The sequence below is a fragment of the Bos indicus genome, chromosome 5 (genome assembly GCF_029378745.1).
Source record: "Bos indicus isolate NIAB-ARS_2022 breed Sahiwal x Tharparkar chromosome 5, NIAB-ARS_B.indTharparkar_mat_pri_1.0, whole genome shotgun sequence".
Classification (NCBI taxonomy): Eukaryota; Metazoa; Chordata; class Mammalia; order Artiodactyla; family Bovidae; genus Bos; species Bos indicus.
This window is the reverse complement of record NC_091764.1, coordinates 99249654-99311498: the sequence shown is the minus strand read 5'-3', so window position 1 is coordinate 99311498 and position 61845 is coordinate 99249654. Positions and strand designations below refer to the sequence as shown.

The window sequence follows — 61845 nt, the reverse complement described above, 5'->3', positions numbered from 1 at the left end:
GGTCTCCTCCCAGCCCAAGGGACTCTCAAGAGTCTTCTCCATCACCACAGTTCAAAAGCATCAATTCTTCAGTGCTCAGCTTTCTATATGGTCCAACTCTCACATCCTTACATAACTACTGAAAAACCAAGCTTTGACTAGACAGACCTTAAAGTAATGTCTCTGATTTTAATACGCTATCTAGTTTGGTCATAGCTTTCCTTCCAAGGAACAAGTGTCTTTCAATTTCATGGCTGCAGTCAAATCTGCAATGATTTTAGGGTCCAAAAAAATAAAGTCTCTCACTGTTTCCATTGTTTCCCCATTTTTTTTGCCATAAACTGATGGAACTGGATACCATGATCTTTGCTTTTTGAATGTTAAGTTTTAAGACAGCTTTTTCACTCTCCTATTTCATTTTCATCAAGAGGCTCTTTAGTTCTTCCCTTTCTGCCATAAGGGTGGTGTCATCTACATGTCTGAGGTTATTGCTATTTCTCCCAGCAATCTTGATTCCAGCTGTGCTTCATCCAGCCTGGCATTTCACATGATGTGCTCTGCATGGAAGTTAAATAAACAGGGTGACAATATACAGCCTTGACATATTCCTTTCCCAATTTGGAACCAGTCCACTCTTCCATGTCCAGTTCTAGCTGTTGCTTCTTGATCTACATACAGACTTCTCAAGAGGCAGGTCAGGCGGTCTGGTAATCCTATCTCTTGAATAATTTTCCAAAGTTCGCTGTGATCTATACAGTCAAAGGCTTTGGCATAGTCAACAAAGCAGAAGGTGTTTTTCTGGAAGTCTCTTGCTTTTCCAATGATCCAACAGATGTTGGCAATTTTATCAACAACAAACAATCAAATTGCCAACATCTATTGGATTGTCACGGAGAAGGCACTGGAGAACCACTCCAGTGGTCTTGCCTGGAAAAATCCTATGGACGGAGGAGACTGGGCTGCAGTTCATGGGGTCGCTAAGAGTTGGACATGACTGAGCGACTTCACTTTCACTTCTCATTTTCATGCACTGGATAAGGAAATGGCAACCCACTCCAGTGTTCTTGCCTGGAGAATCCCAGGGATGGAAAAGCCTGGCAGCCTGCCATTTATGGGGTCACACAGAGTCGGACACATCTGATGTGACTTCGCAGCAGCAGGAGCATTGGATTGTCATATTTATATACATATAAAAGATTCATGTTTTCTCTATTCTCCACGTGTCATTTATTAATTTTATTGTCTTTCAAATGAAAATAGCTTTGACCCTTCTATTCCCCTCTACTGTAATTTTTTCTTTGTTATGATTTTTCTTTTTCTTTTTTTAAATTTTTTTAATTAATTTTTTTTTATTTTTAAACTTTACATAATTGCATTAGTTTTGCCAAATATCAAAATGAATCCACCACAGGTATACATGTGTTCCCCATCCTGAACCCTCCTCCCTCCTCCCTCCCCATACCATCCCTCTGGGTCGTCCCAGTGCACTAGCCCCAAGCATCCAGTATCGTGCATTGAACCTGGACTGGCATCTCGTTTCATACATGATATTTATTCTCCCAAATCTTCCCACCCTCTCCCTCTCCCACAGAGTCCATAAGACTGTTCTATACGTCAGTGTCTCTTTTGCTGTCTCGTATACAGGGTTATCGTTACCATCTTTCTAAATTCCATATATATGCGTTAGTATACTGTATTGGTGTTTATTTTACATGTTTCAATGCCATTCTCCCAAATCTTCCCACCCTCTCCCTCTCCCACAGAGTCTATAAGACTGTTCTATACGTCAGTGTCTCTTTTGCTGTCTTGTATACAGGGTTATCGTTACCATCTTTCTAAATTCCATATATATGCGTTAGTATACTGTATTGGTGTTTATTTTACATGTTTCAATGCCATTCTCCCAAATCTTCCCACCCTCTCCCTCTCCCACAGAGTCTATAAGACTGTTCTATACGTCAGTGTCTCTTTTGCTGTCTCGTATACAGGGTTATCGTTACCATCTTTCTAAATTCCATATATATGCGTTAGTATACTGTATTTATGTTTTTCCTTCTGGCTTACTTCACTCTGTATAATAGGCCCCAGTTTCATCCACCTCATTAGAACTGATTCAAATGTATTCTTTTTAATGGCTGAGTAATACTCTGTTGTGTATATGTACCACTGCTTTCTTATCCATTCATCTGCTGATGGACATCTAGGTTGCTTCCATGTCCTGGCTATTATAAACAGTGCTGCGATGAACATTGGGGTACACGTGTCTCTTTCCCTTCTGGTTTCCTCAGTGTGTATGCCCAGCAGTGGGATTGCTGGATCATAAGGCAGTTCTATTTCCAGTTTTTTAAGGAATCTCCACACTGTTCTCCATAGTGGCTGTACTAGTTTGCATTCCCACCAACAGTGTAAGAGGGTTCCTTTTTCTCCACACCCTCTCCAGCATTTATTATTTGTAGACTTTTGGATCGCAGCCATTCTGACTGGTGTGAAATGGTACCTCATAGTGGTTTTGATTTGCATTTCTCTGATTTTTCATATTTGCTAGTTTCTTCCTTCGTCTTTATGTCAACTACTTTAATTTCACCGAAATTGCTTTTTCATTTCAAGTTTCTTGTCAAGCATGCTCAGATTTCTTCTTTCTTTTTTTTTGTTTACAATGTATACATTTAATGCAATTCATATGTCACAAGACAGAATCTTGTTGTTCTATTTTTCTTTAATTCATATAAAATTATGAAATTTGACTTTGATTTTTCCTTGGTTCATATGTTATTTAGAAATACAGTACTGAATATAAAACCCGATAAAGATTTTCAAAATTTTAGTTATTGCCTTCATTTTAGGTAAACTAGTTAGAGAAATTTTCATGAATCTGGAAATATTCTGTATGTCTATTACATATGGCTGATATGACTATGAAATCAATATGAAATGTTTATTTCTTCTAATTAATTAAAAATTAAATTTGAATATTCACATTTCAAGTGCCCACTTGCCAAACTTGGCTGTGGGCTAGTGTTGTGACACCAAATTTCTATAGTTTTTTTAGTGGTGTAACTGGACTTAAGCATATATAGCAAATTTGGGGGAAATGTTCATTTGAACTTAAAAAAATAAGAATATTCTATGTTACTGTATGTGTGTGTGTTCATATATGTACTGGTTACTTGTCTAGCTTAGATATTTCTATTGCCTACTGCTATATCTGCTTGATAAGTAGTGGAGATAAATTGTTTAAATCTCCATTTATGATTATTTATGCATGGTTTTCAAATCTGTGTTGACCTTGTGCTATTCAGTTCAGTTCAGTTCAGTTCAGTCACTCAGTCGAGTCCGACTCTTTGCAACCCCATGAATCGCAGCACACCAGGCTTCCCTGTCCATCACCAACTCCCAGAGTTCAGACTCACATCCATCGAGTCAGTGATGCCATCCAGCCATCTCATCCTCTGGTGTCCCCTTCTCCTCCTGCCCACAATCCCTCCCAGCATCAGAGTCTTTTCCAATGAGTCAACTCTTCCATGAGGTGGCCAAAGTAATGGAGTTTCAGCTTTAGCATCATTCCTTCCAAAGAAAGCCCAGGGCTGATCTTCAGAATGGACTGGTTGGATCTCCTTGCAGTCCAAGGGACACTCAAGAGTCTTCTCCAATACCACAGTTCAAAAGCATCAATTATTCGGTGCTCAGCCTTCTTCACAGTCCAACTCTCACATCCATACATGACCACAGGGAAAACCATAGCCTTGACTAGATGGACCTTTGTTGGCAAAGTAATGTCTCTGCTTTTGAATATGCAATCTAGGTTGGTCATAACTTTCCTTCCAAGGAGTAAGTGTCTTTTAATTTCATGGCTGCAATCACCATCTGCAGTGATTTTGGAGCCCAGAAAAATAAAGTCTGACACTGTTTCCACTGTTTCCCCATCTATTTCCCATGAAGTGATGGGACCAGATGCCATGATCTTTGTTTTCTGAATGTTGAGCTTTAAGCCAACTTTTTCACTCTCCACTTTCACTTTCATCAAGAGGCTTTTTAGTTCCTCTTCACTTTCTGCTGTAAGGGTGGTGTCTCTGCATATCTGAGGTTACTGCTATTTCTCCCGGCAATCTTGATTCCAGCTTGTGTTTCTTCCAGTCCAGCGTTTCTCATGATGTACTCTGCATATAAGTTAAATAAGCAGGGTGACAATATACAGCCTTGACATACTCTTTTTCCTATTTGGAACCAGTCTGTTGTTCCATGTCCAGTTCTAACTGTTGCTTCCTGACCTGCATACAGGTTTCTCAAGAGGCAGATCAGGTGGTCTGGTTATCCCATCTCTTTCATAATTTTCCACAGTTTATTGTGATCCACACAGTCAAAGGCTTTGGCATAGTCAATAAAGCAGATATAGATGTTTTTTTGGAACTCTCTTGCTTTTTACATACATTTTTTAATTGCTAATAGGTTACATATTCAGTATATAATTATTAAACAGGCTCAATCTTTTGTAACATGGTTCTTGGTTGATACTATGAGAGTACATTAACTAAAGCAGTTTGTGTTCTTTACTTTCCTGTTCATGGCTTTTGATAAAATAATATGGCTCATTAAGTTAGCAGTTATTAAAATAACTGTTTTACATACATAGTGTGTTAAACAAAATATTTTAAAATATAAACATTCTTAAAATTTAAATGGAAAGCTATTATATATATACTTAATATAAATTTAGGATTATCATATTCTCTATTTACATATATTATTTATATGTAATAACATATAGTTAATATTTAAGTATAATATATTGTTACTTTGAATTCTACATTATGTTGTTTTCTTAGCTTTCACAATAAATATTTTTAACTTTCTTTTATAAGAATTTATAAATTTAATATGTCTTATTAGTTCCCTACGTGGACAAGGCAATTGCGACCCACTCCAGTACTCTTGCCTGGAAAAATCCCATGGACAGAGGAGCCTGGTAGGCTGCAGTCCATGGGATCGCTGAGTTGGACACGACTGAGCGACTTCACTTTCACTTTTCACTTTCATGCATTGGAGAAGGAAATGGCAACCCACTCCAGTGGTCTTGCCTGGAGAATTCCAGGGACAGGGGAGCCTGGTAGGCTGAAGTCTATGGGGTCGTGCAGAGTCGGACATGCCTGAAGTGACTCAGGAGCAGTTCTATAAGTGCCCGACATTTTACAGCATGCATTCTTTACTCAATAGTCTAGTAAGTTCATATTTTTGTACTTTTATGAAACGACGAAAAGACATAATTTCTCTCTACTGTTTTCACTGCTCATGCCATTTTTGCTGCCTTGAATTCTAACACAAACATATATGCACAATTTGATACTTTATCATTACTATTCTACCTGTCAATATCTATTTGGATATATCCACATAAGTTCTTTTCTTAAGTTCTTCTTTCCTTTCTGCATATCCAAATTTTCAACTACAATAAGAGTTTCTTCATTATAAGACCTTAAAATGTTTCCTTTACACGGAGTTATTTCATAATTTTGGCTATCTCCCTCCATTTAAAAAACTTCCTAGAAATGAATCCATCTATCCATCTTGTTAGAAGGATATTTGCACTTATTATGGACATCTAATTCATCTATATCTCTTAGGTCACTAGGTACTGCCATTTTAGATTTAGTCACAACCACATTTTATATAATAAACAGTAAATTCAAAACGCTCTTAGTATTTTGAGTATTTATCTTGGCTCTAGGTGGACTAACCATGCTGCTGCTACTGCTGCTAAGTCTCTTCAGTCATGTCCGACTCTGTGCGACCCCATAGAGGGCAGCCCACCAGGATCCCCTGTCCCTGGGATTCTCCAGGCAAGAACACGAGAGTGGGTTGCCATTTCCTTCTCCAATGGATGAAGGTGAAAAGTTAAAGTGAAGTCACTCAGTCAGGTCTGCCTCTTAGCAACCCCATGGACTGTAGCCTACCAGGCTCCTCCGTCCATGGGATTTTCCAGGCAAGAGTACTGGAGTGGGGTGCCATTGCCTTCTCCCTAGATTTTATTATAGTTAGATGCCGGAAGAGTCAACATATTTGGGCATGTAACAAAGGACATGATGTGTACCAAATTATTTAACTGGAACCAGAAAAATGTATGATAACATGAATAATACATTTAACACTTACCTTGTAGCTCAGCTGGTAAAGAATCCACCAGTAATACAAGAGACTTCAGTTCAATCCATGACTTAGGCAGATCCCCTGAAGAAAGGAATGGCTACCCACTCCAGAATTCTTACCTGGAGCTGGTAGGGTACAGTTCATGCATTTGCAAAGAGTTGGACACAACTGAGTGACTTTCACTTTTCACTTCAAATTTTAAAAGTGAATATTACTGAATTTCACATTATTTGGCATCACTAATGAATGTTTCACATGCGATAATTCAATTAAGTGGGTAATAGAATATTATTTTTTAGTTTATTAATATAAAATATAATAAAGATATTCACCATATAGGTAGCCATTAGCAATTGCTATAGAAAGTTCAAATATTAGTCTATATTATTAAGACATAATAGAGTTTGCAAATAGCTTACAAACAGCTTACAAATACCTGAGAAAAGAAGAGAAGTGAAAGGCAGAGGATCAGGAAAAGATACCCAACTGAATGCAGAGTTCCATAAATTAGCAATGAGAGAGAAAGTCTTCCTAAGTGAACAATACAATGAAATAAAGAAAAACAATAGAATGGGAAAGCCTAGACATATCTTCAAGAAAACTGGAGATACCAAGGGAATATTTCATGCAAAGATAGGCACAAGAGAGGACAAAAATGGCAAGAACCTAACAGAAGCAGAAGAGATTAAGGAGAGATGGAAAAATACCCAGAATACCTGTACAGAAAAGCTCTTAATGACCCAGATAACCACAATGGTGTGGTCACTCACCTAGAGCCAGGTATCTTGAAGTGTGTAGTCAAGTGGGCCTTAGGAAGCCTTACTAAAAACAAGGTAGTGGATGTGGTGTAATGCCAGCTGAGCTATCCCAAATCCTAAAGAATGATGCTGTTAAGTGCTGCACTCAATATGCCAGCAAACTGGAAAACTCAGCAGTGGCCACAGGACAAGAAAAGGGCAGTTTTCATTCCAATCCCAAAGAAAGGCAATGCCAAATAACGTTCAAATTATCCTAAAATGGCACTCATTTCACATGATACAAAGATTATGCTCAAAATCCTTGAAGATAATCTTCAGCAGTACATGAACAGAGAACTTCCAGATATTCAGGCTGGATTCAGAGAAGACAGATGATCAAATTGCCAACATCCATTGAATCATAGAGAAAGCCAGGGAATTCCAGAAAAAAATCTACTTTTGCCCCATCGACTCTGCTAAAGCCTTTGACTGTGTGGATCACAACCACCTGTGGAATATTCTTAAAGCGATGGGAATACCAGACCAATTTAGCTGCCTCATGAGAAATCTGCATGCAGGTCAAGAAGCAACAGTAGAACAGGACATGGAACAATGGAATGGCAGGTTGGTTCAAAATTGGGAAAGGATATATTCAACACTGAATATTGTCACCTTGCTTATTTAAATTATATGCAGAGTACATCATATGAAGTGCTGGCTGGATGACTCACAAGATGGAATTAAGATTGCAGTGAGAGATATCAACAACCTCAGATAGCAGATGATACCACTTTAATGACAGAAAGTGAAGAGGAACTAAAGAGCCTCTTGATTCAGTTGAAACAGGAGAATGAAAAAGATGGCTTAAAGTTCAACAATCAAAAAACAGAGATCATGGTATCCAATCCCATCACTTCATAGCAAATAGACGGAGAAAAAGTGGAAACAGTGTCAAATTTCATTTTCTTGGGCTCCAAAATCACTGTCTACAATGACTGCAGCCATGAAATTGAAAAGCGCTTGCTCCTTGGAAGTAAAGCTATGACAAAATTAGATAGCATATTAAAAAGCAGATACATCATTTTGCTGACAAACGTCCATATAATCAAAGCTTTGGTTTTTCCAGTAGTCATGTACGGATTTGAGAGTTGAACTATAAAGGGTGAATGCCAAAGAATTGATGTTTTCCAGCTATGGTCCTGGAGAGAGTCCCTTGGACAGCAAGGAGATCAAGCCAGTCAACCCTAAAGGAAGTAAACCCTGAGTATTCATGTGAAGGACTGAGGCTGAAACCGAAGCTCCATACTTTGGCCACCTGATGTAAAGAGCTGACTCATTGGAAAAGATCCTGATGCTGGAAAAGATTCCATGCAAGAGGAGAAGAGGGCCACAGAGGAATATGTGACTGGATGACCTCACTGACTCAATGGACATGTAGTCGTGGGTGTGCTCAGTCTCTTCAGTCATGTCTGATTCCGTGACCCTATGGACAGTAGCCCTGCTAGGCTCCTCTCTCCATGGAATTTTCCAGGCAAGAATCCTGGAGTGGGTTGCCATTTCTTTCTCCAGGGGATCTTCCTCAGCCAGGGATTGAACCCAGGTCTGTTGCATCACAAGCAGACTCTTTACCATCTGAGCCACCAGGGAAGCCCATCACTGGACGTGAATTTAAACAAACTCAGGGAGATAGTAAAAGGGAAATTTTGCCTGCTGCAGTCCACAGAGTCACAAAGAGTCAGACATGGCTTCACGACTGAACAACAACAATAAATTGGTATATAACTACAGATTTATATTCCATTTGTCTAGATTTTAGAAAGCTAAAAATTAGATGACAGTTAAAAAAGTTTAAAACGTAGTAACTCTTCTGAATTAGGGATAAGTATCCTTAAATACGTACTGTTAATGGAATTATGATTTCCTCTATTATAATAGAAATGACACAATGAGATTATAAGGAAAAGAAATAAGTAATGCCTAGATTTAGCAAACTTATCTAAAAGTAAAACTTAAACATTGAAGTTACTCTTGACAAGGAGTAGATGTTCAGCATTGATGAATGAAGTGAAAGCAAGTTAACAGCAGGGTGATCATGTCCTTTGTCCCCCTATATCTTTTAGAAAGGGAAATCAATTCTCAGAGGAACTCACCAAAGAACAAACTAACTGATACACTACATATCCTAAGTCTCCTATACTCTGGAGTTGTGTGATGAGATAAACTGTCTTCAAAATACCCAAGCGTAAGAATTTCCTGTTTCAGTGACTCGGTGATAAGAATGTACTTTTTCCACTATTGTTTCACTCTGGGCCTTCACAGGGCAGTCTGTGAAGACCACAGACATTGTTTGATTTTCACAGTAACCTGGCCACTCACGAGAAGAGGCAGGACTCTGGCCTGTAGAAGGTATGTGTTTCCCTCTCCTTCCTAATTCCTCATCTCATTTAGCAGGAGATTACAAATGCCAATGTGGTTCGATTTAGGGACAATTGGTAAGCAAACAAATTAAAGAGAGATTGGTATCTGTATTTGATATTTGGGTATTTTAGTTTTGGGAGAAAATAAGAATAAAATATGAAGTATTGAGGAAGATTTCTTAAAATGTTCAAATTCTTGCCTGCAGACATTATTCAAGGGAAAACTTTCATGTATAACTGAGTTTGTTAATCAATCCAATTTAAGACGGAATATCAGTAGCATCAGGACAAGGGACAGTTAACATTGTATTTTGTCATCAATAGACATAGAATTAGATATAGTATTAAATATTTAACTCAGCCCTTAAAAATATGTTATTAAAATGGATTCATAGAATTGTGAGTGGCCAATAAAATTCTTCACTGGTCTAATTAAAGTAAAAATCAGAATATGGTACCTCCAGTAAAATGCTGGATTAACTCAATTATATACAATCAAATGCTTTATAAAAACTTGGTCATAAATTTGAAAAAAGATAAATCACACTAACACAGAGATTTCTTTCTAATAAATTATATGCCTGATATGAATACTATCATGGCAATTGCATTAAAATAAGAAATAAAATAAAAGGCAAATTTAATATTAGGTGTTTTACATGCTTTATATCATACATATTTTTATTCTCATTTTAGATTAGTAAACTCATTTGCTAAATACTAAATAATTTTTAATGGTCATACATTGTAAATTTCAAAGCCAGAATTAATTGTAGATTGCACTACTACAGAATCCATTGACTGAATTTTTAAGGCACATTGTTGACTTCTTATAATTGCTGATACAACTAAAGCTTCCCTCATTGACTTAACAGCCTCAGGATCTTCCTCGAAGTTTGTACCAACATTGTTCTTCCATAAATGATGTATGCTTTTCCTTATCATTTTGTGATTTCATATCTTAGCCATTGTCAACTGTCAATTACTCATGTAAAATAAGTATTTAATGACATTTTAACATTGTTTTGTCTTTATATGATGAACTCTTTGGAGAATTTAATATGTCATGTACCATTTTTAACATATAAAATATTTCTTTAATTTTTAATGATTTCTTAGAGCTCCACAATCACTCAAATTAGAAGAATTATTTGATAGCATCTCATTCCCTTTTCATTAATGAATGTCCCAATTAAAGTAGATTAATGCAGAGTGTACCATATATGCCAATACTGTTATTCCCTCATCATAGAAAGCTGTCTTTAACTTTTAACGGATTTTAAACTTAACTATATAATTGGTGCATGTTTTTCAAATATAGACTTTAATTTGAACAAAGATATTATAACAATTTTCAAGTGTTTCTGTGAATTTTGACTTTCATTTCATCAGGATATTACTATTCATGAACTTTTTCAGTAATCTACTAATTTTCATTGTTCCAATAAACAAGTAACATTATGTCAAACAGAGAATTAGTTGTTTTTAACTGATTGATGATGGTTTATAATATTGGTTTGATTTCTGTCATACATCAGCATAAATTAATCATAGGTGTACATATGTCCCCTCCTTTGAGTTTCCTTCTCACTTCCCGCCATTTCCCACCATTCTTGGTTATTACACATCAAATACTATTTTTAAAACTACTTACTCTATGATGAAACAGTTGTCTAAAGGTCTACTGAAATGAGAACCAAACTTGGATTTGCTCAGCTGCTAAATGAGTGCTGTTAACTGATCTCACACATCACCCAGTTTAACCTTTCAAGGCTTCTTGTGCTTTTATACACCATTTATTAACTACTTATGTGAAGTTTCCATAGAGCCACATCCTTGACATTAAACAGCCACAGAGATGAAGAACCAAGAGGAAAACTACTCGGAACCGAGTCTGGTTAAGGACACCAGGAGACAGCAAATGAGAGGTAAGATCCTGAGAAGATCAATTTTAGCAGCTGAGCAGGAGAAAACCTACGTGGGATTAAACTTTCAAATTGCCTTTCTTTATGTCAATGGAATGACAGGAACTACCGCTGCAAGTGTAAAGCATTTACCCGCTTACATGTTTTTATTAATGAGACTTAGAGCTGGAATTTGAAATACAATATTCTAATATGACATATGTGCTGTGCTGTGCTTAGTCGCTCAGTTGTGTCCAACTCTTTGCCACCCCATGGACTGTAGCCCGCCAGGCTCCTCTGTCTATGGGGATTCTCCAGGCATGAATGCTGGAGAAGGTTGCCATGCCCTCCTCTAGGACTACCTACCCAGGCATTGCTGTAATTTGTAGTCTTTGATCTACAACTCGTGAAGCCTTATATTCGCTGAAAAAGGAATGGTATATTCTGAGAGGAGGATTGCAATGGTAAATGTTTTGGGGTCCAAGTTGATGTCTTTGAATTCTCACAGATGTGGGATCTTTTGTTCTTCTAAAATAACTGTCTTCATCACTCCTTTCTCAGTGTTTCCTTTTCTCTCCCTGCAGATTCACCGTCAGCTCAAGAGAAGCTCATTGTTGTGATCCTGGGAATCCTGGGAATGTTTTGTCTTGATGTATACTATAGTGAGAGTGATAACTTCTATTCCACCTAAGTCAAGTTTTGAAAGATTATGATTGAACCTTTCATTTTAATGATCGTTGGTGCCTCTAAAATGTCATATTATTATGGAATAGAACTCTTATTTTAATGTGTGCATTTAGCCTAAGTATTGAATTCTTATTCTGACTTGACCAAAGTATAAATTACAGAATGATTGTAGGGAAAATTAAATATATACATAGATATTTTCTGATTTCATAACTCAAAGATATACTTTAACAAATTGAAACACCTTATTGAGAAAAACAAATTAATTCTTGAGATTGCTTGAACCAAGTATTGTAAGAGGTGGTGGAGTCTTTTCTCTAAGATTTTTGAAATATACACCCCCCAGTCTTCATTACCTCATTAATTATTCTTAAAGCATTTTTTTCCAGATCATCCTAAATCCTACAAACACCATGTTTAAACTAAAAACATTATGATTTATTTAAATCAATGTTAATATTTTCGAAGATTACTTCCATTTTTTTCTAGGTACCCAAATATCAGGACAAAATAAGTCCTCTCTGGTAACAAAGCTCCAGAAAGGTACATAATGATTTCAAACTTCTAATATAAATATAGTTTGTGTTTTGTCTCTCTCTTAGGCTAGTGAAGATAGAAACAGATTTTGGGGTAGAACATAAATTATAAAATCAGGCAACAAATATTCCTAAATAATCATTATAAGAGAGGCTTTCTCCCTATGCAGCAATATGATCACCATATCCATTATAGGCAATTGACTCTAATTTTATCCTGCTATAAGAGATAAAAAATATTGTTATTCTAAAACAGAGCGTTTTAGTATCATATCTAAAAAACCATTGCCTAATCCAGGATCACACTTTCACCTATGCTATCTAAAGCATTGTTTTTACTTCTTCATGTTTGTGCTTTCATCCATTTTCTGTTAATTTTCACATGTGACATAAGGGAAATATGATATATCTTTACATCCATTTATTTAAATCTTTGACTTTTAACAATTTTGTTTTTAAAAGTATATGTTTTGCACATATTAGTTAAATATATTTCTGGATATTTTATTATTTTTGATCTATTTTAAATAAAACATTTTTCTTTTTTTTATTTTTTCCAACTTTATTGAGCTATAACTGACATTTAACATTGTGTAAGTTGAAGGTATACAATGCATTGATTTTATACACATATATTGTAAAGTGATTACCACCAGCCACATAATTACCACTTCTTTCTTGTGGTGAGAATATTTAAGATCGTCTCAGCAACATTCAGGTATTGAATACAATATTTTAAATTACAGTCACAATCCTGTACATTAGATACTCATGTATTTATTTTATAACTGAAATTATGTACCCTTTGAATATTTCTCCCCCTTCTCTGCTCCCCAGAACCTAGAACCTACTATTCTGCTCTCTGCTTCTATGAGTTCAGTTTTTCAGATTCCACAAATAAGTGACAGCATACAATACTTGTCTTTGTCTGACTTATTTCACTTAGTATAATGTCCTTAAAGTTCATCTATGTTGTTGCAAATGACAGAATTTCCTTCTTTCTTGTGGCTGAGTATTGTATTGTATGTATGTGCATACATGTGTGTGTGTGTGTATCCCACAACTTTTTTATCCATTCATCTGTCAATGGACACCTAGGATGTTTCCATATCTTGGCTGTTGTGAATAATTCTGCAAAATGCTATTTTCAGATTACTCATTGCTGGCATTGATATCACAAGCTCTACCGTAAAAATCCAACTACCTTAGCATCCCTGAAGGCTTTTTCATGATGTAATTTGCATCTTCCTTTATAGTCTTATCTCCCTAAAAAGCACAGGAATAAAACTCCTGAATATTAACTGACATCTTAAAATTTAATGTATGCCTTTTAGTCTGCCCCATGTTATGTTTTCCTGGAGCTAATGATGTACTGATGTCCCTGAGAGCTCAGTTGGTAAAAAATCTGCCCACAATGCGGGAGACCCTGTTTTGATTCCTGGGTTGGGAAGGTCCCCTGGACAAGGGATAGGCTACCCACACCAGTATTATTGGGCTTCCCTTGTGGCTCAGCTGGTAAAGAATCCGCCTGCAATGCAGGAGATCTGGGTTCGACCCCTGGGTTGGGAAGATCCCCTGGAGAAGGGAAAGCCTACCACTCCAATATTCTGGCCTGGAGAATTCCACGGACTGTATAGGCCATGGGATCGCACATGGTCGGACACAACTGAGCTACTTTCACTTCACTTCAATAATGTACAGTGAATGTTTTCCAGGGTGGACTACCAGAGCCTCCATTGGACAATGGAACACAAGAAAATTCCACATCTAAAATCATGACTTTCAAAGAGAACCCACTTTAGAGGTATGTAGATAAAAGACTGAGACCAACAAGTGTCTTCTCTGCTTCTCTCAGTCAATTGATAACCTGCTCAATTTGGATGTTATTTTAGACTCAGCCAACTATAAAGTCCAACTTTCATTTTATTTAATTTCAGAAAAAAATACTCGTCTTTCCCAGTAGTTAGATTCTTCAGTATACATGATATATTCTTTTAAATCACCATGTCTCAAAATAATACTTTTTCTACCAAAAAATTCTACATCTCCTTTAGCACAGTCTCTAATCATTATTATATGCTCTCATATGGGTATGTAGATTAGGCACTAGGTTAGTGTATCAATGCTAAGTTAAGATCAGCTCTGTACCTATAGATTTTACTTAGTCTAGAGACTGCTTCCCTTGTGGCTCAGCTGGTAAAGAATCCGCCTGCAATGCGGGAGACCTGGGTTCTATCCCTGGGTTGAGGAAATCCCCTGGAGAAGGGAAAGGCTACCCACTCCAATATGCTGGCCTGGAGAATTCCATGGACTGTATAGTTCACAGGTTGCAAAGAGTCAGACGTGACTGAGCGACTTTCACTTTCTTTCTTTCAGAGAATACAAAGAAGTTGTTTTCCCCTGTGAACTCCTATCTGTAGAGATTGTGAGAAAAAACATCAATTTTCTAAGATATATTTCCTAGAGAATTTTAATAGTCTCATGCATAGATTTGGAGGGATGTAAGTCATCTCCCTAAGGCCAGGAACGTAGAAACGAAGTCCATCCATCTCACGAAATCAATGGTTTTACAAGGAGTAGAAAGGATTCCTCAGTAGCTAAGTTCCAGAGCATTCCTTTCAGGATACACACTGAATGGTCTCTGGGGAATATCTTTTGTTTTGAAGGAAAGGAATGTAAAAGTAAATGGTCGTGTTGTGGACAGAAATGTTACCATTTTTCAGATGAATCGAAGAACTTTGAAGAAAGTAAAAAACGCTGCAAGGAAATGGACTCCACACTTCTTAAGATAGAAGATAAGGAAGAACTGGTGACGTATTTCTGTTTTCCGTCTCACCCTGTATTCATCTTATTCTTTTGGCCATCTGGCCATTAGTTGTTGTCTAAATCATTTTTTTTTTTTAAGCTGTGCTGGGTCTTCCTCGCTACCCGTGGGCTTTCTCTAACTGCGGTGACAGGGCTTCTTGTGGAGGTGACTTCCCTTGTTGTGGAGTATGGGCTCAAAGCTCAGGCTCAGTAGTTGTAGTGCGCAGGTTTAGCTGTCTGTTGCACGTGGAATCTTACTGGACTGGGGATCCAAGCTGTGTCCCCTGCGTTGCCTGACAGATTCTTAACAACTTGACCACTGGGAAAGTCCTGTTAGCTAAATCTGAATGCTTGATAATATTTGAGTGTCCATAGTTTACAGTTGTAAGTTGATTCAGATCTAGACAGTTCTCATCTTAAGGTCAGAAATACAAGTAGAAATGAAATTAGAATTTCCTTTAATTCATCTAACTCACCCCCAGTTAGAACCTTTCCAGTAGAGCAAATGTAAAGGGAAACATGAAACAACTAGGAAAAAATTATGCTTAAAATATTTCATTTTATCAGAGATAATTATATTTTCATACTGATAATTTCATGGAAATGTAGCTTCTCTCTAAAAAAAAAAAATGTCATTTTACCTCCAACAAAATCAAGAAGTACAATACCACTGAGTTTAGGGTAAACGGAAGACTTGGTATGAATTTAAAATTCATATGATTATAAGATCAATTAATTCAAACTCATATTAAATTTTAACTCATACTAACTTCCAAGAAAATTGAACTAAATATTTCATAATCCTTATCAATATCCTTGATTTGAATAGAGAATTAACTTACTATTATTCTTTCAAGAAATATATTTCTACATTCCAAGTTAAGGAGAATCTTTTAATATTCTTTCACAGACACTAAGACTAACTCAATTATCTGTAATAGTACAATCACCCATATTTTTGGCTTTTAAACTCATAAATAGTTATAAAAATATGAACTTGAAAACCATCAAGAGAACAGAGCAAATCTGAACCCGAAAAGAAGACATTTGCAGATCTGAATTAACTTCCTTTTTATTCCAAGGGGCTTCCCTGGTGGCTCAGACAATAAAGAATCTGCCTGCAATGCAGAAGATCTGGGTCTGATCCCTGGGTCAGCAAGATCCCCTGGAGAAGGGAATGGCAACCCATTCCAGTATTCTTGCCTGGAGGATTCCATAGACAGGGAAGCCTGGTGGGCTCAAAAATTAGCTTTAGAGTCTAGAAGCCCTAATCTTTTATGTAAGATATCTCCATCAAGAAATAAGACCATCTATGAAAACCATAAAATTGAATGTCAAATCTTATGAGTAGATGGTATGTACGTAACTTTTTTCTGGGTAGAGAGACTAAGTTTTTGCCATATTCTCTATGGTGAAAGAAACAAAGGAAAATAAAAACAAACTAAGGGTAAAAACTAAAGCAGAATAGAGAAATACAGAATTTATAGTCAGAAACTCTCTCTTTAATTCCCTCTCACACATTACTTTGCTTGTAATAAAACTGGTTATATTTTCTTTCCAACATATTTTAGGAAGATCACATGAGATAATATACGTACATTGCTGTTGTTTGTTGTTTAGTTGCTAAGTCATGTCGACTCTTTTGTGACCCCATGGACTGTAGCCTGCCAGTCTCCTCTGTCCATGGGATTTCCCAGGCAAGAGTACTTGGGTGGGTGACCATTTCCTTCTCCAGGGAATCTTCCAGAACCAGAGATCAAACCCTCATCACCTTCATTAGCAGGCAGGTTCTTTACCACTAGCCATCAGGGAAAGTCCAATATATGTGCATAAACGTGGTAAAAATTAAGTTACAAGATGAACATCATTTACATTTGTACTTATCAAGTAATTTCCAGATACCTATGTAAACATCTCATCTGGTATAATAAGGACACTTCTTCAAGATGCTCACTTCACAAAAAATAAGCACAGTACTTTTGAAAAAAAAAATTTTAATGACATTGGTAAAAACCTCACATCTGTCACACCTGGACCTCAAAATACCAACCAATTTTGCTCAGAATTTTTTCTTGAGCTACAATTATCAGTGTTGAAAGTAAATTAAGATATTTTAGTCTGAAGATTAAATAAGATAGGTACAGACTTCCCTAGTGGTCCAATGGTTAAGACTTTACCTTTCAGCACACAAGGTACAGTTGTGATCCCACCTCATGCAGCTAAGAGCCCACATGCCTCTCGGCTAAAAATCCAAAGCATAAAACAGAAGCATATTACAACACATTCAATAAAAGCTTTAAAATCTTTGTGACCCCATGGACTGTAGCCTACCAGGCTCCTCTGTCGATGGGATTTTCCAGGCAATAGTACTGGAGTGGATTGCCATTTCCTTCTCCAGGGGATCTTCCTGACCCAGGGATTGAACCCAGGTCTCCCATATTGTAGACAGACGCTTAACCATCTGAGCCACCAAGGAAGTCTCAAAAAATGATCTACATCCAAAAAATCTTAAAAAAAAAAAAAGATAGGTAAGCTAAGACAGTGTTATTTTGTGTCTCATTTATGTCACTATATTTAATAAATATAACTAAGATTCTTTTATTTTATCATTTCAACAGAATCAGGATGAAATTGATCTTGAAACTATTTGTTACTCAAAATAATAAAATATTAAAAAGATTATTATTTCATTTCAGAATTATGGAAAGACATTTTTCTCATAGAATATATCACTTTTTATTGCAGAACTTCATTCAAAGCAGACTATCCTATTACTATGGGATTGGATTATCTCGTAAAGGAACCAGAAATCAATGGACATGGGAAGAAAAGTCAATGCCTTCTTTAAAATCGTAAGTCTCTAGAATAGATAGTAAATAATAAGTTCCATATTCTGGTTTACATTTTGAAAAGTATATAGGGAAATGCACACTTTCAATATATAGACAAATATGCATACATATATGGGCATATACAGGTGGTTCAGTGGTAAAGAGTCCTTTGGTAATGCAGGAGACACAGGTTTGATCCCTGGATCAGGAAGATCCCCTGGAGAATGGCAACACACTGCAATATTCTTGCCTGAGAAATCCCATGAACAGAGGAGGCTGGCAGGCTACTGTCCATGGGGTTGTAAAGAATAGGACAGAACTTAGCGACTGAGCACACACATGAGCATTGCGTGTACATACAGACACACACATACAAAGAATTTAAGTTCAGAAAATGAGTATATATAGAGAGGGAGGCTATAAAATATATAGAGAGGGAGGCTTTTCAACTTGTTGCTATAATCCTTATAGAGTGTGCTTTAGGAAAGGCTAGGGCACCAAGGGATAGTTTCTTGTAAGGAAAGAAAAAATATATATACCTTAACTTTGAACCAATATTTCTTATGTTTACATTAGTGAATGTCTATTTTACATTATTTATATGCTTTTATTTTATTTTAAGTGATTGGACAGAGTCAAATGAAGGAAACTGCATATATTAAAGCAACAAAGATGTCTGCTTCTGACTGTTCCAGATTCATGCACTTCATTTGTGAGAAGTTGATAGCTTGTCTTGCTACCTAATGAAACAACAACCAAAGACACATGCAACAACGTTTCCTTATAAAAACTCAGACCCTTGGAAGTCCAGTCTATATGGCTAATTTCAGAATGCTTTGTTACCGGCTGCACCTATATTTTAGCTTGATGGAGATACATTGTGGACGCTCCACTTCTGCCTCTTTCAAACATAAATCCCAGATCATACCAATTATGAGCACAGGTTGGCAGAGTGAGAAAGTATCAGTGCTTCTCATGAACCTTAGGACTGTGTAGTCAATTTCTGCAACTCACACAGATCTAGTAAGTAATCTTTCAAACTGTTGTCACAGCCATGTACATTTTACCTGGGATTTAATGCCAAGAGTACATGAAGTCATTATTCTGTATCAATTGTATATGCATTTGTTTGATTTCTTACCTTTTATCAGAAAGACAGTATAGTAACAGAAAGAAAACAAATAGATCTGTGTTTGTGATCTTTACCACAACTAATAGCTTGAATGCTCTCTGGCAAGTCCAGACTTCTGGGTATGATTCCATATGGCAAAGTGGCTGTACCATTTTGCATTCTATTAGCAGTGCATGAGAATTCCATTTGCTGGTGTCCTACTAACTTTAATATTGAAAAAATTAAAAACTGATTTTAATAAAGGTGTAGTATAATGAAGGTATATTTGTATATCTCTAATGAATATTGCGGGAGAAATATCGATAACCTCAGATATGCAGATGATACCACCCTTATGGCAGAAAGTGAAGAGGAACTAAAAAGCCTCTTGATGAAAGTGAAAGAGGAGAGTGAAAAAGTTGGCTTAAAGCTCAACATTCAGAAAACTAAGATCATGGCATCTGGTCCCATCACTTCATGGGGAACAGATCGGGAAACAGTGGAAACAGTGTCAGACTTTATTTTTCTGGGCTCGAAAACCACTGCAGATGGTGATTGCAGCCATGAAATTAAAAGATGCTTACTCCTTGGAAGGAAAATTATGACCAACCTAGACAGCATATTCAAAAGCAGAGACCTTACTTTGCCTACCAAGGTCCGTCTAGTCAAGGCTATGGTTTTTCCAGTAGTCAGGTATGAATGTGAGAATTGGACTGTGAAGAAAGCTGAGCACCGAAGAATTGATGCTTTTGAACTGTGGTGTTGGAGAAGACTCTTGAGAGTCCCTTGGACTGCAAGGAGATCCAACCAGTCCATTCTGAAGGAGATCAGCCCTGAGATTTCTTTGGAAGGAATGATGCTAAAGCTGAAACTCCAGTACTTTGGCCACCTCATGCAAAGAGTTGACTCATTGGAAAAGACTCTGATGCTGGGAGGGATTGGGGGCAGGAGGAGAAGGAGACGACAGAGGATGAGATGGCTGGATGGCATCACCGACTTGATGGACATGAGTTTGAGTAAACTGCAGGAGTTGGTGATGGACAGGAAGGCCTGGCATGCTTCAATTTATGGGGTCACAAAGAGTCGGACACCACTGAATGACTGAACTGAACTGAACCAATAAATGATGTGCACCATCCTTTCATATGATCTCCTATGGTAAAGACTGATTAAATATCTTGCTTATTTTTAGTGGGTTGTTCATTTTCTTATTATCGAGCTTTGAGAGTTCTCTCTTTATGTATTTTGGATGTTTGCATTGATATCTATATTTCGTTGCATTAATTTTGTATATAGAGCAAAGTATGGATTAAATTCTTTTTAAAAATGTTTTGCAAAAATATGTCTAGTTATTTCAGCACCATTTTTTGAAAATTGTACTTTTCTATTGAATTATAATGGCAATTTGTCAAAAATCAATTCACCACTTGTATCTATTTCTAAACTCTATCCTATTTCATTGATCTGAATATCTGCCTTCTTTCACCAATTACTTGATTATTGTGAATTTATAGGACGTTGTGAAGTGATGTGAGTTCTCCTGTATTGTCTTTTTCAAAATCGTTTTAACTTTTTTTGCAAAAAAGAAAAAACTTACTTAGCGGCCATTTTTTATTATAATTCCATTACTAGTAAATAAAATCTTAGCTACTTGAAAAAAATGGCTGATTCTAAAATAGGGGTAGGAAATACATAAGAAGAGCCTGGAGATTTTTGTAGTTCTAGAAAATGGAGAAGTGCTTAAAACTGTAGAGGTATATCAACTAGGTAAAGGAATTACCAATGGCCAAAGCTGGAACAATTTAAGCAGCAAAAATCACAGAAAAGAAATAGTGTTAATTATAACCCCAATATAAAATACCCATGAGTCCACAGTAGTATAAAATGATTGAATACTTTAGCAAATGAGGGAGATGAAACAATCTCCTGTGCAGAAAAATTCTAAATAAATAATGTAGATGCTCTTGCCTAAAGGGATGGGACTCCTTACTCCTTAAGTACTTACTGCACATAATGATTTCCTTCCAAAGAAATTATTACAGAGTCATGTGGAAGAGGGAAAATAAGAGTAACCTTCGAGTGGAAAACCTGACAAACACCACCTCAGTGAGCAAAGGTAACATCAGCAGTGAGGTCATGTTCACAGTTTGTTCCCTTGATTTGATGTAATAAAATTTGCACTATGTCGTCCTCCCCAAATTTACAACTCCAATCTCCTCATGAGAAAAATGTCAGACATATCTCAATGAAGGGTACTCTAAAATATACCTACCTTGCACTTTTCAAAACTATCAAGATCATCAAACACAAGGAAAGACTGTAATAGCCCAGGGGAGCCTAAAGAGACGTGACATCTAAATGATATGTGGTAACCTGGATGGGATTCTGGAATAGAAAAAGGACATAGGTAAAAACAATTACAGAAGCATGAATAAACTATGGATTTTCATTACTAAAAATACACTGATGTTGGTTTATTAATTACAACAAAAGTGCAAGACTAATATAAAATGAATTAAAGAGGAACTGATTTCAGAATGGAATTCTATACTATCTTCAAACTTTTTCTATAAATGTTCTAAAAAACAAAATTCATTTTAAAAAATTAAAATTAATATGCAACTTTCTACAAAATAAAAGCTTAATATGTTTCTTATTTTTTAACTTTTTTTTTAGTTGAAGGAAAATTGCTTTACAATGTTGTGCTGATCTCCTTTAGGATGGACTGGTTGGATCTCCTTGCAGTCCAAGGGACTCTCAAGAGTCTTCTCCAACACCACAGTTCAAAAGCATCAATTCTTCAGTGCTCAGCCTTCTTCACAGTCCAATTCTCACAACCATAAATGACCACTGGAAAAACCATAGCCTTGACTAGACGGACCTTTGTTAGCAAAGTAATGTCTCTGCTTTGAATATGCTATCTAGGTTGGTCATAACTTTCCCTCCAAAGAGTAAGGGTCTTTTAATTTCATGGCTGCAATCACTATCTTCAGTGATTTTGGAGTCCAAAAAATAAAGTCTGACACTGTTTCCACTGTTTCCCCATCTATTTCCAATGAAGTAATGGGACTGGATGCCATGATCTGCGTCTTCTGAATGTTGAGATTTAAGCCAACTTTTTCACTCTCCTCTTAAAGGAATGCAAAAAAGCAAAATGGCTACCTGGGGAGGCCTTACAAATAGCTGTGAAAAGAAGAGACGCGAAAAGCAAAGGAGAAAAGCAAAGATATAAACATCTGAATGCAGAGTTCCAAGGAATAGCAAGGAGAGATAAGAAAGCCTTCCTCAGTGATCAATGCAAAGAAATAGAGGAAAACAACAGAATTGGAAAGACTAGAGACCTCTTCAAAAAATTAGAGATACCAAGTGAACATTTCATGCAAAGATGGGCTCGATAAAGCACAGAAATGTATGGACCTAACAGAAGCAGAAGATATTAAGAAGCAGTGGCAAGAATACACAGAAGAACTGTACAAAAAAGATCTTCATGACCAAGATAATCAGGATGGTGTGATCACTCACCTAGAGCCAGACATCCTGGAATGTGAAGTCAAGTGGGCCTTAGAAAGCATCACTATGAACAAAGCTAGTGGAGGTGATGGAATTCCAGTGCAGCTATTTCAAATTCTGGAAGATGATGCTGTGAAAGTGCTGCAGTCAATATGCCAGCAACTTTGGAAAACTCAGCAGTGGCCACAGGACTGGAAAAGGTCAGTTTTCATTCCAATGCCAAAGAAAGGCAATGCCAAAGAATGTTCAAACTACCACACAATTGCACTCATCGCACATGCTAGTAAAGTAATGCTCAAAATTCTCCAAGCCAGGCTTCAGCAGTACATGAACCATGAAATTCCAGATGTTCAAGCTGGTTTTAGAAAAGGCAGAGGAACCAGAGATCTAATTGCCAACATCCAATGGATCATCAAAAAGGCAAGAGAGTTCCAGAAAAATATCTATTTCTGTTTTGTTAACTACGCCAAAGCCTTTGACTATGTGGATCACAATAAACTGTGGAAAATTCTGAAAGAGATGGAACACCACACCACCTGATCTGCCTCTTGAGAAACCTGTATGCAGGTCAGGAAGCAACAGTTAGAACTGGACATGGAACAACAAACTGGTTCCAAATAGGAAAAGGAGTATGTCAAGGCTGTATATTGTCATCCTGCTTATTTAATTTATATGCAGAGTACATCATGAGAAACGCTGGGCTGAAAGAAGCACAAGCTGGAATCAAGATTGCCAGGAGAAATATCAATAACCTCAGATATGCAGATTACACCACCCTTATGGCAGAAAGTGAGTAGGTTAGGATTGATTCTTGGGTTTTTAAAATGTCTTAATATTTTGCCATTTAGTTACTTTGCAATTTGAGAAATCTAGATTTGAACAATCATTAAAGAATGATAAAATGGATAAATACACTACCATTTAGTTTTCAAGAAATATTCTCCCTCATACAATGCCAAATTATAGAGTAAATCTTATAATAGGCAAACTATATTTCATTTGGCTTTATTCACCATCAAATACTTGTACTATATTCACTAAAAAGCAAATTTATAAATACAAAAATGGATTTCTTTTGATAGAAAAATAATCATAGTGCCAAGCCATTTAAACTTTCAGATTGCATCGAATTTGAAGATGAGGGAATTTGAACACTGGAAAATTTATTGCTAATGAGGTAGGTAACACCAATAGCTGTGGAGAAAACCCCACAAAATTTAACATCAAAAAAATGAATTAAATATTTCCCAAAACTGGAGACAAAAAGATTATGTTCTGCACAATAAATATTTTTGACCCACTTTCATTTTGATTCATTCTTGTCTTCACCTGTAGAATAACATGAACATTGCTACTGCTGCTGCTAAGTCGCTTCAGTCGTGTCCGACTCTGTGCGACCCCATAGATGGCAGCCCACCAGGCTCCCCATCCCTGGGAGTCTCCACGCAAGAACACTGGAGTGGGTACTGTGAACATTAGATAGTAATTAACATGTACCCCAAGGTAAATTATTTCCTGCAACAGTCAGAACCTCCCAAATTCTACATCGCTCATCCATAGCAAGTTCTCCTGTATCTATCTTTGTTCAACAGTGTGACAGCAGAAGCATGGATTACATGCCCACACTGACTGATCACACCTATGTCTGTGCCTTGAGATTTCACCAGTTGGAGGACAAGCTTGGTCAGAAACAGCCTGGACGAGCTCTCTCAACTGGCCTTTCACCTCTGCTTTTAGAGTAGGGGGTCCATGTTGATATGTTTGACTGGTTTCAGAGATATAATATCAGAAAAAGATAGCCAATGATCCAATAGCATTCAATATTCCCACACAGAAAGTTTCCACTGGTTTCAGAATTTCATTTACTTCACACCCTTCAGACAAGAATCATAGAGAACTAAAATGCCAAATTTTATGAAGATTTCATAGATCAAACCATTTGTGAACTTTAGCAGCCAACATAAACTTGAAAGATAAAGCCCAACTTTCAGACTCTCATGCAGGTGGGAAATCACTAAATTCAAAAACTCTAAAAATAAATTACCTGACATCATTTCTAGATAAAAATTCAAAATATCAAACTGTGAGTAAATATCAGCCTATATTTTTAAGAAACATCCTAAGGATATCCAACCTGATTGATACAGTACAGTAAATATATCCAATATTGGGTTGACTGATTTGAATAACAGCAGATTTCCATTTCTTTCTTGTGTTCTCTTTAAATTATCTGAAGAAGCAGATATTGGCATTCAAAAAACTATGACAGCTGTAATTGAAAATCTTAAAATGTTTGAAAGTTGCCCTTTAAATGCATCAAAATCAAAAGGATCTATTCTGTTAGCCATAGCAACAATTATAAAAGCATTGTTTAAGAATCATTACATGTTTAAATATAATGAGAATGTCTGAGCCCTATTTTACCCCAGAAGTAAGTGCTAGTTAAGCAGAAACAACAACAAAAAAGGATTGCATTTTGGCTCTTGTTGTTTGTTTGTTTTTCCTCTTAAGAACTACATAGATCTGTGCACCTAAAGGGCCAACAGTGCTCCAGTGTTTTATAATTTTTCTTCAAAATGTATAGCAATAACAATTGAACAGAGAGGCCTGGCATGCTGCGATTCATGGGGTCGCAAAGAGTCGGACACAACTGAGCGACTGAACTGAACTGAACTGAAGGATTGAAGTTACTTCTATGTCAGTTACACCATTTAGAGTCTTTTCAAAAGCACTTTTAAATGGCTTGGGATTCCTTCTTCTTTGAATCCCAATGCAAAAGTGTTTTTCTCCTTTTAAATAAAGGTAGGCAATGGCACCCCACTCCAGTATGTTTGCCTGGAAAATCCCATGGACGGAGGAGCCTGGTAGGCTGCAGTCCATGGGGTTGCTAGAGTCGGACACGACTGAGTGACTTCACTTTCACTTTTCACTTTCATGCATTGGAGGAGGAAATGGCAACCCACTCCAGTATTCTTGCCTGGAGAATCCCAGGGACGAGGGAGCTGGTGGGCTGCCGTCTACACGTTCGCACAGAGTCAGTCACGACTGAAGCGACTTAGAAGAAGCAGCAGCAGCAGCAGTGCATTTTTTGGGGGCTTTCCTGATAGCTCAGCTGGTAAGCAGGTAAAGAATCCACCAGCAATGCAGAAGATCCCAGCTGGGTTCCTGGGTCAGGAAGATAACCTGAAGAAGGGATAGTCTACCTACTGCAGTATTCTTAGGCTGGTGGTTCAGATGGTAAAGAATCTGTCTGCACTACAGCAGACTTGGGTTTGATGTTTGATCCCCTGGAGGAGGTCATGGGAATCCACTCCAGTATTATTGCATGGGAAATTCTCATGGACAGAGGAGGCTGGCAGGTTATAGTCTTTATGCTTTAACCTCTTAACCACCAGGGAAGCCTTGGGGTTGCAAAGAGTTGGAACACAACTGAGGAACTAAGCATAGCACAATTTTTAGATCTTCTAGTGTGTCAGTTCAGTTGCTCACTTGTGTCTGACTCTTTGTGATCTCATGGACTGCATCACACCAGGCCTCCCTGTTCATCACAAACTCCCAGATTTACTCAAACTCATGTCCATTGAGTCAGTGATGACATCCAACCATCTCATCCACTGTCATCCCCTTCTCCTCCTGCCTTCAATCTTTCCCAGCATCAGGGTCTTTTCAAAGGAGTCAGTTCTTCACATCAGGTGGCCAAAATATTGGCGCTTCAGCATCAGACTTACCAATGGATATTCAGGACTAGTTTCCTTTAGGATGGACTGATTGGATCTCCTTGGTGTCCAGGGGACTCTCAAGAGTCTTCTCCAATAGCACAGTTCAAAAGCATCAATTCTTTGGCTCTCAGCTTTCTTTATAGTCCAAATCTCACATCCATACAGGACTCCTAGAAAAACCATACCTTTGACTAGATGGACCGTTGTTGGCAAAGTAATGTCTCTGCTTTTTAATATGCTGTCTAGGTTGGTCATAACTTTCCTTCCAAGGAGCAAGCAACTTTTAATTTCATGGCTGCAGTGACCATCTGCAGTGATTTGGGGGCCCCCCAAAAAAAGCCTGTCACTGTTTCCATTGTTTCCCCATCTGTTTGCCATGAAGTGATGGGACCAGATGCCATGACCTTAGTTTTCTGAATGTTGAGCTTTAAGCCAACTTTTTCACTCTCCTCTTTCACTTTCATCAAGAGGCTTTTTAGTTCCTGTTCACTTTCTGCCAAAGGGTGGTGTCATCTGCATATCTGAGGTTATTGATATTTCTCCCAGCAATCTTGATTCCAGCTTGTGCTTCATCCAGCCCAGTGTTTCTCATGATGTACTCTGCATATAAGTTAAATAAGTAGGGTGACAATATACAGCTTGACATACACCTTTCATGATTTGAAACCAGTCTGTTTTTCCATGTCCAGTTCTAAATGCAGCTTCTTGACCTGCATATAGATTTCTCAGGAGGCAGGTTGGGTGGTCTGGTGTTCCCATCTCTTTCTGAATTTTCCACAGTTTGTTGTGATCCACATAGCCAAAAGCTTTGGCATAGTCAATAAAGCAGAAATAAATGTTTTTCCGCAGGTCTCTTGCTTTTTTTTTTAATATAAATTTATGTAATTGGAGGTTAATTACTTTATAATATTGTATTGGTTTTGCAATACATCAACATGAATCTGCCATAGGTGTACAGGTGTTCCCCATCCTGACCCCCCCTCCTTCCTCCCTCCCCGTATCATCCCTCTGGGTCGTCTCTGCACCAGCCTCAAGCATCCAGTATCATGCATCAAACCTGGACTGGTGACTCGTTTCATATATGATATTATACATGTTTCAATGGCATTTATAATACCCAGGACACGGAAGCAACTTAGATGTCCATCAGCAGATGAATGGATAAGAAAGCTGTGGTACATATACACAGTGGAGTACTACTAAGCCATCAAAAAGAATACATTTGAATCAGTTCTAATGAAGTGGATGAAACTGGAACCTATTATACAGAGTGAAGTAAGCCAGAAAGAAAAACACCAATACAGTATACTAACGCATATATGTGGAATTTAGAAAGATGGTAACGATAACCCTGTATGCGAGACAGCAAAAGAGACACAGATGTATAGAACAGTCTTTTGGTCTCTTGCTTTTTTGATGATCCAATGGATGTTGGAAACTTGATCTCTGCTTCCTCTGCCTTTCCTAAAGCCAGCTTGAACATCTGGAAGTTCTCAGTTCACATACCGTTGAAGCCTGGCTTGGAGAATTTTGAGCATTACTTTGCTAGCAAATGAGATGAGTGCAATTGTGCAGTAGTTTGAACAGTCCTTGGCATTGCCTTTCTTTGGTATTGGAATGAAACCTGACCTTTTCTAGTCCTGTGGCCACTTCTGAGTTTTCCAAAATTGCTGGCATATTGCGTGTAGCACTTTCACAGCATCATCTTTCAGGATTTGCAATAGCTCAACTGGAATTCCATCACCTCCACTAGCTTTGTTCATAGTGATGCTTTCTAAGGCCCACTTGACTTCACATTCCAAGATGTCTGGCTCTAGGCAAGTGATCTGGGTGCTTATCTGGGTCATGAAGATCTTTTTTATATAGTTCTTCTGTGTATTCTTGCCACCTCTTCTTAATATCTTCTGCTTTAGGCCCATAGCATTTCTGTCCTTTATTGTACCCATCTTTGCATGAAATGTTCCCTTGGTACCTCTAATCTTCTTGAAGAGGTCTCTACTCTTTCCCATTCTATTGTTTTCCTCTATCCTTTGCACTGGTCACTGAGGAAGGCTTTCTTATCTCTCCTTGCTATTCTTCGGAACTCTGCATTTAGATGAATATATCTTTCCTTTTCTCCTTTGCCTTTAGCTTCTCTTCTTTTCTCAGCTATTTGTAAGGCCTCCTCAGAAAACCATCTTGCCTCTTTGCATTTCTTTTTCTTGGGGATGGTCTTGACCACTGCCTCCTATACAGTGTCACAGAGCTCCATCCATAGTTCTTCAGGCACTCTGTTTATCAGATCTAATGGATCTTACAGTATATGATAACAATTTCTCAGAGGCATTTAAAAATGGAAAATGTAAATAACACAACTAGAGGTCCAGTTGTCCTTTTAATTGGAGCCCAAAGTCTCCTATTTTCTGGAGGTGTGTGATAAGCTAAACTCTCTTCAACTCGCCTAAGTGTGAGGATTTCCTGTTCAAACCTGAAGTGACACATTGACGACAAATCAATATTTTCCATTCTAGCTTCACTCTGAGCCTCACAGGGCAGCCTGTGAAGGTCACAGACATTGCTTATTCTTGACTGGGTTTTAAGTTTTTAAATTTCTCCTTTGGTTACCAGCTATAGCAGGTCTCTTTTTAGAGAGTAACCTGATCTGCACACTAAAGAATGCACAACATCCTGGCCAACAGAAGGTATGTGTCCCTCCTCTCCTGTCTCTCTGCTAGACCGTCTCACGTAGTGGGAACTAACAAATGTTAGAGGGGATGCAACTGAGCTATAGTAAATATACAACAAAATCAAAGTAGAACATTGTTGTTTAATAATTTGGTATAAACAATAACCATAAAATACCAAATATTGGGTGATTTCTCCAAGTATTCAAATTATTGTCTGTAGAATACTAGTCAAGTGAATACACGCATGCATATTTGGGTGTGTATATAATATTAAGTGAAATTTATTGACCTCATGATAGGGAACAATTAGTTTTGGATTTTATAATCAGTAGATGGTAAGCTTTTTTGTATAATAATATGTTTATACATATTTTGCTCAACATCTGTAAACAGATTCTTGGAAAGGAATTCATTATATAGCAAAAGGCCAAACATAATTCCTCCTATATGATTTAGATTCAATAAAAAAACCCTAATTTTTTAATGAAATTAAAGATGAAGTAACTTCTTTTTTTAATATACTTTATTTTATTTTTTAACTGTACAATATTGTATTGATTTTGCCATATATCTAAAGGCTACTTTAAACTTAAATGTCATAAATAAAGTATTTTTTAAAAATCAAACATTGCATAAATGATATGTTATACTAATTAAAGGCTGATGTAAATCAGAAATAGTACCATAGAAATGATGACTAAGATAATAATTAAAACTGATAATTACTGAGAACTTATAAATTCCAGGTTGAGTGCTCAGTGTTACACACGTTATATATTGCATAAACTTATTTCCATTTTATATTAATAATATAGGTTACCAGATAGTAAATAACTTTTTGAAGGTCACATATTATAAATTTCAGTCATAATTAATTTCCAGATATTTCTGACTACTGCATCAATTGTCTGAATTATTAAATTACGTTATCTGGATTTTTTATAAGTAATTACCATCACTTATACAGCTAAAATGACCTTTACTAACTTGGACATCTATCAGATCTTTCTGGAAGTTTGAACCAACAGTGTTCTTCCATAAGTGACCTATACATGTTTATCATGTTGTGGGTTCAGATATTAGTCATTAAATCAATTATCAACTACTTTTGTAAAATAAATATTTTTAGTCTTTCCTATTGTTTTATTTTTCATATTACTTTGTTATATATGTTTAATGTGTCATGTAACACTTTCCAATATATGAAGCATTTCCTCAGTTTTTAATGCTTTCTCAGAACTCCTCAACCATTTGAAATAAAGACCATTTGTTATCCTTTTTCATCAATAAATGTAAGTCAACAAATAATGTAATTTAGTGTAGGAAATTATTGTATATGTCAACATTACTCTCTCCTCATCTTTAAAGAACTGTTTGTAACCATTATTAAATTTCAAAAGTATCATAAATATGGGTGAATCTCTCTTGTTAACAGAACATTTTAATTTTAACACAAGCACTATGAAGGTTTTAAAATATTTCCATGGAATCTGACTTAATAAAGATATTATTGTTCATGAACTTCTTTATTCCTCCCTAATTTATTGCTTTTCACTGTTTGAATCAATAATATATGCGTCAAATATAGAATATCTTTTTCAAAAAAGCATTCTATCGTGAAAAACTTGTTTACAGTTGTAAGGAATTTACCAGGCTTTAAGTTTGTTCAGCTGCAAAGTGAGCACTAAGCGCTTAGCCCCACCTGTGTCATTGTACTAGGGTGCTTATCTCACATACACCACTCAACCTCAGTTCACTTCAAGCACAGTCCTTGATCTCACTCAGCTGCAGAGATGAATAACCAAGGAGCAATCTATGCAGAACTGAAGGGAGTCAAGAACTCAAAGAGGCAGATAAGAAAACCTAAGGTTTCTAAAAGTTCCATTTCAATGACTGAGCAGGAATTAACATATGTAGAATTAAATCTTCAAAATGCTCCTCAGAATCTTCATGGGAACGACAGGAATCACCGCTCCAAAGGTAAACACTTACTAGACACACATGCAACTGTTCCAGGATGTGCAGTGGGGTGCAGAGGTGTGGAGGAAGAGTAGGGGATAAGCTCACATATTTTTCACTTTGAGGAACAGAACTTAAAGCTGGATATGGGATTCTGATGTGAAATCGGAGGACTACTTTTATTCTGGCATTACTATAATTTGAAGTCTTTGATCAGCAACTCATATAGTCTTATATTTGCTGAAAACGCAATGGTATATTCTGAGAGAAAGACTACTGTGGTCAAAATGGGTTGGGGTCCAAGTTTATATCCATAACTCTGTGTTCGTGTGGGTTCTTGTGTATGTAAACTCTGAAGAGCTGTCCCCATCACTCCTTTCTCAGTTTCCTTTTCTGTCCCTGCAGGTTCACCATCACCTCCAGAGAAGTTCATTGCTGGGATCCTGGGAATCATCTGCCTCGTCTTGATGTCCACTGTGGTGACAGTGATCATTGTTACTCCTTGTAAGTACGTTTTTGAAAAACTGTAAGGGAACTTATCACTTTACTGATGGTCAATGCCACTAAACATTTCATAATATTATAGAATGTGCCTATCATTAAAATACATGCATTTAGAATAAATGCAATATGTTATATCTAATTTGTCAGAAATATACAACACAGGAGAATTACAGACAGCATGTATATGTATATTCTGACTTTATAACTCAAAAGCATGCTTTAGGAGGTTTAAAGATCTTTTTGAGAAATACAAATTAATTCTTGAGATTAAAGCAAATACTGTAAGACGTGGTGAAGTTTGTTCCGTTAGGTTTTTGAAATATTTTTTTTCCATCAAGTCTTCATTACCTAGTTAATTTTTCTTGCTAAATCAGTTTTATTTCAGATTACTCTATTTCTAAACAATAAACTGAATTCTCAAGCTCATAAACTAAAATCATTATGATTCATTTAAAGTAATATTAACTTTTTAATGATTAATTTTGTAGCTCCTGTAATACAGGAACAGAATTACTCCTCTCTCATAACAAGGCTCCAGAAAGGTACATAATGATTTTCAAAGTTCTGATATGAATACAATTCATTTTTGTCTCTATCTTAGGCTAGTGAAAATAAGAATAGATTTGGGGATAGAACATAATTCCTAAAATCAGGCAATAAACATTCATATAAATGATTATAGGAGAGTGCTTCTCCCTATGCAATTATATGATCACCATATCCATTGTTGGCAATTGGCTGTAATTTCGTCCTGCTATAATATGAATAGAGACAAATAATTTTGCTATTCTAAAATAGAAGTTTCATTTCTTGATTTTTAGGACATGTAAAGAGTAGACATTTCTATGTGTTTCCTTTATATGGGGCCATATATTAAAGACAGACCCTCTCTATGAATGCATGAATGAGATTTGTTTTATATGTACCAGCCTTGAGGATGCATAGATATGTTATTATATATATGTGTGTGTGTGTGTGTGTGTATACATATGTTTATATCTATGCATATATGTAAGTTAATTTTTATTTTCCAAATTCAAATTGTTTTTGAATAGTAATTCATAATCTTTCTTCAGAATGTCATCGTGGTCATTGTCCAAAAGACTGGCTTACATATTCCAACAACTGCTATTATGCTAGTTTGGAAGCAAAATCGTGGAATGAGAGTTTGATATCCTGTGCTACTAAGAATTCTACTCTGCTTTATATAGATAATGAAGAGGAAATGGTAAGCTATTAAATGTTTCCAACACTTTGCTAAAGGCTTCATTTAGTCAACATTATATTTGTTAGGATTCACTTGTGCTTTTGTACATATTTGTAGCTTGTTTATTTTAAGGTCTGCTAGTATTCCATTAAACAATGGAATATAACTTTATGATACTTTATTTACATTTTTATACCATTCATGCATGTGTAGTAATTTCTGGTTCTTGCTTTTCATAGAAAACCATGCTTCTACAAATGCTATTAAATTCTAAAATACACTGTGCTGTCTAATTTTACCATACATCGAGGAAAATAAACATATGATTTTGCCTATAGAATTGTGTAATTGCACATCAGATCATGGAAAAGAAGTTTCAACTTCCCAGCAGCCCCACTGCTCTGTAATATCTTACCATGTCTCCACCTCCTTATTTACTCACTGTCTTGACTTTTGATATTATAGAATCTTTTTGATTGTTTTTGAATCCCGTGTTCGTGCTTAGTCGTTCAGACATGTCCGACTCTATGCAACCTCAATAACTTCAGCCTGTCAGGCTCCTGTGTCCATGGAATTTTCCAGGCAAGAATACTGAAGTGGGTTGCCATTTTCTAGTCCAGGACATGGAATCATACAGGTTGTCCCTGTCTCATCACTGCCATATGATATTTTGCAGTTCCTCCAACTTTTTGCATTTGTGTGAAGTTTGTAAATTTCCACAGCTCATTGTGTGAATTCAACAGTAAGATCCATTCCTTCCAATGCCGCTGGGTGGAGATGGAGTCTTACACCCTCAGGGATAAAGAGGCTTCTTAGCTTCAGTAGTTTTAGTCAAGACATCCCCTTTGCTGGTCCCACTCCCACCCCTATCACCCAACCCTAGTGTCTCTCAGTGGAGGAAACAGAGGCAGTTTCTCTAACTGCTGCTTGTTAGTAAGTGTCCTGATGGATTACCTTGTAAGGCTTACCTGGTGTTGTCTACACGATTCTCTCAATACACAGGAGGAACGGATTACCTGTGCCAGCCCCAACAGCTAGGTTAGGTATGGGGTGTTTGGGAAGTAAGAGGCCTAGGTCACTTTCACCTGGTTGGTGGGGAGATACAAGATGCACCTAATTATCTTTCCCTCACCTCCCACCTTGTTTTCTCATCACGGAGAAGTGATTAGTGATTACAGAGGAGTGGGGCTGCTAGGAAGTCTCAAGCCACATCACCCTTCTCTTTCCACCTTTCAGAGTTCTCTTTTCTCATGTCTTTCATTAGTCCCATGTTTACAGTTGAACTTAGCAGGGAGGAGCAGAGAGAAATGAGTCTCTGACCCCTTGTCTGGTCCACTGGATTCCACCAATACAGAAACAAATGGCTTTGAGGTTTATCTAGTCAAAGAATGGTGTCAGGCTCAGAAAACCAAATCCGGCTCTCATGTCACTTACTTTCTCAATTTCATTTCCTTAATTTCCCTCTAAAACTGAAATTCTGAGAAACATATAATAGTAGAGAAATCCACTGGTACTGTCACAATATCCAGAAAAATGAATGTCATGGAATCTAAAGACTTATTTAAAGCCTTGCTATGTTAGTTTTGACATGAGGAAAAATGAAATTATATGAATCAGAATTTTCCTCATTGCACATATTGAATTATTCCACCTTCTTATCCCTTAGGCTTAATGTTAGATGCGGTTCACAGCTGTAAGTCTCCCCAAGTTGTTATGCAAGGTGTATTCTTTGTGGGATCCCTACAACTAATTCATGTCTTTGTAAATATTCCCTTTATTAAATGGCTGTGGAAAAAAAAAAAAGGAATTTTCCTTATTAACATTAGAACACAGTGACACTGATAAGTATAAATGTTGAGTTAATTTTGAACCAAAAGTACAGATAGTGGTTAATATTTATGGCACTATTAAAACTTCGAACTTTCAACTCCTATGCTTTTTAGTGTTAGATTAGAATCTAACATACTCAATTTGTTCAAAGAATGAAAGATGCTATGAAAGAACACATCCTTTGACTTGCATTTAAAAATTAACAAAAACATTTCATAATGACTATTTAAGTGAAAATTCTTTATTTTGGGCTAGAAATTTCTGATGTCCCTATCAATTATATCGTGGATTCAAGTCTCTCGTGAAGGCCGCGGTCGTCCTTGGAAGTGGCTAAATGGTTCCACTTGCAAACTACAGTAAGTTTTTAAAAAGAATGCTATATAGAGGAGGAAAAATACAAAAAAGAAATATTTTTAAAATAACATGAATACATTTGTCTTAGTCAAATTATAGAAAGCTGAAGGGAGATACTGACAGTTAATAAAATGTTGATACCAATGTTGAAAACTAGGCGACTCTGTAGCCCGATTTCCTAGTAACAAGCTCGTACTGAAATTTTATTAAAGACTTCATTACCCATTTTCAAAATATCTTGTATTACAGTTACACGGAAAATGCTATTGTTTCTTGAGTTGTCTTCATAGAATGTAACAGAATTATGCATTTTTCCATAACAGGATAACAGACAATGTACTTGGTGAACGTAACTGTGCTGTACAAGTTTTATGGGGCATAAAAGCAGAAGACTGTCAGTTTCCAAATGCATACCATTGCAAGCATAAGCTTGAGAATTAAAATATGAGTTTGGATGCTGTTGGGTAACTTGACCTTTTATGAAATGGAAATCATATTCTGATTGCATACATTTTAAAATGAATTATATTATTTTTTCTGATAATGAATGTTCTTCAAAAACAGTTGAAATATAATTGTGTGTGCTCATTGTTCAGTTGTGTCTGACTCTTTGAGACCCCATGGACCATAGACTGTCAGGCTTCTCTGTCCAAGGAATTCTCCATTCAAGAATACTGGAGTGATTCTATTGCCAGAATTTTAAGGAATTTCCACACTCTTCTCCATAGTGGCTGTACCAGTTTGCATTCCCATCAACAGTGTAAGAGGGTTTCCTTTTTCTCCATACCCTCTCCAGCAATTGTTGTTTGTCGACTTTTTTATGGTGGCCATTCTGACCGGCAGAGAGGATACCTCATTGTGTTTTTAATTAGCATTTCTCTAGTAATGAGTGATCTTGTGATATAAGAAAGCTACATATCTTTTCGTGTGTTTTATTAGCCCTCTGTATATCTTCTTTGGAGAAATGTCTGTTTACTTCTTTGGCCCACTTTTTTTTTTTAATTTTATTTTATTTTTAAACTTTACAATATTGTATTGGTTTTGCCAAATATCGAAATGAATCCGCCACAGGTATACATGTGTTCCCCAACCTGTACCCTCCTCCCTCCTCCCTCCCCATACCATCCCTCTGGGTCGTCCCAGTACACCAGCCCCAAGCATCCAGTATCGTGCATCGAACCTGGACTGGCGACTCGTTCCATATATGATATTATACGTATTTCAATGTTTAGCCCACTTTTTGATTGGTTGTTCATTTTTCTGGTATTGAGCTGCATGAACTGCTTGTATATTTTGGAGCTTAATTCTTTGTCAGTTGTTTCATTTGCTGTTATTGTCTTCCATTCTGAAGGCTGCCTTTCCATCTGGCTTATAGTTTCCTTCGTTGTGCAAAAGCTTTTAAGTTTACCTAGGTCCCATTTGTATTTTTGTTTTTATTTCCATTACTCTGCAAGGTGGGTCATAGAGAATCTTGCTGTGATTTATGTCAGAGGGTGTTATGCCTCTGTTTTCCTCTAAGAGTTTTAAGAGTTTCACTCCAGTACTCTTGCCTGGAAAATCCCATGGATGGAGGAGCCTGGTAGGCTGCAGTCCATGGGGTCGCTAAGAGTTGGACACGACTGAATGTGTCCAACTTTCACTTTTCACTTTCATGCATTGGAGAAGGAAATGGCAACGTATTCCAGTGCTCTTGCCTGGAGAATCCCAAGGACGGCAGGGCCTGGTGGGCTGCCGTCTATGGGGTCGCACAGAGTTGGACACAACTGAAGTGATTTAGCAGCAGCAGTGTTAAATTTCGGAGAAGGCAATGGCACGCCACTCCAGTACTCTTGCCTGAAAAATCCCGTGGATGGAGGAGCCTGGTGGGCTGCAGTCCATGGGGTTGCTAAGAGTCAGACACGACTGAGCAATTTCACTTTCACTTTTCACTTTCATGCATTGGAGAAGGAAGTGGGAACCCACTCTAATGTTCTTGCCTGGAGAATCCCAGGGACAGTAGAGCCTGATGGGCTGCCGTGTATGGGGTCGCACAGAGTCAGACACGACTGAAGCGACTTAGCAGCAGCAGCAGCACCAGTGTTAAATTTAGATCTTTAATCCATTTTGAGTTTATTTTTGTTTATGGTGTTAGAAAGTGTTCTAGTTTCATTCTTTTGCATATGGTTTACTGGTTTTCCCAGCATTTGAATCAGTTCTAATGAGGTGGATGAAACTGGAGCCTATTATATGGAGGGAACTAAATCAGAAAAAGAACCCTCAATACACTAGATTAATGCACATATATGGACTTTAGAAAGAAGGTAATAATGATCCTATACACAAGGCAACAAAAGAGACACAGATGTAAAGAACAGACTTTTGGAGTATGTGGGAGAAGGCGAGGGTGGGATGATTTGAGAGAATAGCATTGAAACATGTATAATCCCATATATAAAAGAGATGACCAGTGCGAGTTGAATGCATGAATCAGGATACTCAGAGCTGGTGCTCTGGGACAACCCAAGGGATGGGGGAGGGAGGAAGGTGAGAGCGGGGTTCTGAATAGGGGAACACATGTGCACCCATGGCTGATTCATGTCTATGTGTGAGAAAAATACCACAATATTTTAAAGTAATTATCCTCAAATTTAAATTAATTAATTAATTAAAAAAAAAAAAAGGCTACTGGAGTGGGCTATCATTTCATATTCCCTGGAGGACCTTCCTGACCTAGGAATCAAGCCCTCATCTCCTGCACTGGCAGGCAGTCGCTTTACCACTAGTGCCACCTGGAAAACCCCACTGAAGTATCATATACACATCCAAATATAGGTATTGTTCTTTTGTGTCTCATTTTTTTTGCTCAACAGTATGTTTATGGCATTCAAACTTCTAAAAGATTGCATACTGTGTGAGCCCATTTCCATGTAATATCAAAAATAGGAGTAGAGAGACCAAAAGTAGATTAGTGCTTACTAAGGGTTGTCAAGAGACGAAATAGGAAAAGACTGCAAATTGCTTAGTGATGAATGCTTTCTAGAGTTTGAAAGTAGTGATGGTTGTAAACTGTGAATAATTTTAAAATCATGGAGTTATATATTTTAAATGGATATATTTTATGTTCTGTAAATTAACACCTAATAAAGTTTTTTAAAAAGTAAGTACTCTGGGACTGCATTTAATCTTTAAAATAATTTCTGAAGATAATTGTCTTACAATACTGACTCTTCCAGTCACTATTCATGCTTTATCCTTCCAATCAATTAGGTTTTCTCTAAATTCTCCCTATTTTATTGATCAATTTTTATTTATTATTTTTTTGTGTGGTAGTGGTATCTTGATTCAGTGACCAGGGATCGAACGCCCACTCCCTGCACCGGGAAGCAAGTAATCCGAACCACTGGACCACCAGCGAAATCCCCTTAGAATATCTTATAGTTTCCAACATAGAAATTTCACACAAATATGGACATTTCATAGCCATGCTTTTGTAAATAGCAATTTTGTTTTTAAATTCGTAGTAATTGTTGCTGCTACAAATAGAATTGTGCCCAATGACTTCTCTGATTGTATATATTAATTTTATTATTTCAAATATATATTCCTGTGGATTGTTTATGTAAATAGATATTGCATCTCTGAATAATCACGTTTTATTTCTTCCCTCCAGGTGCAGTAACTTTATCTTGTTTTTCTTTTCTTTTTTTTTTCTCTTCTTGATTTTGACTTATTTTTACCAAATTGGCTTTTATTTCCATCATTGAACAGATGATACAGTAAAGGTCTTATAAGTAGCCTTCCTATACTGGGGGAAAATATTTCAATATTTCATCGCTCAAATATGAGGTCTTTTTAAAGGTTTTTTCATATACCTTTCTAACATAAAAGCAATTCCATAGCATTCAAAAAATTTTATAGGTTTTGTATGCAGTCATGTAACCATTTTAATATTTTTCTTTCAATGAAATGAGAACATTTTTAATGTTTTTGAAATATCTCTTTCCTTCAAATGTTGACCAATTATGCATTCTTGAAATAAAACAACAAAAAACATTCTGTATTTTCTTCCTTTGAAAAACCACTGCATATATCATATTTAGATTAAGATGATTTTCTTCATCCATTTATCACAAGGAGTTTTGAGTGAGTCCATTGATATTATGTAACTTGACATGTTTTGTTATAAAGGCTCTTTGGAAGCCTCTGTTTTACGGTGAAAGACCTGGCATAGTTTTAAGTGTTATTATTCACTACTGTTAGCATTAGAGCTCCTAGAATTTTTTGTAGGAAGGTTTGTACAGTGAACCTAATATATTTAACACATGTTAAGCTTATACAGGTTTATGGTTGTTGTACTACATTTGTTAATTTGCATTTTCTAGACATTCTATTTCATATGGATTGTAAAAAGTTCTTATAATACAGCTTTATTGTCCGTTTAACATCCATAAAAACCATAATGGTTTTGTCAGATTTCAGTTCAGTCACTCAGTCATGTCTGACTCTGCAACCCCATGGACTGCACTATGCCAGGCCTCCCTGGCCATCATCAACTCCTAGAGCTTGCTCAAACTCATGTCCATCGACTCGGTGACACCATCCAACCATCTCATCCTCTGTTGTTCCCTTCTCCTCCCGCCTTCAATCTTTCCCAGCGTCAGGATCTTTTCCAGTGAGTCAGTTCCTCCCATCAGGTGGCCAAAGTATTAGAATTTCAGCTGCAGCATCAGTCCTTCCAATGAATATTCAGGACTGATTTTCCCCAGGATGGACTGGTTTGATCTCCTCCCAGCCCAAAGGACTCTCAAGAGTCTTCTCCATCACCACAGTTCAAAAGCATCAATTCTTCAGTGCTCAGCTTCTATATGGTCCAATTCTCACATCCATACATGACTACTGAAAAACCAAACTTTGTCTAGACAGACCTTAAAGCAGTGTCTCTGATTTTAACATGCTGTCTAGTTTGGTCACAGCTTTCCTTCCAAGGAACAAGCATCTTTCAATTTCATGGCTGCAGTCAAATCTGTAATTTGGAGTCCAAAAAAATAAAGTCTCTCACTGTTTCCATTGTTTCCCCATTTCTTTGCATAAACTGATGGGATTGGATACCATGATCTTCGCTTTCTGAATGTTAAGTTTTAAGCCAGGTTTTTTACTCTCCTATTTCATTTTCATCAAGAGGCTCTTTAGTTTTTCACTTTCTGTCATAAGGGTGGTGTCATCTACATATCTGAGGTTATTGATATTTCTCCCAGTAATCTTGATTCCAGCTGTGCTTCATCCAGCCTGGCATTTCGCATGATGTGCTCTGCATGGAAGTTAAATAAACAGGGTTACAATATACAGCTTTGACATATTCCTTTCCCAATTTGGAACCAGTCTGCTCTTCCATGTCTGGTTCTAACTGTTGCTTCTTGACCTACATACAGATTTCTCCAGAGGCAGGTCAGGTGGTCTGGTAATCCTATCTCTTGAATAATTTTCCACAGTTTGTTGTGATCTACACAGTCAAAGGCTTTGGCATAGTCAAAGCAGAAGGTGTTTTTCTGGAAGTCTCTTGCTTAGGCATATATAGCAAATTTTTGGGAAATGTTCGTTTGAACTTAAAAAAGAAGAATATTCTATGTTAGTGTATGTGTGTGTGTTCATATACGTACTGGTTACTTGTCTAGCTTAGATATTTCTATTGCCTACTGCTATATCTGCTTGCTTGATAAGTAGTGGAGATAAATTGTTTAAATTTCCATTTATGATTATTTATGCATGGTTTTCAAATCTGTGTTGACCTTGTGCTATTCAGTACATACATTTTTTAATTGCTAATAGCTTAGATACTCAATATATAATTATTAAACAGGCTCCATCTTTTGTAACATGGTTCTTGGTTGATACTGTGAGAGTACATTAACTAAAGCAGTTTGTGTTCTTTACTTTCCAGTTCATGGCTTTTGATAAAATAATATGGCTCATTAAGTGAGCAGTTATTAAAATAACTGTTTTACATACATAGCTGTGTTAAACAAAATATTTTAAAATATAAATATTCTTAAAATTTAAATGGAAAGCTATTCCATATATGTTTAATATGAATTTAGGATTTATACGCTCTATTTACATATATTATTTATATGTAAGTACATATAGTTAATATTTAAGTATAATATATTGTTACTTTGAATTCTACATTATGTTGTTTTCTTAGCTTTCACAATAAATATTTTTAACTTTCTTTTATAGAATTTATAAATTTAATATGTCTTAGTTCTATAGGTGGAGAAGGCAATGGCGACCCACTCCAGTACTCTTGCCTGGAAAAATCCCATGGATGGAGGAGCCTGGTAGGCTGCAGTCCATTGGATCGCTGTCGGACATGACTGAGAGATTTCACTTTCACTTTTCACTTTCATGCACTGGAGAAGGAAATGGCAACCCACTCCAGTGTTCTTGCCTGGAGAATCCAGGAACAGGGGAGCCTCGTGGTGTGCTGTCTATGGGGTCCTGCAGAGTCGGACACGCCTGAGGCGACTCAGCAGGAGTTCTATAAGTGCCCTACGTTTTACAGTATGCATTCTTTACTCAATAGTCCAGTAAGTTCATATTTTTGTACTTTTCTGAAACAACGAAAAGACATAATTTCTCTCTACTATTTTCACTGCTCATGCCAGTTTTGCTGCCTTGAATTCTAATACAAACATATATGCACAATTTGATACTTTATCATTACTATTTTACCTGTCAATATCTATTTGGATATATCCACAAAAGTTCTTTTCTTCAATTCTTCTTTCCTTTCTGCATATCCAAATTTTCAACTACAATAAGACTTTCTTCATTATAAGACCTTAAAATGTTTCCTTTACACAGAGTTATTTCGTAATTTTGGCAATTTCCCTCCATTTAAAAAACTTCCGAGAAATGAATCCATCTAGCCATCTTCTAGAAGGATAATATTGCACTTACTATGGACATGTAATTTATCTATATTTCTTAGGTCACTTGGTACTGCCATTTTAGATTTAGTCACAACCACATTTTATATAATAAACAGTAAATTCAAAACGCTCTTAGTATTTTGAGTATTTATCTTGGCTCTAGGTGGACTAACCATTCTGCTGCTACTGCTGCTAAGTCACTTTAGTCGTGTCCGAATCTGTGCCACCCCATAGACGGCAGCCCACCAGGCTCCCCCGTCACTGGGATTCTCCAGGCAAGAACACTGGAGGGAGCTGCCATTTCCTTCTCAAATGCATGAAAGTGAAAAGTGAAAGTGAAGTCTCTCAGTCAGGTCCGCCTCTTAGCAACCCCATGGACTGCAGCCTACCAGGTGGCAAAAATACCCAGAATACCTGTGACTACAGCCACGAAATTAAAAGACGCTTAATCCTTGGAAAGAAAGTTATGTCCAACCTACATAGCATATTCAAAAGTAGGGACATTACTTTGCCAACAAAGGTCTGTTTAGTTAAGGCTATGGTTTTTCCTGTGGTCATGTATGGATGTGAGAGTTGGACTGTGAAGAAGGCTGAGTGCCGAAGAATTGATGCTTTTGAACTGTGGTGTTGGAGAAGACTCTTGAGAGTCCCTTGGACTGCAAGGAGATCCAACCAGTCCATTCTGAAGGAGATCAGCCCTGGGATTTCTTTGGAAGGAATGATGCTAAAGCTGAAACTCCAGTACTTTGGCCAGCTCATGCAAAAACTTGACTCATTGGAAAAGACTCTGATGCTGGGAGGGATTGAGGGCAGGAGGAGAAGGGGATGACAGAAGATGAGATGGCTGGATGGCATCACTGACTCGATGGACGTGAGTCTCAGTGAACTCCAGGAGTTGGTGATGGACAGGGAGGCCTGGCGTGCTGCAATTCATTGGGTCACAAAGAGTCGGACACGACTGAGCGACTGAACTGAACTGACCTGACCTGTACAGAAAAGCTCTTAATGACCCAGATAACCACAATGGTGTGGTCACTCACCTAGAGCCAGACATTCTGAGGTGTGTAGTCAAGTGGTCCTTAGGAAGCCTTACTAAAAACAAGGTAGTGGATGTGGTGTAATGCCAGCTGAACTATTCCAAATCCTAAAGAATAATGCTGTTAAAGTGCTGCACTCAATATGCCAGCAAACTGGAAAACTCAGCAGTGGCCACAGGACTGGAAAAGGGCAGTTTTCATTCCAATCCCAGAGAAATGCAATGCCGAATAATTTTCAAATTATCCTACAATTGCACTCATTTCACATGCTATCAAGATTATGGGCAAAATCCTTGAAGCTAAGCTTCAGCAGTACATGAACAGAAAACTTCCAGATATTCAGGCTGGATTCAGAGAAGGCAGATGATCACATTGCCAACATCCATTGAATCATAGAGAAAGCCAGGGAACTCCAGAAAAAAATCTACTTTTGCCTCATCAACTCTGCTAAAGCCTTTGACTGTGTGGATCACAACCACCTGTGGAATATTCTTAAAGAGATGGGAATACCAGACCAATTTAGCTGCCTCCTGAGAAATCTGCATGCAGGTCAAGAAGCAACAGTAGAACAGGACGTGGAACAACGGAATGGCAGGTTGGTTCAAAATTGGGAAAGGAATACTTCAAGGCTGGATATTGTTACCCTGCTTATTTAAATTATATGCAGAGTACATCATATGAAGTGCTGGCTGGATGACTCACAAGATGCAATTAAGATTGCAGCGAGAGATATCAACAACCTCAGATAGCAGATGATACCACTTTAATGACAGAAAGTGAAGAGGAACTAAAGAGCCTCTTGATGCAGGTGAAACAGGAGAATGAAAAAGATGGCTTAAAGTTCAACAATCAAAAAACAGAGATCATGGCATCCAGTCCCATCACTTCATAGCAAATAGATGGAGAAAAAGTGGAAACAGTGTCAAATTTCATTTTCTTGGGCTCCAAAATCACTGTCTACAATGACTGCAGCCATGAAATTGAAAAGCGCTTGCTCCTTGGAAGTAAAGCTATGACAAAATTAGATAGCATATTAAAAAGCAGATACATCATTTTGCTGACAAACGTCCATATAATCAAAGCTATGGTTTTTCCAGTAGTCATGTATGGATTTGAGAGTTGAACTATAAAGGGTGAATGCCAAAGAATTGATGTTTTCCAGCTATGGTCCTGGAGAGAGTCCCTTGGACAGCAAGGAGATCAAGCCAGTCAACCCTAAAGGAAGTAAACCCTGAGTATTCATGTGAAGGACTGAGGCTGAAACCGAAGCTCCATACTTTGGCCACCTGATGTAAAGAGCTGACTCATTGGAAAAGATCCTGATGCTGGAAAAGATTCAATGCAAGAGGAGAAGAGGGCCACAGAGCAATATGTGACTGGATGACCTCACTGACTCAATGGACATGTAGTCGTGGGTGTGCTCAGTCTCTTCAGTCATGTCTGATTCTGTGACCCCATGGACGGTAGCCCCGCTAGCCTCCTCTCTCCATGGAATTTTCCAGGCAAGAATCCTAGAGTGGGTTGCCATTTCTTTCTCCAGGGGATCTTCCTCAGCCAGGGATTGAACCCAGGTCTGTTGCATCATAAGCAGATTCTTTACCATGTGAGCCACCAGGGAAGCCCATCATTGGATGTGAATTTGAACAAACTCAGGGAGATAGTAAAAGGGAAATTTTGCCTGCTGCAGTCCACAGAGTCACAAAGAGTCAGACATGGCTTCACGACTGAACAACAAAAATAAATTGGTATATAACTACAGATTTATATTCCATTTGTCTAGATTTTAGAAAGCTAAAAATTAGATGACAGTTAAAAAAGTTTAAAATGTAGTAACTCTTCTGAATTAGGGATAAGTATCCTTAAATACATACTGTTAATGGAATTATGATTTCCTCCATTATAATAGAAATGACACAATGAGATTATAAGGAAAAGAAATAAGTAATGCCTAGATTTAGCAAACTTATCTAAAAGTAAAACTTAAACATTGAAGTTACTCTTTACAAGGAGTAGATGTTCAGCATTAATGAATGAAGTGAAAGCAAGTTAACAGCAGGGTGATCATGTCCTTTGTCCCCCTATATCTTTTAGAAAGGGAAATCAATTCTCAGAGGAACTCACCAAAGAACAAACTAACTGATACACTACATATCTAAAGTCTCCTATATTCTGGAGTTGTGTGATGAGATAAACTGTCTTCAAAATACCCAAGCGTAAGAATTTCCTGTTTCAGTGACTCAGTGATAAGAATGTACTTTTTCCACTATTGTTTCACTCTGGGCCTTCTCAGGGCAGTCTGTGAAGACCACAGACATTGTTTGATTTTCACAGTAACCTGGCCACTCACGGAAGAGGCAGGACTCTGGCCTGTAGAAGGTATGTGTTTCCCTCTCCTTCCTAATTCCTCATCTCATTTAGCAGGAGATTACAAATGCCAATGTGGTTCGACTTAGGGACAATTGCTAAGCAAACAAATTAAAGGGATATTGGTATCTATATTTGATATTTGGGTATTTTAGTTTTGGGAGAAAATAAGAATAAAATATGAAGTATTTGGGAAGATTTCTTAAAATGTTCAAATTCTTGCCTGCAGACATTATTCAAGGGAAAACTTTCACGTATAACTGAGTTTGTTAATCAATGCAATTTAAGATGAAGGATGAGTAGCATCAGGACAAGGACAGTTAACATTGTATTTTGTCTTCAATAGACATAGAATTAGATATAGTATTAAATATTTAACTCAGCCTTTAAAAATATGTTATTAAAATGGATTCATAGAATTGTGAGTGGCCAATAAAATTCTTCACTTGTCTAATTAAAGTAAAAATCAGAATATGGTACCTCCAGTAAAATGCTGGATTAACTCAATTATATATAATCAAATGCTTTATAAAAACTTGGTCATAAATTTGAAAAAAGATAAATCACACTAACACAGAGATTTCTGTCTAATAAATTATATTGCCTGATATGAATACTACCATGGCAATTGCATTAAAATAAGAAATAAAATAAAAGTCAAATCTAATATTAGGTGTTTTACATGCTTTATATCATACATATTTTTATTCTCATTTTAGATTAGTAAACTCATTTGCTAAATACTAAATAATTTTTAAAGGTCATACATTGTAAATTTCAAAGCCAGAATTAATTGTAGATTGCACTACTACAGAATCCATTGACTGAATTTTTAAGGCACATTGTTGACTTCTTATAATTGCTGATACAACTAAAGCTTCCCTCATTGACTTAACAGCCTCAGGATCTTCCTCGAAGTTTGTACCAACATTGTTCTTCCATAAATGATGTATGCTTTTCCTTATCATTTTGTGATTTCATATCTTAGCCATTGTCAATTGTCAATTACTCATGTAAAATAAGTATTTAATGACATTTTAACATTGTTTTGTCTTTATATGATAAACTCTTTTGGAGAATTTAATATGTCATGTACCATTTTTAACATATAAAATATTTATTTAATTTTTAATGATTTCCTAGAGCTCCACAATCACTCAAAATAGAAGAATTATTTGATAGCATCTCATTCCCTTTTCATTAATGAATGTCCCAATTAAAGTAGATTAATGCAGAGTGTAACATATATGCCAATACTGTTATTCCCTCATCATAGAAAGCTGTCTTTAACTTTTAGCGGATTTTAAACTTACCTATATAATTGGTGCATGTTTTTCAAATATGGACTTTAATTTGAACAAAGATATTATAACAATTTTCAAGTGTTTCTGTGAATTTTGACTTTCAATTCATCAGGATATTACTATTCATGAACTTTTTCAGTAATCTACTAATTTTCATTGTTCCAATAAACATGTAACATTATGTCAAACAGAGAATTAGTTGTTTTTAACTGATTGATGATGGTTTACAATATTGGTTTGATTTCTGTCATACATCAGCATAAATTAATCATAGGTGTACATATGTCCCCTCCTTTGAGTTTACTTCTCACTTCCCGCCATTTCCCACCATTCTTGGTTATTACACGTCAAATACTATTTTTAAAACTACTTACTCTACGAAAAACAGTTGTCTAAAGGTCTACTGAAATGAGAACCAAACTTGGATTTGCTCAACTGCTAAATGAGTGCTGTTAACTGATCTCACACATCACCCAGTTTAACCTTTCAAGGCTTCTTGTGATTTTATACACCATTTATTAACTACTTATGTGAAGTTTCCATAGAGCAACATCCTTGACATTAAACAGCCACAGAGATGAAGAACCAAAAGGAAAACTACTCAGAACCAAGTCTGGTTAAGGACACCAAGAGACAGCAAATGAGAGGTAAGATCCTGAGAAGATCAATTTTAGCAGCTGAGCAGGAGAAAACCTATGTGGGATTAAACTTTCAAATTGCCTTTCATTATGTCAGTGGAATGACAGGAACTACCCCTGCAAGTGTAAAGCATTTACCCGCTTACATGTTTTTATTAATGAGACTTAGAGCTGGAGTTTGAAATACAATATTCTAATATGACATATGTGCTGTGCTGTGCTTAGTCGCTCAGTTGTGTCCAACTCTTTGCCACCCCATGGACTGTAGCCCACCAGGCTCCTCTGTCTATGGGGATTCTCCAGGCATGAATGCTGGAGAAGGTTGCCATGCCCTCCTCTAGGACTACCTACCCAGGCATTGCTGTAATTTGTAGTCTTTGATCTACAACTCGTGAAGCCTTATATTCGCTGAAAAAGGAATGGTATATTCTGAGAGGAGGATTGCAATGGTAAATGTTTTGGGGTCCAAGTTGATGTCTTTGAATTCTCACAGATGTGGGATCTTTTGTTCTTCTAAAATAACTGTCTCCATCATTCCTTTCTCAGTGTTTCCTTTTCTCTCCCTGCAGATTCACCGTCAGCTCGAGAGAAGCTCATTGTTGTGATCCTGGGAATCGTATGTTTTGTCTTGATGTATGCTATAGTGAGAGTGATAACTTCTATTCCACGTAAGTCAAGTTTTGAAAGATTATGATTGAACCTTTCATTTTAATGATCGTCGGTGCCTCTAAAATGTCATATTATTATGGAATAGAACTCTTATTTTAATGTGTGCATTTAGCCTAAGTATTGAATTCTTATTCTGAGTTGAGCAAAGTATAAATTACAGAATGATTGTAGGGAAAATTAAATATATACATAGATATTTTCTGATTTCATAACTCAAAGATATACTTTAACAAATTGAAACACCTTATTGAGAAAAACAAATTAATTCTTGAGATTGCTTGAACCAAGTATTGTAAGAGGTGGTGGAGTCTTTTCTCTAAGATTTTTGAAATATACACCCCCCAGTCTTCATTACCTCATTAATTATTCTTAAAGCAATTTTTTCCAGATCATCCTAAATCCTACAAACACCATGTTTAAACTAAAAACATTATGATTTATTTAAATCAATGTTAATATTTTCGAAGATTACTTCCATTTTTTTCTAGGTACCCAAATATCAGAACAAAATAAGTCCTCTCTGGTAACAAAGCTCCAGAAAGGTACATAATGATTTCAAACTTCTAATATAAATATAGTTTGTGTTTTGTCTCTCTCTTAGGCTAGTGAAGATAGAAACAGGTTTTGGGGTAGAACATAAATTATAAAATCAGGCAACAAATATTCCTAAATAATCATTATAAGAGAGACTTTCTCCCTATGCAGAAATATGATCACCATATCCATTATAGGCAACTGACTCTAATTTTATCCTGCTATAAGAGATAAAAAATATTGTTATTCTAAAACAGAGCGTTTTAGTATCATATCTAAAAAACCATTGCCTAATCCAGGATCACACTTTCACCTACGCTATTTAAAGCATTGTTTTTACTTCTTCATGTTTCTGCTTTCATCCATTTTCTGTTAATTTTCACATGTGACATAAGGGAAATATATATCTTTCCATCCATTTATTTAAACCTTTGATTTTTAACAATTTTGTTTTTAAAAGTATATGTTTTGCACATATTAGTTAAATATATTTCTGGATGTTTTATTATTTTTGAACTATTTTAAATAAAACATTTTTCTTTTTTTTTATTTTTCCCAACTTTATTGAGCTATAATTGACATTTAACACTGTGTAAGTTGAAGGTATATAATGCATTGATTTTATACACATATATTGTAAAGTGATTACCACCAGCCACATAATTACCACTTCTTTCTTGTGGTGAGAATATTTAAGATCGTCTCAGCAACATTCAGGTATTGAATACAATATTTTAAATTACAGTCACAATCCTGTACATTAGATACTCATGTATTTATTTTATAACTGAAATTATGTACCCTTTGAATATTTCTCCCCCTTCTCTGCTCCCCAGAACCTAGAACCTACTATTCTGCTCTCTGCTTCTATGAGTTCAGTTTTTCAGATTCCACAAATAAGTGACAGCATACAATACTTGTCTTTGTCTGACTTATTTCACTTAGTATAATGTCCTTAAAGTTCATCTATGTTGTTGCAAATGACAGAATTTCCTTCTTTCTTGTGGCTGAGTATTGTATTGTATGTATGTGCATACATGTGTGTGTGTGTATATCCCACAACTTTTTTATCCATTCATCTGTCAATGGACACCTAGGTGTTTCCATATCTTGGCTGTTGTGAATAATTCTGCAAAATGCTATTTTCAGATTATTCATTGCTGGCATTGAGATCACAAGCTCTACCGTAAAAATCCAACTACCTTAGCATCCCTGAAGGCTTTTTCATGATGTAATTTGTGTCTTCCTTTATAGTCTTATCTCCCTAAAAAGCACAGGAATAAAACTCCTGAACATTAATTGACATCTTAAAATTTAATGTATGCCTTTTAGTCTGCCCCATGTTATGTTTTCCTAGAGCTAATGATGTACTGATGTCCCTGAGAGCTCAGTCGGTAAAAAATCCACCCACAATGCGGGAGACCCTGTTTTGATTCCTGGGTTGGGAAGGTCCCCTGGAGAAGGGATAGGCTACCCACTCCAGTATTATTGGGCTTCCCTTGTGGCTCAACTGGTAAAGAATCCACCTGCAATGCAGGAGATCTGGGTTCAACCCCTGGGTTGGGAAGATCCCCTGGAGAAGGGAAAGGCTACCCACTCCAGTATTCTGGCCTGGAGAATTCCATGGACTATATAGTACATGGGATCGCAAATGGTCGGACACAACTGAGCTACTTTCACTTCACTTCAATAATGTACAGTGAAAGTTTTCCAGGGTGGATTACCAGAGCCTCCATTGGACAATGGAACACAAGAAAATTCCACATCTAAAATCATGACTTTCAAAGAGAACCCACTTTAGAGGTATGTAGATAAAAGACTGAGACCAACAAGTATCTTCTCTGCTTCTCTCAGTCAATTGATAACCTGCTCAATTTGGATGTTATTTTAGACTCAGCCAACTATAAAGTCCAACTTTCATTTTATTTAATTTCAGAAAAAAATACTCGTCTTTCCCAGTAGTTAGATTCTTCTGTATACATGATATATTCTTTTAAATCACCACTTCTCAAAATAATACTTTTTCTACCAAAAAATTCTACATCTCCTTTAGCACAGTCTCTAATCCTTATTATATGCTCTCATATGGGTATGTAGATTAGGTACTAGGTTAGTGTATCAATGTTAAGTTAAGATCAGTTCTGTACCTATAGATTTTACTTAGTCTAGAGACTGCTTCCCTTGTGGCTCAGCTGGGAAAGAATCTGCCTGCATGTGGGAGACCTGGGTTCGATCCCTGGGTTGAGGAAACCCCCTGGAGAAGGGAAAGGCTACCCACTCCAATATGCTGGCCTGGAGAATTCCATGGACTGTATAGTTCACAGGTTGCAAAGAGTCAGACGTGACTGAGCGACTTTCACTTTCTTTCTTTCAGAGAATACAAAGAAGTTGTTTTCCCCTGTGAACTCCTATCTGTAGAGATTGTGAGAAAAAACATCAATTTTCTAAGATATATTTCCTAGAGAATTTTAATAGTCTTATGCATAGATTTGGAGGGATGTAAGTCATCTCCCTAAGTCCAGGAACGTAGAAACGAAGTCCATCCATCTCACGAAATCAATGGTTTTACAAGGACTAGAAAGGATTCCTCAATAGCTAAGTTCCAGAGCATTCCTTTCAAGATACACACTGAATGGTCTCCGGGGAATATCTTCTGTTTTGAAGGAAAGGAATGTAAAAGTAAATGGTCGTGTTGTGGACAGAAATGTTACTATTTTTCAGATGAATCGAAGAACTTTGAAGAAAGTAAAAAAAGCTGCAAGGAAATGGACTCCACACTTCTTAAGATAGAAGATAAGGAAGAACTGGTGACGTATTTCTGTTTTCCATCTTACCCTGTATTCATCTTATTCTTCTGGCCATCTGGCCATTAGTTGTTGCCTAAATCGTTGTTTTTTTTTTTTTTTTTTTTTAAGCTGTGCTGGGTCTTCCTCGCTACCCGTGGGCTTTCTCTAACTGCGGTGACAGGGCTTCTTGTGGAGGTGACTTCCCTTGTTGTGGAGAATGGGCTCAAAGCTCAGGCTCAGTAGTTGTAGTGTGCAGGTTTAGCTGTCTGTTGCACGTGGAATCTTACTGGACTGGGGATCCAAGCTGTGTCCCCTGCGTTGCCTGACAGATTCTTAACAACTTGACCACTGGGAAAGTCCTGTTAGCTAAATCTGAATGCTTGATAATATTTGAGTGTCCATAGTTTACAGTTGTAAGTTGATTCAGATCTAGACAGTTCTCATCTTAAGGTCAGAAATACAAGTAGAAATGAAATTAGAATTTCCTTTAATTCATCTAACTCACCCCCAGTTAGAACTTTTCCAGTAGAGCAAATGTAAAGGGAAACATGAAACAACTAGGAAAAAATTATGCTTAAATATTTCATTTTATCAGAGATAATTATATTTTCATACTTATAATTTCATGGAAATGTAGCTTCTCTCTAAAAAAAAAATGTCATTTTACCACCAACAAAATCAAGAAGTACAATACCACTGAGTTTAGGGTAAAAGGAAGACTTGGTATGAATTTAAAATTCATATGATTATAAGATCAATTAATTCAAACTCATATTAAATTTTAACTCATACTAACTTCCAAGAAAATTGAACTAAATATTTCATAATCCTTATCATATCCTTGATTTGAATAGAGAATTAACTTACTATTATTCTTTCAAGAAATATATTCCTACATTCCAAGTTAAGGAGAATCTTTTAATATTCTTTCACAGACACTAAGACTAACTCAATTATCTGTAATAGTACAATCACCCATATTTTTGGCTTTTAAACTCATAAATAGTTATAAAAATATGAACTTGAAAACCATCAAGAGAACAGAGCAAATCTGAACCTGAAAAGAAGACATTTGCAGATCTGAATTAACTTCCTTTTTATTCCAAGGGGCTTCCCTGGTGGCTCAGACAATAAAGAATCTGCCTGCAATGCAGAAGATCTGGGTCTGATCCCTGGGTCAGCAAGATCCCCTGGAGAAGGGAATGGCAACCCATTCCAGTATTCTTGCCTGGAGGATTCCATAGACAGGGAAGCCTGGTGGGCTCAAAAATTAGCTTTAGAGTCTAGAAGCCCTAATCTTTTATGTAAGATATCTCCATCAAGAAATAAGACCATCTATGAAAACCATAAAATTGAATGTCAAATCTTATGAGTAGATGGTATGTACGTAACTTTTTTCTGGGTAGAGAGACTAAGTGTTTGCCATATTCTCTATAGTGAAAGAAACAAAGGAAAATAAAAACAAACTAAGGGTAAAAACTAAAGCAGAATAGAGAAATACAGAATTTATAGTCAGAAACTCTCTCTTTAGTTCCCTCTCACACATTACTTTGCTTGTAATAAAACTGGTTATATTTTCTTTCCAACATATTTTAGGAAGATCACATGAGATAATATATGAACATTGCTGTTGTTTGTTGTTTAGTTGCTAAGTCATGTCGACTCTTTTGTGACCCCATGGACTGTAGCCTGCCAGTCTCCTCTGTCCATGGGATTTCCCAGGCAATAGTACTTGGGTGGGTGACCATTTCCTTCTCCAGGGAATCTTCCAGAACCAGAGATCAAACCCTCATCACCTTCATTAGCAGGCAGGTTCTTTACCACTGAGCCATCAGGGAAATCCCAATATATGTGCAAAAATGTGGTAAAAATTAAGTTACAAGATGAACATCATTTACATTTGTACTTATCAAGTAATTTCCAGATACCTATGTAAACATCTCATCTGGTATATAAGGACACTTCTTCAAGATGCTCACTTCACAAAAAATAAGCACAGTACTTTTGAAAAAAAAAATTTAAATGACATTGGTAAAAACCTCACATCTGTCACACCTGGACCTCAAAATACCAACCAATTTTGCTCAGAATTTTTTCTTGAGCTACAATGATCAGTTTTGAAAGTAAATTAAGATATTTTAGTCTGAAGATTAAATAAGATAGGAACAGACTTCCCTAGTGGTCCAATGGTTAAGACTTTACCTTTCAACACACAAGGTACAGTTGTGATCCCTCCTCATGCAGCTAAGAGCCCACATGGCTCTCGGCTAAAAATCCAAAGCATAAAAAGGAAGCATATGACAACACATTCAATAAAAGCTTTAAAATCTTTGTGACCCCATGGACTGTAGCCTACCAGGCTCCTCTGTCGATGGGATTTTCCAGGCAATAGTACTGGAGTGGATTGCCATTTCCTTCTCCAGGGGATCTTCCTGACCCAGGGATTGAACCCAGGTCTCCCATATTGTAGACAGACGCTTAACCGTCTGAGCCACCAAGGAAGTCTCAAAAAATGATCTACATCCAAAAAATCTTAAAAAAAAAAAAAAGATAGGTAAGCTAAGACAGTGTTATTTTATGTCTCATTTATGTCACTATATTTAATAAATATAACTAAGATTCTTTTATTTTATCATTTGAACAGAATCAGGATGAAATTGATCTTGAAACTATTTGTTACTCAAAATAATAGAATATTAAAAAGATTATTATTTCATTTCAGAATTATGAAAAGACATTTTTATCATAGAATATATCACTTTTTATTGCAGAACTTCATTCAAAGCAGACTATCCTATTACTATGGGATTGGATTATCTCGTAAAGGAACCAGAAATCAATGGACATGGGAAGATAAGTCAATGCCTTCTTTAAAATCGTAAGTCTCTAGAATAGATAGTAAATAATAAGTTCCATATTCTGGTTTACATTTTGAAAAGTATATAGGGAAATGCACACTTTCAATATATAGACAAATATGCATACATATATGGGCATATACAGGTGGTTCAGTGGTAAAGAGTCCTTTGGTAATGCAGGAGACACAGGTTTGATCCCTGGATCAGGAAGATCCCCTGGAGAATGGCAACGCACTGCAATATTCTTGCCTGAGAAATCCCATGAACAGAGGAGGCTGGCAGGCTACTGTCCATGGGGTTGTAAAGAATAGGACATAACTTAGCAACTGAGCACACACATGAGCATTGCGTGTACATACAGACACACACATACAAAGAATTTAAGTTCAGAAAATGAGTATATATAGAGAGGGAGGCTATAAAATATATAGAGAGGGAGGCTTTTCAACTTGTTGCTATAATCCTTATAGAGTATGCTTTAGGAAAGGCTAGGGCACCAAGGGATAGTTTCTTGTAAGGAAAGAAAAAATATATATACCTTAACTTTGAACCAATATTTTTTATGTTTACATTAGTGAATGTCTATTTTACATTATTTATATGCTTTTATTTTATTTTAAGTGATTGGACCGAGTCAAATGAAGAAAACTGCATATATTAAAGCAACAAAGATGTCTGCTTCTGACTGTTCCAGATTCATGCACTTCATTTGTGAGAAGTTGATAGCTTGTCTTGCTACCTAATGAAACAACAACCAAAGACACATGCAACAACGTTTCCTTATAAAAACTCAGACCCTTGGAAGTCCAGTCTATATCGCTAATTTCAGAATGCTCTGTTATGGGCTGCACCTATATTTTAGCTTGATGGAGATACATTGTGGACCCTCCACTTCTGCCTCTTTCAAACATAAATCCCAGATCGTACCAATTATGAGCACAGGTTGGCAGAGTGAGAAAGTATCAGTGCTTCTCATGAACCTTAGGACTGTGTAGTCAATTTCTGCAACTCACACAGATCTAGTAAGTAATCTTTCAAACTGTTGTCACAGCCATGTACATTTTACCTGGGATTTAATGCCAAGAGTACATGAAGTCATTATTCTGTATCAATTGTATATGCATTTGTTTGATTTCTTACGTTTTATCAGAAAGACAGTATAGTAACAGAAAGAAAACAAATAGATCTGTGTTTGTGATCTTTACCACAACTAATAGCTTGAATGCTCTCTGGCAAGTCCAGACTTCTGGGTATGATTCCATATGGCAAAGTGGCTGTACCATTTTGCATTCTATTAGCAGTGTATGAGAATTCCATTTGCTGGTGTGCTACTAACTTTAATATTGAAAAAATTAAAAACTGATTTTAATAAAGGTGTAGTATAATGAAGGTATATTTGTATATCTCTAATGAATATTGCGGGAGAAATATCGATAACCTCAGATATGCAGATGATACCACCCTTATGGCAGAAAGTGAAGAGGAACTAAAAAGCCTCTTGATGAAAGTGAAAGAGGAGAGTGAAAAAGTTGGCTTAAAGCTCAACATTCAGAAAACTAAGATCATGGCATCTGGTCCCATCACTTCATGGGGAACAGATCGGGAAACAGTGGAAACAGTGGCAGACTTTATTTTTCTGGGCTCCAAAATCACTGCAGATGGTGATTGCAGCCATGAAATTAAAAGATGCTTACTCCTTGGAAGGAAAATTATGACCAACCTAGACAGCATATTCAAAAGCAGAGACCTTACTTTGCCAACCAAGGTCCGTCTAGTCAAGGCTATGGTTTTTCCAGTAGTCAGGTATGAATGTGAGAATTGGACTGTGAAGAAAGCTGAGCACCGAAGAACTGATGCTTGTGAACTGTGGTGTTGGAGAAGTCTCTTGAGAGTCCCTTGGACTGCAAGGAGATCCAACCAGTCCATTCTGAAGGAGATCAGCCCTGAGATTTCTTTGGAAGGAATGATGCTAAAGCTGAAACTCCAGTACTTTGGCCACCTCATGCGAAGAGTTGACTCATTGGAAAAGACTCTGATGCTGGGAGGGATTGGGGGCAGGAGGAGAAGGGGATGACAGAGAATGAGATGGCTGGATGGCACACCGACTTGATGGACATGAGTTTGAGTAAACTGCAGGAGTTGGTGATGGACAGGAAGGCCTGGCATGCTTCAATTTATGGGGTCACAAAGAGTCGGACACCACTGAATGACTGAACTGAACTGAACCAATAAATGATGTGCACCATCCTTTCATATGATCTCCTATGGTAAAGATTGATTAAATATCTTGCTTATATTAGTGGGTTGTTCATTTTCTTATTATCGAGCTCTGAGAGTTCTCTCTTTATGTATTTTGGATGTTTGCATTGATATCTATATTTCGTTGCAATAATTTTGTATATAGAGCAAAGTATGGATTAAATTCTTTTTAAAAATGTTTTGCAAAAAGATGTCTAGTTATTTCAGCACCGTTTTTTGAAAATTGTACTCTTCTGTTGAATTATCATGGCAATTTGTCAAAAATCAATTCACCACTTGTACTTGTGTCTATTTCTAAACTCTATCCTATTTCATTGATCTGAATATCTGCCTTCTTTCACCAATTACTTGATTATTGTGAATTTATAGGACGTTGTGAAGTGATGTGAGTTCTCCTGTATTGTCTTTTTCAAAATCGTTTTAACTTTTTTTTGCAAAGAAGAAAAAACTTACTTAGCGGCCATTTTTTATTATAATTCCATTACTAGTAAATAAAATCTTAGCTACTTGAAGAAAATGGCTGATTCTAAAATAGGGGTAGGAAATACATAAGAAGAGCCTGGAGATTTTTGTAGTTCTAGAAAATGGAGAAGTGCTTAAAACTGTAGAGGTATATCAACTAGGTAAAGGAATTACCAATGGCCAAAGCTGGAACAATTTAAGCAGCAAAAATCACAGAAAAGAAATAGTGTTAATTATAACCCCAATATAAAATACCCATGAGTCCACAGTAGTATAAAATGATTGAATACTTTAGCAAATGAGGGAGATGAAACAATCTCCTGTGCAGAAAAATTCTAAATAAATAATGTAGATGCTCTTGCCTAAAGGGATGGGACTCCTTACTCCTTAAGTACTTACTGCACCTAATGATTTCCTTCCAAAGAAATTATTACAGAGTCATATGGAAGAGGGAAAATAAGAGTAACCTTCGAGTGGAAAACCTGACAACCACCACCTCAGTGAGCAAAGGTAACATCAACAGTGAGGTCATGTTCACAGTTTGTTCCCTTGATATGATGTAATAAAATTTGCACTCTGTCGTCCTCCCCAAATTTACAACTCCAATCTCCTCATGAGAAAAATGTAAGACATATCTCAATGAAGGATATTCTGAAACATACCTACCTAGCACTTTTCAAAACTATCAAGATCATCAAACACAAGGAAAGTCTGTAATAGCCAAGGGAAGCCTAAAGAGACATGGCCTCTAAATGTCATGTGGTAACCTGGATGGGATTCTGGAATAGAAAAAGGACATAGGTAAAAACAATTAAGAAGCATGAATAAACTATGGATTTTCATTACTAAAAATACACTGATGTTGGTTTATTAATTACAACAAAAGTGCAATACTAATATAAAATGAATTAAAGGGGAACTGATTTCAAAATATATTGAATTCTATACTATCTTCAAATTTTTCTGTAAATGTGCTAAAAAACAAAATTCATTAAAAAAATTAAAATTAATATGCAACTTTCTACAAAATAAAACCTTAATATGTTTCTTATTTTTTAACTTTTTTTTTAGTTGAAGGAAAATTGCTTTACAATGTTGTGCTGATCTCCTTTAGGATGGACTGGTTGGATGTGCTTGCAGTCCAAGGGACTCTCAAGAGTCTTCTCCAACACCACAGTTCAAAAGCATCATTTCTTCAGCAGTCAGCCTTCACAGTGCAACTCTCACATCCATACATGACCACTGGAAAAACCATAGCCTTGACTAGACGGATCTTTGTTGGCAAAGTAATGTCTCTGCTTTTCAATATGCTATCTAGGTTGGTCATAACTTTCCCTCCAAAGAGTAAGGGTCTTTTCATTTCATGGCTGCAGTCACCATCTGCAGTAATTTTGGAGTCCAAAAATAAAGTCTGACACTGTTTCCACGGTTTCCCTATCTATTTCCCATGAAATGATGGGACCGGATGCCATGATCTTCATTTTCTGAATGTTGAGATTTAAGCCAACTTTTTCACTCTCCTCTTAAAGATATGCAAAAAAGCAAAATGGCTATCTGGGGAGGCCTTACAAATAGCTGTGAAAAGAAGAGAAGCGAAAAGCAAAGGAGAAAAGGAAAGATATAAAGATCTGAATGCAGAGTTCCAAAGTATAGCAAGGAGAGATAAGAAAGCCTTCCTCAGTGATCAATGCAAAGAAATAGAGGAAAACAACAGAATGGGAAAGACTAGAGATCTCGTCAAGAAAATTAGAGATACCAAGGGAACATTTCATGCAGAGATGGATTCGATAAAGGACAGAAATGGTATGGACCTAACAGAAGCAGAAGATATTAAGAAGAGGTGGCAGGAATACACAGAAGAACTGTACAGAAAAGAACTTCACGACCAAGATAATCAGGATGGAGTGATCAGTCACCTAGAGCCAGACATCCTGGAATGTGAAGTCAAGTGGGCCTTAGAAAGCATCACTATGAACAAAGCTAGTGGAGGTGATGGATTTTCAGTTGAGCTATTCCAAATTCTGGAAGATGATGCTGTGCAAGTGCTGCACTCAATATGCCAGCAAACTTGGAAAACTCAGCAGTGGCCACAGGACTGGAAAAGGTCAGTTTTCATTCCAATCCCAAAGAAAGGAAATGCCAAAGAATGCTCAAACTACCACACAATTGCACTCATCTCACACGCTAGTAAAGTAATGCTCAAAATTCTCCAAGCCAGGTCAGCAGTACATGAACCATGAACTTCCAGATATTCAAGCTGGTTTTAGAAAAGGCAGAGGAACCAGAGATCAAATTGCCAACATCCGATGGATCATCAAAAAAGCAAAAGAGTTCCAGAAAAACATCTATTTCTGCTTTATTGACTATGCCAAAGCCTTGACTATGTGGATCACAATAAACTGTGGAAAATTCTGAAAGAGATGGGAACACTAGATCACCTGACCTGCCTCTTGAGAAACCTGTATGCAGGTCAGGAAGCAACAGTTAGAACTGGACACGAACAACAGACTGGTTCCAAATAGGAAAAGGAGTACGTCAAGACTGTATATTGTCACCCTGCTTATTTAATTTATATGCAGAGTACATCATGAGAAACGCTGGGCTGGAAGAAGCACAAGCTGGAATCAAGAGTGCCGAGAGAAATATCAATCACCTCAGATATGCAGATGACACCACCCTTATGGCAGAAAGTGAGTAGGTTAGGATTGATTCTTGGGTTTTTAAAATGACTTAATATTTCGCCATTTAGTTACTTTGTAATTTGAGAAATCTAGATTTGAACAATCATTAAATAATGATAAAATGGATAAATATACTACCATTTAATTTTCAACAAATTTCCTCCCTCATACAATGCCAAATTATAGAGTAAATCTTATATAGGCAAACTATATTTCATTTGGCTTTATTCACCATCAAATACTTGTACTACATTCACTAAAAAGCAAATGTATAAATACAAAATGGATTTCTTTTGATAGAAAAATAATCACAGTGCCAAGCCATTTAAACTTTCAGATTGCATCGAATTTGAAGATGAGGGAATTTGAACATTGGAAAATTTATTGCTAATGAGGCAGGTAACACCAATAGCGGTGGAGAAAACCCCACAAAATTTAACATCAAAAAAATGAATTAAATATTTCCCAAAACTGGAGACAAAAACATTATGTTCTGCATAATAAATATTTTTGACCCACTCTCATTTTGATTCATTCTTGTCTTCACCTGTAGAATAACATGAACATTGCTACTGCTGCTGCTAAGTCACTTCAGTCGTGTCCGACTCTGTGCGACCCCATAGACGGCAGCCCACCAGGCTTCCCTGTCCCTGGGAGTCTGCATGCAAGAACACTGGAGTGGGTACTGTGAACATTAGATAGTACTTAACATGTACCCCAAGGTAAATTATTTCCTGCAACAGTCAGAACCTCCCAAATTCTACATCGCTCATCCATAGCAAGTTCCCCTGTATCTATCTTTGTTCAACAGTATGACAGCAGAAGCATGGATTACATGCCCACACTGACTGATCACACCTATGTCTGTGCCTTGAGATTTCACCAGTTGGAGGACAAGCTTGGTAAGAAACACAGCCTGGACGAGCTCTCTCGACTGGCCTTCCACCTCTGCTTTTATAGTAGGAGGTCCATGTTGATATGTATGACTGGTTTCAGAGACATCATATCAGAAAAAGATAGCCAATGATCCAATAGCATTTAATATTCCCACACAGAAAGTTTCCACTGGTTTCAGTATTTCATTTACTTCACACCCTTCAGACAAGAATCATAGAGAACTAAAATGCCAAATTTTATGAAGATTTCATAGATCAAACGATTTGTGAACTTTAGCAGCCAACATAAACTTGAAAAATAAAGGCCAACTTTCAGACTCTCATGCAGGTGGGAAATAACTAAATTCAAAAACCCTAAAAATAAATTACCTGACATCATTTCTAGATAAAAATTCAAAATATCAAACTGTGAGTAAGTATCAGCCTATATTTTTAAGAAACATCCTAAGGATATCCAACCTGATTGATACAGTACAGTAAATATATCCAATATTGGGTTGACTGATTTGAATAACAGCAGATTTCCATTTCTTTCTTGTGTTCTCTTAAAATTATTGAAGAAGCAGATACTGGCATTCAAAAAACTATGACAGCTGTATTGAAAATCTTAAAATGTTTGAAAGTTGCCCTTTAAATGCATCAAAATCAAAATGATCTATTCCGTTAGCCATAGCAACAATTATAAAAGCATTCTTTAAAAATCATTACATGTTTAAATATAATGAGAATGTCTGAGCCCTATTTTACCCCAGAAGTAAGTGCTAGTTAAGCAGAAACAACAACAAAAAAGGATTGCATTTTGGCTCTTGTTTGTTGTTTATTTATTTTTTTTTCCTCTTAAGAACTACATAGATCTGTGCACCTAAAGGGCCAACAGTGCTCCAGTGCTTTATAATTTTTCTTCAAAATGCATAGGAATAACAATTGAACAGAGAGGCCAAGCGTGCTGCGATTCACGGGGTCACAAAGAGTGGGACATGACTGAGCGACTGAACTGAACTGAACTGAACGATTGAAATTACTTCTATGTCAGCTACACCATTTGCAATCTTTTCAAAAGCACTTTTAAATGGCTTGGGATTCCTTCTTCTCTGAATCCCTATGCAAAAGTGTTTTTCTCCTTTTAAATAAAGGTAGGCAATGGCACCCCACTCCAGTACTTTTGCCTGGAAAATCCCAAAGACAGAAGAGCCTGGTGGGCTGCCGTCTATGGGGTCGCACAGAGTCAGACACGACTGAAGCGACTTAGAAGCAGCAGCAGCAGCAGCAGCAGCGCATTTTTGGGGGCTTTCCTAATAGCTCAGCTGGTAAGCAGGTAAAGAATCCACCAGCAATGCAGAAGATCCCAGTTGGGTTCCTGGGTCAGGAAAATAACATGAAGAAGGGATTGTCTATCTACTGCAGTATTCTTAGGCTGGTAGTTCAGATGGTAAAGAATCTGCCTGCACTACGGCAGACCTGGGTTTGATGTTTGATCCCCTGGAGGAGGTCATGGGAACCCACTCCAGTATTAAAGAATGGGAAATCCTCATGGACAGAGGAGGCTGGC

At 36.8% G+C, this 61845-nt stretch overlaps 2 protein-coding genes across 9 annotated transcripts; both read left to right on the top strand.

Annotated features, from left to right (window-relative positions):
- The first annotated feature begins 2271 nt into the window (after positions 1–2271).
- Positions 2272–55387, top strand: LOC139183203 (NKG2-A/NKG2-B type II integral membrane protein-like). Of its 8 annotated transcripts, XM_070790101.1 has the most exons (9): positions 38166–45058; positions 45177–45221; positions 47050–47160; positions 47721–47819; positions 48309–48362; positions 51019–51161; positions 51270–51335; positions 53912–54018; positions 54620–55387. In XM_070790101.1, the coding sequence occupies exons 3-9, from the start codon at positions 47091–47093 to the stop codon at positions 54657–54659; spliced, it is 579 nt and encodes a 192-aa protein (XP_070646202.1). In that variant the 5' UTR covers positions 38166–45058; positions 45177–45221; positions 47050–47090; the 3' UTR covers positions 54660–55387. The 8 variants fall into 8 exon arrangements, 4 of the variants coding, with proteins under 4 accessions (XP_070646206.1, XP_070646202.1, XP_070646204.1 ...); XM_070790105.1 differs by lacking the exons at positions 38166–45058; positions 45177–45221; positions 47050–47160; positions 48309–48362 and adding an exon at positions 2689–11202 and having other exon boundaries at positions 51076–51161; XM_070790103.1 differs by lacking the exon at positions 48309–48362 and having other exon boundaries at positions 38166–47160; positions 51076–51161.
- Positions 30597–38035, top strand: LOC109559662 (NKG2-A/NKG2-B type II integral membrane protein-like). The gene is made up of 6 exons (XM_019961554.2): positions 30597–31023; positions 31408–31506; positions 31995–32048; positions 32583–32734; positions 34799–34899; positions 35221–38035. The coding sequence occupies exons 1-6, from the start codon at positions 30837–30839 to the stop codon at positions 35336–35338; spliced, it is 711 nt and encodes a 236-aa protein (XP_019817113.2). The 5' UTR covers positions 30597–30836; the 3' UTR covers positions 35339–38035.
- Positions 55388–61845: the final 6458 nt, after the last annotated feature.

Excerpts from the sequence above, each read along its gene's own strand:
- LOC109559662 (XM_019961554.2), top strand. The coding sequence starts at position 30,837 with ATGAATAACCAAGGAGCAATCTATGCAGAACTGAAGGGAGTCAAGAAC. Across the intron at positions 31,024-31,407 it reads CAGGAATCACCGCTCCAAAG|GTTCACCATCACCTCCAGAG; the intron begins GTAAACACTTAC and ends CTGTCCCTGCAG. Across the intron at positions 32,735-34,798 it reads TAGATAATGAAGAGGAAATG|AAATTTCTGATGTCCCTATC; the intron begins GTAAGCTATTAA and ends ATTTTGGGCTAG.
- LOC139183203 (XM_070790101.1), top strand. The coding sequence starts at position 47,091 with ATGAAGAACCAAAAGGAAAACTACTCAGAACCAAGTCTGGTTAAGGAC. Across the intron at positions 47,820-48,308 it reads AGTGATAACTTCTATTCCAC|GTACCCAAATATCAGAACAA; the intron begins GTAAGTCAAGTT and ends ATTTTTTTCTAG. Across the intron at positions 48,363-51,018 it reads GGTAACAAAGCTCCAGAAAG|GAAAGGAATGTAAAAGTAAA; the intron begins GTACATAATGAT and ends TCTGTTTTGAAG.